This window comes from Micropterus salmoides, unplaced genomic scaffold (genome assembly GCF_014851395.1).
Source record: "Micropterus salmoides isolate LMB-PRFRI ecotype aquatic unplaced genomic scaffold, ASM1485139v1 Ms_hic_scaffold_2, whole genome shotgun sequence".
NCBI classification, from domain to species: domain Eukaryota; kingdom Metazoa; phylum Chordata; class Actinopteri; order Centrarchiformes; family Centrarchidae; genus Micropterus; species Micropterus salmoides.
Window position 1 is genome coordinate 16,462,667 of NW_024041150.1, and position 71,180 is coordinate 16,533,846.

At 41.8% G+C, this 71,180-nt stretch overlaps 4 protein-coding genes and 1 long non-coding RNA gene across 6 annotated transcripts in view; all 5 read right to left on the reverse strand.

The window, feature by feature from the left end:
• Positions 1-10,129: 10,129 nt before the first annotated feature.
• Positions 10,130-13,078, reverse strand: LOC119912084. 2 transcript variants are annotated; one of them, XM_038731070.1, is made up of 6 exons: positions 12,926-13,078; positions 12,445-12,786; positions 12,231-12,272; positions 11,977-12,084; positions 11,818-11,852; positions 10,130-11,690 (listed from the first exon to the last, which is right to left on the reverse strand). In XM_038731070.1, the coding sequence occupies exons 1-6, from the start codon at positions 12,969-12,971 to the stop codon at positions 11,574-11,576; spliced, it is 690 nt and encodes a 229-aa protein (XP_038586998.1). In that variant the 5' UTR covers positions 12,972-13,078; the 3' UTR covers positions 10,130-11,573. The 2 variants fall into 2 exon arrangements, with proteins under 2 accessions (XP_038586998.1, XP_038586997.1); XM_038731069.1 differs by having other exon boundaries at positions 11,977-12,087.
• A 19,616-nt stretch (positions 13,079-32,694) lies between these two features.
• On the reverse strand, positions 32,695-33,804 carry LOC119912089. The gene is made up of 4 exons (XM_038731076.1): positions 33,750-33,804; positions 33,269-33,610; positions 33,087-33,128; positions 32,695-32,982 (listed from the first exon to the last, which is right to left on the reverse strand). Exons 1-4 carry the CDS (start codon positions 33,793-33,795, stop codon positions 32,801-32,803), a joined length of 612 nt encoding a protein of 203 aa, XP_038587004.1. The 5' UTR covers positions 33,796-33,804; the 3' UTR covers positions 32,695-32,800.
• Positions 33,805-37,975: 4,171 nt separating this feature from the next.
• Positions 37,976-48,067, reverse strand: LOC119912086. Its single transcript, XM_038731072.1, has 7 exons — positions 47,925-48,067; positions 47,459-47,785; positions 39,281-39,295; positions 39,060-39,101; positions 38,782-38,892; positions 38,615-38,649; positions 37,976-38,488 (listed from the first exon to the last, which is right to left on the reverse strand). Exons 1-7 carry the CDS (start codon positions 47,968-47,970, stop codon positions 38,387-38,389), a joined length of 678 nt encoding a protein of 225 aa, XP_038587000.1. The 5' UTR covers positions 47,971-48,067; the 3' UTR covers positions 37,976-38,386.
• Positions 48,068-57,017: 8,950 nt separating this feature from the next.
• LOC119912091 lies at positions 57,018-58,555 on the reverse strand. The gene is made up of 6 exons (XR_005446066.1): positions 58,417-58,555; positions 57,933-58,273; positions 57,706-57,747; positions 57,479-57,589; positions 57,284-57,318; positions 57,018-57,176 (listed from the first exon to the last, which is right to left on the reverse strand). It is a non-coding gene; the product is annotated as an uncharacterized LOC119912091 (long non-coding RNA).
• A 7,288-nt stretch (positions 58,556-65,843) lies between these two features.
• The window catches only part of LOC119911892, a 7,483-nt gene continuing 2,146 nt past the window's right edge, over positions 65,844-71,180 (reverse strand). The window contains exons 3-7 of the mRNA XM_038730874.1: positions 66,780-67,124; positions 66,577-66,624; positions 66,335-66,442; positions 66,187-66,221; positions 65,844-66,043 (exon numbers count right to left, since the gene is read on the reverse strand). Of these exons, the coding sequence (XP_038586802.1) occupies positions 65,936-66,043; positions 66,187-66,221; positions 66,335-66,442; positions 66,577-66,624; positions 66,780-67,124 (644 nt within the window). The 3' untranslated portion in view covers positions 65,844-65,935. The remainder of the gene's footprint in view (positions 66,044-66,186; positions 66,222-66,334; positions 66,443-66,576; positions 66,625-66,779; positions 67,125-71,180) is intronic.

The window sequence follows — 71,180 nt, forward strand, 5'->3', positions numbered from 1 at the left end:
CAACATCCTGCAAGAGGCCCCGGAAAGGAGGGCTCGAGAGGCCGCCTTGCCTCTGGTAGAATGAGCCCTCACAGCCACAGGTGAAGGCAAACCGCGCACCTGATAGGCCAGGGAAATAGTCTGAACAATCCAGTTGCTAATAGTATGTTTGGATGCAGGGAGCCCGGCCCTGGGAGACCCAAAACACACTAGCAGCTGGTCAGCCTTCCTCCAACGGGAGGACCTCAGAGTGTAAATACTCAGTGCTCTGACAGGGCAGAGCAGATGAAGTCTCCCGTCCTCCGCCGTCACATGAGGTGGAGGATGAAATGCCTGCAGCACTGTGGACCCTGCCGCACAAGAAGGCACTTTAGGGATGTATCCTGAACGAGGGTGCAGGATAGCCCTAATATTCCCCGGGGCAAACTCCAGGCTTGCGGGGAAACCGAAAGCGCTTGGAGCTCCCCCACCCTCCTCAGAGAGGTGATAGCAAGGAGAAAGGCCATCTTGAGGGTCAAGTGCTTAGCCTCAGCTGACTCCAGGGGTTTGAAGGGGGCCTCAGCCAACGCCCCAAGAACCACTGCCAGATCCCAAGTGGGAACCTTGGACCGAGTCGCAGGTCTCATCCTCCGGGCACCACGGAGGAAAAGTACAACCAAGGGAAGTTTCCCCAAGAACCCCTCCCTCAGAGGGGTGTGGAAAGATGAAATAGCTGCCACGTACACCTTGAGGGTGGAAGGGGAAAGACCAGCAGAGAACCGGTCCTGGAGGAACTCAAGTACCTGAACCACCGGGCAGGTAACAGGGTCCACCGACCGCTCCCTACACCAAGTGGAGAAAACACTCCACTTCAGGCCGTACATCCTCCGTGTGGACGGGGCCCTGGAGCTCAGGAGGGTCTCGACTGCTCCGGCTGTTAGACCCGCCTCTAGGTACTGTGCCCCCTCAGGGGCCAGACCCACAGTCGCCATATGGCGGGGCAAGGGTGAAGAACCCGGCCCTGCGCCTGGGACAGCAGGTCTCTCCTCAGAGGGACCCGCCACGGCGGGCCGTCCAGGAGCGACATGATGTCCGAGAACCACACCCGGGTTGGCCAGAACGGGGCTACGAGCAGTAGGCCGACATAGTCCTGGCGGACCCGCTCCAGAACCCCGGGAGCAGAGCGACTGGGGGAAAAGCGTACAGACGTAGCCTCGGCCACGAATGTACCATGGCGTCCAGACCCAACGGGGCTGGAGGAACGAGAGAAACCATAGCGGGCAGTGCGTAGTCTCTTGAGACGCAAACAGATCCACGTCTATGGGGCTCGAACCACTTCGGGGTGAAGTCTCCATTCCCCGGGCCTCAGCCCCTGCCTCAACAGCAGGTCTGCTCCCTGATTCTGCGTCCCCAGGAGATACATCGCCCTGAGCGATAGTAACCTCTGCTGGGACCACAGGAGGATCTGACGCGCCAGTCTGTCCAGAGGGCGCAAGCGCAGACCGCCCTGGTGATTCAGATAGGCCACCACCACTGTGTTGTTCTCCTCGGAGCGAACCAGGACGTGGTGGCCTTGGAGATCGGGCAGGAAACTCCTTAGAGCCTGGAACACCGCCAACATCTCGAGACAGTTGATATGCCACTCGGATCGATGCACCTGCCAGGATCCCCTTGCAAAGCGGCCGTCCATGACCGCTCCCCAGCCCGTGAGGGAGGCGTCTGTCGAAAGAACCAGCCGGCGACAAGACCCTCCCAGCACGGGCCCCTGGGACAGGAACCAAGTTTCCTTCCAAACTGATAGGGAACGAAGACACTTGTGCGTAACCCAAACCAGACGGAGAGGATTCCCCTCGGGGAAAAACCCTTGTTCCTTAGCCACCACTGCAGGGGTCTCATGTGCAGCAGTCCAGATGGTATTACGCTGGACGCAGCCGCCAGGAGACCCAACACTCGTTGAAAGTGTTTCATAGTGATGGCGTGGCCTAACTTCACCCCTTTCACGGCAGCCAATATGGTGTCGACACGTGCCGGAGACAATTGTGCCCGCATCGTTGTCGAATCCCATGCAACCCCTAGGAACGTAGCCCGTTGGGTGGGCGCCAGCACGCTCGTCTTTGCGTTGAGCCTCAGCCCTAAACGCCGCAGACGAGCCAGAACGACATCTCGATGCCGAACTGCCAACTCTCGAGACTGGGCTAGGATGAGCCAGTCGTCGATGAAGTTGAAATCCGGATGCCCCGGAGCCTCAGCGGGGCCAGTGCTGCATCCATACACTTGGTGAATGTGCTAGGGGAAGTGCCAGGCCGAATGGAAGAACCCGATACTGGTAAGCCACACCCCCGAAGGCAAACCTCAGGAACTTCCTGTGAGAAGGACGGATGGAGACCTGGAAATAGGCGTCCTTTAGATCTATCGTGACGAACCAATCCTCAGATTGGATGTGCGTCACGGTGGCGGGGATGATGAGCATCTTTAACCTGAATCTCCTCAGAGACCGGTTAGAACCCGCAGATCCAAAATAGGGCACGCAGCCCTCCGTCCTTCTTGGGGACTATGAAGTACCGGCTGTAGAACCGGCGTCTCTGTCTGGGGGGGAGACACGTTCCACGGCCCCTTTCCTCAGCAGAGTACAAACTTCCTGTCCCAACACCGGACCTTGCTCCGGGCGGACCACAGTCCAAACCACCCCCTCTCTTCTGTTGAATTTGGAGGGCGGGTTTTGAACTGTAGTCGATACCCATCTATGGCAGTGCGCAGGACCCGCGGAGAAATGTTCGTCAGGCTCCGCCAAGCGTCTGCAAAGTCTGCCAACGGAACCAGCCCCTCGGGGCTGGTGGTCGGTGTCTCGTGTGATCTTCTGGTGGACCCCTGAAGCCCCGAACGGCAGGGGGGAGCCGCCGAAGATCCACGGTGAGTGAGTCGGGATGCCGTCCGCCTGCAGACCCTCGGGGCAGGCAGTACGGCGCGGACTCGGTGGTGGCAGGTGCGTCCTGAACGTGTAAACGGCGGGATAACATCACCTGTTGCCACGGCGGAGGGGACCTCGGTCGGCCTCCGGGGGGGTGGGGGGGGTGCGGGAGGGGAGAAAGACTCCCCTACCCCGGTCTTCCCTGAGCTCCGTCGGGACTGGATGACGGTCCTCAGATCGCGTCTCTCAGACGGCTGAGGGTGAGAGCGCCGTCTCGTTGCCCCAGCTCCTCGGGGGGCCCCCGAGAAGCGACACTCTGCTTCCCTCCTCTCCGTAGGAGCTCGTAGAGGGAAGGGACCTACGCCTGGCAGCCTCAGCTGCCTTGGGTCCAGACCGGCGAGGGAGGTACTGGCGGAACGCTTCGCACTGCGTCTAACGCTTCGTGGTTCTGCGAAGCTCCGCCAGATCTTCCTCGGAGGGACCCCCCCTCTGAACCATCTCCTGTAGCAGGTTGGCTTGGTAGGCTTGAAGCACCGTGGTGTGCAAGCTCGCACCTGCCTGGCCCGCTGCCATGTACGCCTTCCCCACAAGCGTGGATGTGGTGCGACATGGTTTGGATGGTAATGCCGGCTTCTCCAGGGAGGACGCAAGTCGAGGGGAGAGATAGCTCGCAAGCTCATCCTCCACCCGAGGCATCCTCCCATAACCACGGTCCCTAACCCCCATCACATTACTGTAGTTCAGTGATCGGGGTGTGGAAAGCCATGTAGAGAAGGGTCTGCCCCATGATTTACTCATCATGTAAATCAGGAAAGAATGGCAGAGACCGGCGTGGAGGTGGCGTGTGGTGCTTAAGAAACCTTTCATCAAGCTACCACTAGCCTGTGGTGTCTGCTCCTCCTGTGGCCAGTTGATGTTGAGCTTAGCCACGGCTCTAGTCACCACCTCCAGCAGCACGTCATAGTCGGGCGCGGCCAGATGACGCCGCCCCGACACCCGGAAGTCATCGTCCACTGCGCTGAGCACGTCCGCCTCCTCGGAGTCGGATTGCTGCAGCGTCTCCGGATCAAAACCGCGAGCGGGAGAAGCCGAAAACGGGCTCCCGAACGAGGAAAGGAAGCGTCGGAGCCAGCGGATGAAGGTCGGGAAAAAGCCTCAGCCGTCCCGAAATCCTCCGACAGATCACGCTGTGAACCCATGAGTGAAGCCGCCGGGCCGCCTCAGCGGCCGCAGGGCCCGCGCCACGGGGAAAACACATCCGGCCATCCTCGGAAAGAGAGCCATGCTGTACCTCAGTACCCGCACGGAAAGGGCTTCGCAACGGGCGCAGGCAGCCCCCTCGAGAGCTGCCCGTGCGTGCTCCATCCCCAAACATGAGACACACATCTCATGAGAATCTCCATCCGTGATGTACCGAGGGCAAGAAAAAAACACACCTTCTGTACATCTGGTTGCCGGACGTGCTGGTAGACTTTTTCTTCAGGTAAGACATACTGCTTGTAGGACTGGAGCTTTCTTCAAACAACATACAGAGCGCCTGCTGAATAAAAAAAAGCTAATGATGAGTGTGTACAGGTGTGCTTTATACTCCTCCGGGTATTCCGTCACACCTTACCGTTCTAGCAACAGGCCAATAGGATTGGAGTGATTTCATTCACGTTCAGACCTGCTTCGCCTAGAGGCGTTCCCATAGTGTCGTAACCGACGCAGTTCGAGTTCCCTCGAAGGGGAACCAACATCTTATCCACCGTCGTAGTGCCGTTTAACTCCAGTGTAGGCGGTCAAAGTTTGTCAACCCTGAGTTTGCCTGATAACCCCGAGTTAACTGCGTTGAACTCCCTTCGTAGTACAGGCCACTGGAGTGGGCAACATCAGCATCACCACAGCTGCTCATTCTCTGATCGCGGGTTTAGAGGTGATCATTGTTGTGTCTTCTCATGTGGTAAACTCTTTTCATCTTTTTTACCTCACTCTCTGTGAGAACAGCACAGTCATTGCAGCACTTCTTCACCCCATCTGAATGCTAGAAGTTGTAACTGCCCTTTAAAGAAGTGGAAACCAGAAGTGGTTTTCCTGAGAAAAATAGTTTCCAGCTAAATGGGTCCTAACAGCTTCGTTATTATCTATGCCACAGCATGGTGTCTTCAAGTGTCAGCAACAAATGTGAGATAAAAACTCATTAAATGTGATGTTTTTATTTGGTGTCTTTTGTGGTTATTTGATGAAACGTTGTCAAAGAAACACACTAGAGAAAAAGCTGAAGGCCGGTTTTCCTGTGGTCGAGACTTCTCTTTAGGCTGATACAGACAGAACAGTTTTCTCACCACACATGCAGTACATGTTCATTTAAAAAACACAACCCGGGTTTAAAACCAGGGAATGGCTAGTTTATCTTTGTATTTTTCTTCCCCGTACTAGTATAGACACATTATATTCAGTCAGCTTTCACAATAATGTCCGTATGGCTGTAATCTAATTATTGATTTTAAGATAGATAAGCATTAAAACTTAGCACAAGATTAAAGGTTGAACGTTTTTTTTAGTCCACCACCCACACAAAAGCACAACTGCAGATTAACATGGTAAAGCATCAGTTACATCCTGAACAGCATTTCTTGTTTCCTCAGTCTATCTAGTAGCAGAATACACAACATTGGGCTCCACTTCTCTTCTTCTTGCTTTTGCACTGAAATTCACTGCTGCGTAGTTCAGGTCATCAGAGCCCAGGTTCTGTTAAAGAGAATATTTACAGTCGATTATCTGACCAAGCTGAAATTTAGAGAAAAACTACAAATGAGAAGACATAATTTAAAATTACAAAACAATTAAAAGTAAATTATAACAAAGGATTCACCGCATTCTGTTGTGGATTCTGTTCTTCACTGGCAGCTGAGTGACAAAGAATATATCTAAGTTAAAAAACATTTACATTTGTATTCTCCCAACATATTGACAAAACATTAAAGATGGAAAAAAACAATAAACCAAACACGAGATACAAACAGGAGTTTTAAAATAAAGTACCTTTCTGAACGTTCCTGTTTTTAAGAACCAGACAGATGATGACCATTATGAGGAAAACAGTCAGGCCGCCCAGGATCCCACTCATCAGCTTTGTTATTTTATCACACTCTGCTAAAAGAAATATAATATAATTAGACTGTATCTCTTTAGTAGCTTAAGAAATGCAAACATTAAATTGACAAATCTTAAGTTAGCTGTACTGTTTTTATCGACTATCTGCACAATGAAAGAAATCTTAAAGAGAATCTTACTTGTAGACTTTCTGTCAACGTCATCATGAGATTCATCACTGCCTTTTAACAAAATGAAGATATATTTAATCTTGATTTTTAATTTGAAATGTTTTTTATCACGCTTCTTTTGACAATGATTAAATAGCCAAATGAAAGAATCTTACTTGTGGATTTTTTGTCAACGTCATCATGAGATTCATCACTGCCTTTTAACAAAATGAAGATATATTTAATCTAGATTTTACTTTTAAATGGTTTTATTATGATTATTTTGACATTAATTAAATATCCACCCATGTGTTTTAGGTCAGTTATTAAACTTGCAAATAGATAGAAAGACATAACAGAAGAAGAGGTACCACAGGATTTTATAATCTTACCTTCAACATTTAAATGTATCACACTTAAAATTGTCTGTCCCTCTACGTAAAATCCACATAAATACAGCCCAGAGTCAGAAAGATTCACTGTCTTAATTTTGAGAAAGACAGTGGAGGTGTTGGAGCTCATTTCAAATTTTCCATTTTTAAATCCATCACAGTATAAAGGATTGCTGTCAGAGGTGGTCATAACGGAGATACAGCTGGCCTTGGTTCTGTTGACCACTCTGAACCAGGTTGTCATGGCTTGATTTCTGGAAATGTTGGTAGTCGACAGTGTGACTTCTTGACCAGGCTGGACCTTCACAGTCTGAGACTCAGAAACTGAGACAGAGATCCAGCCTGAAACAAACAGCAGAGACAACAAGAGATGTGCGTGTTATAGGAAGGTAAACAACACCTCTGAATAAATTATACATAAGAAAATAAGTCTTAATTGTAGAAGCAACAAAGTAGAGAGAAATGTGTTGGCAGTACTTACTGATGCTGCAGATAATTAAAGCTGTTGTCAAGATGAAGTTCATCATAGTGCGAATGATTGCAGCTCTGCAGTGTCTGTAGTTAAACCGTGCTCCAGGAAGGGTGCTGTCAACTTAAGAGGCGGGCTCTCTTATCATGTTATCCAGTTGGTCAACTGACCTCATACATGCTTTCAGAGTGTGACACCAAATGACTTCAAGAGATACGAGGCAAAGTTATTCTTACAGTTATTTTATATTAAGTTACCAAATGAGGTTCAAACCAAATAAAATAAAAAGTAGTTCAAGGCCGTTAAGCAAGATGGTCACATCAAATTCAAAATTCTGCTGCGGGGCAACTGTTGCATTAGGGTCTGCTTGTATCTGATGCTGGCTGAACATCTGTGGCTGTCCTAGTACTTGTTGATGATCCACATCTACTCTACTGACAAACTGAAGCATGGCATAGTAAATTATAGATAACATTTCTTGCCAGATATTAATGTTATCAGCTCCATCAGGGCCTTTCAAACTGGCTCCCCCAGGATTCCTTTAATACATTTTCAGATATAAAATACTATTTATACCATGACTTTACTGAATACATGATGGTTATTATTTACTGAGATATGTGCATCCATGTTGCCCAGTCTGCCCTGAGATGTAACTGTGTTGTCTTGTTTTTAAAATGAGGAGTGTCATCAGGCCAATACATTGTCTGGACTCTTTCTCAAAGAGGTTACTGCTGGAATGCACAAATTTCATTTTGTGCATGCGCATATCAACGTATGTTGATATGGGTTTTCCCAGCTGCAGTTTATAAACCCTGTTGCCCTTCAGCATTTATCAAACGTAAAAAATAGTTGTATTTCACTCAAAAATTGTTCAGGCACAAAGTCTGGCAAGAGATGTGCTGCACAGCTGGTTTAGCAAGACAGACAGCTGTGACAACTTCCTCCAGTCTGCCTGCCTGTGTGTTTCCTTGTCTGTTTTGCAGATGCTGAGATGTGGCTTGTAGGAGGAGCTGGGAGGGTCCAGTGCTTGTACCTGCCCATCTGGGTCAGGCTTCCTAGAGGGCATAAAAGGGCTGCCTTTTTGGGAATCGCTCTCTCTCTGCTGGCCTGCTGCTTCAACTCCTTTGTTCCTTTTTTTTATTTGCTGCACCCACCAACACACATTACACTTCATTCTCACTCAACCACACACTTCTGACATCTGACATGACTGATGTTCCTCATATCTATCCACTCCATCAACTTAGTTGTTTGTTAGTTTGAGTTAAATAAACCATTTTTGTTTCTGTTATCTGTGTGAGGAGAGATGCGCTGCATCCGCACATCAACCTAATATTACTGTTATCTGCTGACATCAGACTTTGAGAGGAGAGAACATGTTTACCTGACTGCTGTTCCTACAGTTCACTCTCACTGAGTTTTTTTTCTCTTCTCATGCTCAGAAGGATAGTCTCTCTTCATCCTCTCAACAAAGTTAAAAGCATGGACACTCTTTTTCTCCTTATATGAGAGTGAGGTGGGGGCCTGTTTAATATGCGGGGCCCTTCACAACGTGCGTAGTGAGCATATAGGTGGTTCGGCTCTACAGCTGTCAAACTTAAATATGGCTCGAGTTCAATCTCAAAATGTTTTAACGTTTTAAACATATTTAAAAAGCAGTAAACTACAGTGCGCTTGCCTACACAACAGGGTGTTCAAGGCACCACCGTTTCTGTTAAAACAAACATTTTGCTACATTTTGTCTGTGCTGAACTCGGCCCTGTTTTCCTCTCTGCTCGCTATCAGCTGTCACAATGTCACAACGCTATGAACTGTGGGTAATTCCCTTGGACAAAGTCTGCAGAGATGTAGACTTACAGAAAGTGTGCATAAAGGGCTCTCAAATGTCATCTCTCTCATGATGCCACTGATGGGGGAAGACAGAGGCTTTATGAGCTTTTCTACTTCTCTGAACAAACCTCTGGGTTGTTGGTGTAGTTTGGTGAGATATAAGACCACTTCTGGGACTGAGCTGCATGAAGAATCCTTGGTAATGTCTCCCAACATCCTGAGTTGGAGTTGCAGGTGGCCTACATCCAGCTGCTTGGAAAGATGAAGGGGCTGTAGGTCCAGTTCCACTTTATGGCCCTTTGCTGCATCAGTGGATAAGACACCTGCCTTTGGTGAGAGAGTCCAGGGTTCAATCCCCCACTGTGACCCATCCACCATTGTGTCCCTGAGCAAGACACTTAGTTGTTCCAGAGGTGTGTGACCTCTGACATGTACAGTAATTGTAAGTTGCTTTGGGTAAAAGCATCAGCTAAATGAATAAATGTTGTCCTTTAAGCACATTTATACAATAAAGGTCACCAAGCGCACTTTGAGCTTTGTAAATTTTGCCACTGCCTCACAGGGCCCTTACAAGGCTTCACGAAAGTCCTTCCTTAGAGCGCCTGTTTGTGCAGCCCTGGAGCAGCTGCTCTTTGAATTATAACTTAATTCTCATGTTCAGTGAATTTCTAGGTGGCTTTGCACCAGTTTGTAAATCCACCACCCTTGAAAGGTCTATCAAATCTGGCACGTCTTCACTCACCAGTTATTCCTCCACTGCTGTAGCACATGAAAAGCACACCGTCTTTCACATAAAGCAGCCTGCTTTGAACACACAGGTGAGCTTTTCTGTTCCAAAAGAACAGTGTACAGCCTGTGGAGTGAATGGCTTCTTGAGTATCAGGCCCCATCCACACTACGTTTTAGTTTACAAACGGAGAATTAAATTTATTATCTCCATCCACACTAGTGTTTTACACTGGGCATGCGTGCGTGCCAGTGTAAATATGAAGCAGATGGTCTATTCCGTACTTACAGAAGATTTGGCAAAATACATACAGATGAAGCATCAGACCAGTTTTTTTTGCATGTGCCAATAATGAGCTGGGACTGTTACTGAATGTAACACGAGTGTGGTGGCGGAAATCAGACTTGGAGTCTTCAAAGTAAACGGCGACATGCACAGTACAAGTATAGGCGGACAAGTTTTATGTGTGATGAAACCGATCTCCCGATATAAACAGTGCTGTTTATCACCACAGTGCAAAGTGCAACAAGCAGCATGTGGGTGTCAAAAATATTTATATTCAAAAATACAACTACCAATCACTTTAAAATTGTATGTTTTATTCAGACATGTAACATTTTGACATCACAGTGTAAATTTCTACTTTCCCAAAACTCTGTACAAATATAGAACCTGATCACTTTGTCTATGTGGAACAGCGGACCAGGAAGGGGGGGGGTGAATGAAAGCCAACAACACCACCTAGGGAATTGCACCCCAGGAAAGACTATTTAACCCTCAATTAATTGAAGGTAATAGAGGAAAAAGGCACAAAAAGTTATGAGACAGAGACAAAATATACCAATATATAATTTTAATCAGCAAGGAAACAATCAGGGACTGGAACTGCTGAAAGGAAAAGTGAACCAGCAATAAAAATTATAAAATGGCAGATAAAACAACTTTATTACAATAGTTAGTTAAATATTTCTAAGTTCAAATAAAGAATATAAATCCAAACCCAAAATAACTAACCAAAGCTAAGTAGAGGTCACTTGTGGAGAGGCAGACTACGCTGAGGAGTGCCCAGGAGTGCTACCACTACCCACCTTAGGTGCAGCACTACAAACCTCAAAGCATTATTCACAGCAAAAATGGTGCAGTCTGTATATAGAGCCCCCACGCAAAAGGTGCCTAGCCTCCCAACAAAATGGCACCCTGTTCAAAATATAAACTGAAGACAAAATAAACAAAACAAACAGGAAACTAAATAAGGTGAAACAGCAGTGGTCTAAAACAAGGAGGAACCTGGAAAACTGAAGGAAACAATTAGCCAGGCTCAGCCTTACTGCATTAAAACACATTTACGTATCTACTCGCCACCTCTGAGATGGGTCATGAAGATACAACAATCAACAGTCACAGGGCAGGAGAAAAGGAGGTTCCTAACAGGTCAAAGTGCAGGTAAGCAACATAAACTGTTAAGGGAAAATAGATGTGCATGAAACTATTCCTTTCACATAACTGGGCCACAACCACAGCAGGGACAGATCAAGAAGCAGAGAGAGAGAAAGGGAACACAGGTGTCTTATATAGCCTAAGCCTAATAAGGAGGTTGGCCAGGGGAGGAGTTAAGTCAAGGCTGCATTCAACACCACCACACCTTAACCTGCACCTGGGGAATCTTTCCCCACCACATCTACTTGACAGAGGAAAGTCAGCCAGTATTCACTGCTTCATGTCCGACTTGATTCAGATTCAGATGTGTGACCTCATGATTTTCACCTCAGCTGTGCTCAGACCACTCTGCTGTCTCTTCCTGTTAAACAAATGATGCGTGCCTCTCTCACTCCTCCATCTGCAGACCTCCATCTATCTATTGTCTTTGTGGACAGTCTCTCTAGAGTTAGAAAGACAGAGAGTGAGAGATTCATGAGACTAAAAGATCACGTTGATTAATTTGATTATTTGTACATTTAAGAAGATGGTAACCCCCCCCCACACACACACACACACACACATAACATAACAGCAATTGATGAATATGATTAATAGCATTATTCTATCTGCTGGCAGCATAAACAACATGAGTTTCCACTTCTCTCTCTGATGCAGGCCTCCTGTTTCTTATTGTTGTTGAATACAAACTCAGTGCTTTCAGGTCATCAGAGTCCAGATTCTGTAAAGAGGACACACAGTTCCACACGTCAACTGGCTGAGTTTGTGAGAAAAATCCCAACCTGCCATGATTCAACCACCTTTAACAATTTAAAATATGTAATAGTAAACAATCAAACTTAATTTACCTCACGCTGTTGTGGATTCTGTTCTTTGTTGGCAGCTGAATGATGGAGACAATATTTGTAATCAGGTGACCAACATGAACATTTGTACTCTTTCAACATATTCACACAATTTTAGAGAAGTGAAAAAACAAGAAACCAAACCCAAGATACAAACAGTACCTTTTTGAAGTTTCCTGTTTTTAACAACCAGACAGATGATGACCATTATGAGGAAAACAGTCAGGCCGCCCAGGATCCCACTCATCAGGTTTGCTATTCTATCACTCTCTGCTAAAAGAAAGATCTAAAAGTTAGACTCTATTTTCTCTTTAGTGGCTTGAAAAGTGCTAACATTAAACTGACAAATGTTAAGTTAGCCGTACTGTTTTTATCGACTATCTGCACAATGATAGAAATCTTAAAGAGAATCTTACTTGTAGACTTTCTGTCAGCATCATCATGAGATTCATCACTGCCTTGTAACAAAATGAAGATAAATTTAATCTAGATTTTACTTTTAAATGGTTTTATTATGTTTGTTTTGACATTAATTAAATAGCCATATATGTGTTTTAGGACAGTTAATAATTTTACAAATATAGAAAGACATAACAGAAGAACAGGTACCACAGGATTTTATAATCTTACCTTCAACATTTAAATGTATCACACTTAAAATTGTCTGTCCCTCTATGAAAAATCCACACAAATACAGCCCAGAGTCAGAAAAATCCACTGTCTTAATTTTGAGAAAGACAGTGGAGGTGTTGGAGCTCATTTCAAATGTTCCGTTTTCTACTCCATCACAGTATTTAGGATCGCTGTCAGCCTTGGTCATAATGGAGATACAGCTGGCCTTGGTTCTGTTGACCACTCTGAACCAGGTTGTCATGGCTTGATTTCTGGAAATGTTGGTAGTCGACAGTGTGACTTCTTGACCAGGCTGGACCTTCACAGTCTGAGACTCAGAAACTGAGACAGAGATCCAGCCTGAAACAAACAGCAGAGACAACAAGAGATGTGCGTGTTATAGGAAGGTAAACAACACCTCTGAATAAATTATACATAAGAAAATAAGTCTTAATTGTAGAAGCAACAAAGTAGAGAGAAATGTGTTGGCAGTAGTTACTGATGCTGCAGATAATTAAAGCTGTTGTCAAGATGAAGTTCATCATAGTGCGAATGATTGCAGCTCTGCAGTGTAACTTCGTTTCACATCAAAGTAAGCTCAGGGTATGTTCATTCACATCTATCTCCCTCTTTCTTCCTGTTTATCTTAATCAGCTGAGATGGGTGTCCACTTTCAGTTAACCAAACAGGATTTGCAACAACATTTTATCAGCCAATCATATTGTTGCTGTCAAATTTAAATATGGGGCACGTTTAATATAAAAATGTTTTGCACCAGTTTGGTACGGTGTCTGAGTTGAACAACATGTTTCCTCGAAACAGTGTACAGCAGGCTTTGAGGTATCTTTTTGTCTCATTAGGTGGGTGTGTCAGAGGTGTTACTAACTTCTTCACTAGCCCTAACAATTGGGATCAGGATAAGCGGTCACACAAAGCTGGTTATCAACTCAGTAAGTCAACCCCGTGTTTCCCAATCCAGTGAGTAGCAGCACATTACCAATCGCAGACATGAACAAGTCTACTGGCTTCAGAGCATTATATTTTACAAACCACGAGGAAACTGTAAAGTTACACAAATATGACATATTCTAATAACAGAACTACAGCTGACACAGACAGGAAGACAGAAAATTGGCAATGGTGTGAATGCCTAAATGAAAAGTCATAGCCTCTAACAATGCATTGATTTGATGTGTTTTTATGGTATCTATGAAAATATCAGCCTTATTCTTTCAGCTCAACTGTGTGTCGGGGTTTGCTCATTAAAAGACTTGGGCACTGAATAAGTAGTCGTTCCAACTCACTTTTAAGAAATTCTGGAAACCTCAAAAATGACATTATTGTGTTTAACGAACTTAAAAGTGTTCTAAATTAACTTCATAAAGCAACAAAATGAAAAATCCATTCATGCCATAAAATGTGCTCAAATAATGGTGGAAACTCCCCTCATTACCTGCACCCACATCGCAAAAGGTGGGTCAAATACATTCATATTTGTTATGATCCAAGGGTCATATGTGTGTTCCTCCCCTCTCGCTACTCTCTCAGGTGGTGACCCCCCCCCGTTGCATAAGACAGTGGCAGCTGGAGTGCCTGATTACCACTGAGTGCCTGTAGGTTAAAAAGGCTTGGGTTTTTCACAGCACTCTCTTCTTCTACCTGCTGAGATTACAGGCCAAGAGCCAAAATCCAGTAAGCTGATCGCTGCTATACAGCCAGTCCAACAGACAGTGGCAGACTGTTCAACTAGTGGGTTGAACAACGTCTGGGTTCTTATGAGTCCAGAAGTGTCTGGGTTAGCCCCCTCAGTGGAGGGAGGAATCTTTAATTGTATTTTTTGTTCAGTCAGTGTTGAACATAGCCCCTTAAGTTTCTTAACCTGCTGCAATAGGCTATGTAAAAATGGAACATAATCTGCTCCGGAGCACAGGTCTGTACTACAAAGTCCGAACAGGTTATGTTCGTGGTTAACTCGAGGTTACCGTATTTATGCAACACCACCTACAGCCCACAATCTTTTCAACACTCCAGGGAACTCCAACGGGTGTTTGTTTAGTCGAAAAGGCTTTCATCTGTTTGGCAAATGAACTTTTATTCAATTATAGTATGTTTTATTGGTCTGTTATACTCAGAGGTAATATTTTGAGTTTCTCAATTCTCCAGTTTTTGTGCATACGCATGGTTCAGAGTTTGCTTTTGTTTTGCTGATTAAATGACCAGCAAGGACAGAGGTGGGCCTTTAGCAAGGACTTGTCAGCACTGCGACTATTTCTTAATTGAACAGGTAAGATATTCCAGAGATTAGGAGCAGTCACTTTTATGTTATAACCTGGATCTGGGGACATCAAGGGGCATCTGACTGGTTGACCTCAGTGCCCATTTAAAATCTTAAAAAACGACTTTGATAATGTAGCTGCTGAACTGGAAACTGGAAATAATAGTCAAAACAAGGGGAATTATATATTTACCACTGGTGACAGGGGCCAGAAGGGGTGGTTGGTCATAAATCAAATAATAAAAACTGTGAAAATACAGCCTACTTCATCCACTTGAGAGAGCACCCCTTGGATGCCTGGAAGGCGCACTGGTGATGATCAAAACAAGTCGCGTGAGAAAATATAAGGTACAAAACTATCACTCCAGTAGTGCACAAAAATGATATATTTAAGTATTTCTTCTTGTAGCCGTAGCCTTGTTTCACTTGTATTTGAATGTTTTTAAGTAGATTTATGTGTAGTGATAAAACAAACATTTTATTGGCATTAATTTTGCAACAAAACTGTTACAGGACATGTGGTCCGTTGTGAATATGAATGTTGTAATTGGGCTTAAGTTAGATTGCTGGGCCTAAATTATTATCTCAAATGCTTATATGATGTCATTGACAGGGTTTCTGAATGCTTGATTGATTGTTATTTTTGTCTTGTTTGATATGACTGGCAGGCTAAAACTGAATTGCCCTACGGGGATAAATAAAGTTTTTTCAATTGAATTGAATTGAAATCACAGCTTCCTGTCTCACTCACTCCAGCACCAGAGACCACATCCCTACAGCCCTCCAAAACCTCCATTGGTCCCCTATCCAACACAGAATCCAGTATAAAATTCTCCTCATCACCTACAAAACTCTAAGTAACCTCGCTCCCACGTCACCTCAGACATTCCACATCACATTTCTGACTTTGGAAGCATCATCATTTTCAGCTAAGTTGTGCTCAGACACCACTGCTGTCTTTTCCTGTCAAACAAGTGTACCTCACTCACTCCTCCTCTGTGTCAGTCTAGACAGTCATCTGTGTCCAAAGGGCAACATGTAATAAGATTTGGCCAAGAGTCATTAACAATCTCATTAGCAAAATATTTTAATTTTTTCATTATTTTTATATTATTACAAAATCCAATTTGTTCTGTGACAAGAGAGACAATAGTGTGTGAAGTAATAAAAAACACGCTGACCAGGAAAGTTCTCTGACATTAAATTTTATACATCATCTCACTCATCACCTGGAGTGCTGCTTAGCACCTCTGTGCTCGATGCTGCCACTGGTGGCCAGAGGCAACATTGCAGTAATAAGTCTGATTTAACAGTGTTGTTATATAAATGTCTTCTGTGCAGAAATCATTCTCGGTGATAGCAGATTGTCTGCAGCCATTTTTTCTGACTCTCTATAAAGATCCAGTGAGTTTGTATTTCTAACAATCCTGCTGTAATATGGAGCCCCTGATGACTGAAATGTCTGGGTTTTGTGGGATGTCCATCCATGAATGTGATACAGAATGCAGTGTGACAGTTCTGGATCAGGGCATTTAAAGTAGCCCTCTTAGTCTTTCTAGTCGCAGATTTAATAATGCTGAGTTTCCATTTCTTTCTTGTTTTTGGACAGAAAATCAAAGCTGCTTCTTTCAGAGTTCAGATGCTGAAAATTAGAGACAGACAATTTTCACATATATGAGCTTACCCTAAATAACAAAATGACTGAGAGGCAAAGTGATCTAATTGGCTTGTAAACTATAGAACATAAGAAATCTTAAAACATGGATTCACTTATTGTTTTGTGGCTTATTTATATAAACTGGTCTTAATACATGTCTATTACAAATGTAGCATGGCTAATTTAGTTATGAATTTTAATAAATTTATGAGAATTAATACCCAATTATGAATTTTAATATTCATAAAATCAAAAATTATTCCTCGTTCCAGGGCACCACCGGAGTTGTTATAATCCTAGAGTCTCCGGACCTCTAGGTAGCTTTTAATAATTATACAATTATTACTAGTGATCACTCGCTCAATTATCGTAAATCAGTCAGTCAGTCTCATATCTAAAGGGTCAATTCTGTTGGCAGGGACTTAGACATAGGCAACACACACAGCTCTTGATTATATTACAGTGAATTTATTCTCTAACTAATGTGATATAAAAGGGTAAATAAACAATGGCGGCACAATGAGCCTGGAGGTTTGATTGTGGGAAGCATTTGACTCATACGGCATAGGAGAACTAATGAAAGTAAGCTATGAATTTAGGAGTTAAAAGGAAATATTAACATTTCGGTACGTCTCTGACCACAGAATGTGTGTTAGGTCTTATGGCTTGTCTGCCTGCTTTGGCCTGTTGCACGGGTCCCACGCTAGCTGCCGATCCTGGCTTTTTGCTAGTCATCCTCCGGGGTTCTCTGTGTCTGACTGAAGAAAACGTCGTCCTCCGTCTGGCAATTCGGCTGTTTTCAGGTTTCCTTCGTTGCCGCTGGCGAGACCACGTGGCTTGGTCTGACCTCGGTGAAATTGGCTCGACGAAAAAGCTTAAAAATGGAACTTCGTTGTTCCTGAATTAGTCCAGTGTAACTTCACTGACTGATAACTTTAACAAAACAAAAGAAAGAAAGAAAATAAAACAAACTGAGGGGCAGATCGATGTCGCGGCACTTCGCGTGTGTAGCTTCTAGTGAACAAAAGGCTGGTTGCGCTGGCCGACTCTTAAGGCGTTGCCTGGCGAGGCACGCCGGACGCTTGCCGAAGCATCCATAGAGCAGAGAGCTGAGAGGGAGAGAGCAAAGAAGAGAACAGAAGAGTAGAGAACAACCAACGTCGCGTGTCGCTTTTTTGTTGCCTGGGGCGTGGTTCCCCAGAGGGCGTTTCAGGTTTCCCGAGGGACTGCCTTTCTAAACTTAATGTCTAAAAGAAAAGAAAATCTATTTGCGCGTATTATAATCAAATATTTTCCACAACCGAACCTCAATGGTCAGACGGTTGTACTGCTCTAGGCATTTGGTAACAAGAAACAATTGTCACATTATTGGTCAGGATATTTATACATTTAACGGAATTAACGGGGGCAGTTTTGATAGGCTGTTCAGGGAAATGCTAATCGCTGTTTCATGTCCCTTTGTCAGTTTAACAGTCAGGCCCCGCGTTATCAGCTTCGGAACAAAAAGGTGCCAGTTTTATGGTCAGGGATAGCACTTAGAGAAAGCAACTTCCCTTCCGTTGGGGTCTCCCCAGCAGTCTGTTGAAGTTGATCTTTAACACCCCCTGCTCTTCTCTGGGAGAAGAGAGAGAAATTTGGAGTAGCTCCAAATTTATTCAATATAAAATGCACAAATCCACACCGTTGTCCCACTACACAAATCTGGAAGCTTATTACTTGACTGTAATAACAGCATATTGGCAAGATGATGTGCAAAAGCAACATAAACATATCAGAGGACAGCCCTCAAACATTACCTGTCTGAAGTTGCCTCATTTTGACAACAAGGCCAATGATGACCTTAGTGAGAACAAGAGTCACACTGCTCAGGATCACAGACATCAGGCTTGTTATTTCACCAGGCGCTACAGGAAAGACGATTAAATTAGACTTTTCTGTTGAACGATGAACAAATTACATTGTTTGTTATCTGGTTAACAATGATGTAGATAAATGACCTTATTCAGTTGATTCATTCTACTGTGCATAATAAATCTTAATAAGACTTATCTAAACACGTTCTTGAACAGTTAATCACCTTGACAATCCAACGCCTCTCAGTGCAAAGAAAGTTTAGAACCATACCGCTATACGAATTATCACATAAATGTTGATATAAATGACCTCTTCACCAAGCTGGACCTCCACAGTCTGAGACTCAGAAACTGAGACAGAGATCCAGCCTGAAACAAACTGCACAGAGATTTAGCTCCCAGATGATAATGCAACAAACAGATAACAATGCCCTAAAAACAATTATACCAGCAACCAAATTCAGTTTTGCTTGTGGTTATTAAACAAAACACAATTCTGCCATGGAGTACATTTTGAAAGTAATGTAACAGCAGTAGGAAAAGCAGAAGGAAACCTACTATAACGATAAAGCTCATCATTGTGCATGTGATCGTCTTACTCACTGAGTACCAGGAAGTATGTTTTTATATGTTCATCTTGACCACTGACCACACATTAACCTGCCACTCACACACAGTGTTCTGGCTGACCATGAGGTCTATATGCCTGTTTGGTATTTTAGCAAACAGACTTATAGAGTCATACGTTTATTCCAAAATTCCCTTGTTTCCCTTTTTAATCTGATCAAAATTTTACAAAACACACATGTGGAACATACAAAACAGTATTTCAAATTTGATCACAAGTAGTTTTTGGACATTTTCGCCCGATGTCAGCTGGGATTGGCTCCTGAACCCCCCCGCAATCCTGTACGCAGGATAAGCGGCTGACGATGGATGGATGGAGTTATTGGACATGCTATTGAATAGCTTCGACTATTGCAATGCCCTTCAAGTAGGTCTTCCAGCTTGTGCGGTGAAACCCCCACAAATGGTTCAGAACGCAGCAGCACATCTGGTTTTTGATCAGCCCAAAAGGATGCATGTCACTCCATTACTCAGTGACTTCCACTTGCTACTCATGGCCTCCCAGTCAAGTTCAAGTCACTGTGTGACTGTGACACCACGATGGTGGAATGAGCTACTACAATGCCATCTTTTCAGAGAACACTTTCTCTTATAACACCTCTAACTCCTAACCTCTAACACGCACTTCCTGTGCTCTTCTTCTTCTGTTCCCTTACATTTATCCTGTATTGATTGCACTTTTTGTTAACTCTTACTTCTTTCCCTAGGTATTTACCCCATTGATGTGATATGTGCTATTAGCACTTACTAGTATTTATTGCTGCCCCAACTCGTATGTATTCTCAGTTGTAGATCTCATGCTGAATTTGATGCATTGTTGAAGCTTGTATTTTGTTCCTCAAATGTAAGCCACAAATGAGTAAATATAATGAATACAAGTTGGCGAGCGTCGGGGCTGTGACTGGGGGTAAATCAGCGATCGATCGGTGGTCGGCAATCGTTATGTGTGAACTACTCAACGACACATCAAAACAGCTCCCTGATGCATTGCTGACCCGAGCCAGATATCTGGAGGACTCAAGCGACTCGACATAATAAATTCTTGGCCGACCAGTCGTCGGGTGTCAGAGTTGTTGTCAGTTTGTGTAGTGTGTGTCGCTCAACAGTCACATAGTGTGAACGCCACAATGACTTCAAGACTCACATCACAACACAGCAAGTCATGTGGTCTGAACAGCACGGCGATCTGCAGACGCCTAAAGTCTCGCAGTCTGCATAAGCCTTTACACAGACATGCTTGTAATGCTGATGTGTCAAGGTAAAAGAATTAAAAGAGTGTGAACAGTGTGGTCTGGAAAGAAGGTGAGGGTCTGACAAGAGATGGATTAACTGCTGATGGGATTCTAACAAACTGCATTCCTACATATACAACAAAAACATCTTTGCAGCTGAAGAGAAGTGTTAGTAAATATTTTGTGCAAAGGTAGTACAGGTTTTGTTTTTTATGTGGTTTCATTGCTTTGCAGAGCTGAAGGCCAGTCCTCCTGTGGCTTTCATTTCGGCTGACATGCACATGGGCTTTTCATGTCTTGCCAACTGTGTGTTTCATGTACACATTGACATACAATGTCAAACAATTATAAGATAAATGAAAGTCAGTATATTCAGTCAGAGAAAAACCTTCTTGTGGAAACATTTTCTACATTCTGAATGTTTTATCTTTAACAAGGGATGAACACTCCTCCCCACCTGTAGACTCTCTCTAATGTAGAGGCTCATCACAAAGTTAGATTTATTTTACATAGGTTTGACTTTAGATGCTGTAGTGTACGCCACCTCCGGGAAGGTTAAGGGTCAAGGGGAGTGGACGTCAAGTGGTTGTTAAGTTGCCGGAAGAATTAACACAAGAGCAGCATGTGAACCGTGTGTGCAGTGTGATGTTATTAGTGTTATTAGCGGAATGAGAAACACTGCAGATGCCTCATGACCTTTAGCTCCCTTGTGCTCACACTACACTGTACTTTCTCACAAACAAGCGATGCGTCACTCACTCCTCCCTGCATGCAAAATCTCCCTATAAGGACATTTGACAGTCATCAGTGTCCCTTGCTGGCTCCTCCTCCACCAATCACAAATGTGTTTGGTTTTTCTTACGATATTTGCTGAAGCAAGAGTGTATTGCTGCTGCTGTATGCACCATCCTTTGCACATATGAACATATGGACACTAGAGATGGAGGGGAGGCATTCTGACATCTGTCACATCTCTCCAACTGGAGTAATCTTGTAATCACTATCTGAATCTGCGATCACATGCTGATATTTGTGCACCCGCACAACATGATACGACAAAGACCTGTCTACAGCTACAGCAGTTCTGTCCTCACTAGATTTAAATTAACTCAGTAACTCAGTATTCAAAATTAATAAAAAGGATGATTTTTGGAAATGTACACCTGTAGCTTTAGTTATTTTGCATATCAGCTGACCCTGTTGTACATTGTTGCTCATATAACAACTGAGGCACGGCAATATGAAGTTAATCTCTATCACACTGGCTGAAAACTGTTAACAGCTAAAATGTTCTTGGACTTTTATTTATTACATGTGACTCCACAGAGGGCAAACACTGTTGTCTTCTCCTGGTATGAAATGTCAAGTCACCATTTACCTGCTGTTTGTGATTTTTATCATATAGTTAAACACAAGGCTACCAAGAGAGAGAAACAGTTGCTGGTATGTTCAAGACACCAGCTACTTGATTCAACAGTCCTGCTATGGCTGAGTAATGTGGATGTGTGTTCTGGTGAAGAGGTTTGTGTAAGAGATTGACTGACATCTTTTTAAAAATAACATTCCTCGTGGTCTATGAGATCAGCAAGTCATTTGATGTTTGTGGTCAAAGCTGAAGTCTTCCTGGTGGAGGTGTTATTTTTCACTCGACAATGTTTGTCACCACCAGGGTGCTGGTTTATTCCATCATTGTTCATCAAAATCTTTTCAGTCTGTACAAATAAAGAGGCTGATATCATTTAGTTAAACACAAGAAGGTCATTTTTGAGTTTCTTTTTATACTTTGCTACAAGCTTTGACCTTAAAGGCCTTGTGACCTTCATGTCAGTTGTGCTCAGACCACACAGTGATGCCTTTTCTTGTGAAGCGATGTGTACCTCACTCACTCCTCCCTCCCTCTGACGTCAACTGTTCTCTTAGATGAAGATCAGCGGAAGACAAAATTAGAAAGACAGAGACTTTAGCTGAGAGAGAGAGAGAGAGAGAGAGACAAAAAGAAAAAAAAATGCAATCTGAACATTGAAAAAAACAACAACCATGTCCTTCTGCTGGGTGGCAGCAGGTTAATATGATAAATCATCTGTTCAGTTTCAGTTTCGTCCTGCTGGCAGCATAAATAACATGAGCTTCCTCTTCTGTCTCTGATGCAGACCTCCTGCCACCTGGAGTCTTCATTATAGCATAAAAGATGGAAATCTGGTCAGTTGATTGAAAGCTATCTTTGTGGTTAATGCTTGGTAAATACATAAACTGCAAAGATAACTTTTAAGTAAAAGGAGAGAACTATAAGGCAGCTTCAATCAAGTACATGTTGGAAGTTATCTGAATTTCAGTCAAGTCATACCAGTGACAACGATGATGAGGCCAGAATTTTTATATTTAATATGGACTGATTTCTTAAGGGAGGCCCGGTAACGATTCTAACTCAATGACTGATCAATATCGGCTATCCGTAATCCGACTTCAAACTTGAAAGCTGTAGCCTATTTTTTGCAGGTGGTTAGTAGTTAGTTTTGCTGTCAGCATGTTGAAAAATGAATGAATTTGCTTTGGAACTGTGGCTGATTAAAAAAACTAAAGATAACAACCAGAACCAAAGTATGTGAGAGGTAAAAACAGTAAAGGTGGAGCAGAGTAGTGTGACTTTTTCACCAGCAGGAGATACATATACAAGAAATAATATTCAAACTAAAGAGCAAGATGTTTTTGTTATTGGTTTGTTTTTGTGATCAGTTTCAGGCGTGATTCCCGGAGATCTTTCACCAGAGAAGAGCTCATGAACATCAGGGGAACAACTCCAGCGGATTTATTTCCCACTCACGTGAAATGGCGTAGGAGAGGAAAAAGAGCCGGGTTGCTCGTGTGTTTCTGCCGGCGGGGACTCCGCACACCGCTACCGGCAAAATTTCTCTCCAACGTGCGCTCACACAAAAAACTGGATGAACTTCAGCTACTGGTGGGGAAAAACATAGACTTGTATTCATCTTCTGTTCTGTGCTCCACAGAGACGTGGCTGTGTGAGCTGAGACCGGACTCCACGCTGCAGCTGAATGGATGGCAACTGTACAGAGGTGGACCGTGAAACAGATCTTAGAAAGAGCTCAGCCCCACCCTCCCCCATCATCCTGTGTGACTCCCCAGTCACCACTGTGGCCTCCTTCCGCTTCCTGGGCACCATCATCTCCCAGGACCTCAAGTGGGAGCTGAAAATCACCTCCTTCATCAAGAAGGCCCAGCAGAGGATGTACTTCCTGCGGCAGCTGAAGAAGTTCAGCCTCCCAAAGACAATGATGGTGCACTTCTACACCACCATCATTGAGTCCATCCTCACCTCCTCCATCACCATCTGCTGTGCTGCTGCCACTGCCAGGGACAAGGGCAGGCTGCAGCGTATCATTCGCTCTGCAGAGAAGGTGATTGGCTGCAGTCTTCCTACTCTTCTGGACCTGTACACCTCGAGGACTCTGAGGCGAGCAGGAAAGATTGCAGCTGACCCCTCCCCCCGGACACAAACTGTTTCAGACTCCCCCCTCTGGCAGGAGGCTGCGGTCCATCAGGACCAAAACCTCTCGCCACAAAAACAGCTTCTTCCCGTCTGCAGCTAGCCTCATTAACAAGGCCCGGGTCCCCACTGACACCCCCCTTTCAAATAATACAAATGTCTCTGCACGTGTAAATATTATTTCATTTTATTTAATACAAACCTATATTTGTTGTTAATTGTTGTCATTCTATATTTTTTAGATTTTGTCACTTTATATATTTATGTACACTATATCCTCTTCCGTTGCAATACGTGTTGCACAACACAACCTGGAATAATGCACACGCTGTTCTTTCTCTGCAAATACTTGTATTATTTTTCCTCTATCCTTGTACATGTAAAAACTACTTGGCAAGAAAGCTCTTTCTGATTCTGACCTGTGTACTCTGTACCCTCTCCCTGTATGCTACATTTTGTCAGAGGGAAGTACCCCCTGTTACTCAGAACTACCAGAGCTTCATGATGATCAACACGAGTCCATCCAAGAAAGGCTAGGTGCAAAACAAACACTCCAATAGTGCAAAAAATATAGGAATTTGCAACTCACTTCACTGACTTGGCTCTTGAAACTGAAGATGTGTTGGATGTTTTATGAAGCAGTCTTTCTGTTTTGTAATAAAACCCAATATATATACTGTATATTAGTAATAGTTTACAGTAAAGGGTTACAGTACATGTGGTCTGTTGTGAATGTGAATGTTGAGATTGGCCTGAAGTTAGGTTCCCTGCCTTATTTATTATCACAGACCAGCCCTGGGTCAACCCAATGCTAGTCTCTGTGCATTCAGTGAAGAGAGAAAGACTGCCACAAGAGAACAAATGCGTCCAAACCTGCATGTTGTGTCTTCTTGGCTGATGAGCTAACTGTTGGTATAATTAATGTTATAACATTAATTTAAGGATAGAACTGTGTGTGTGGTCACTGGGCTGATTGAGGGGTCTGTGTCCAACCATTTCTGAAAGTTTCTGAAAAAAAGAGATCTGACATTCACAACCAGGAAATGAGTCAGGGTTTGATCTCTCTCTATCTTTTTTCCATTCTTGAAACTATTTCTCACACACACAACAGCAAACTGCAGCACCATGAATGTCTTCCTGGAGAGAAATGTGCTCCTTTATCCCCATATTTAAACCATATGGCGTCTCCCCCTCTCTATCACTGCCAGCTTTTCACACATCCTTTAGTTGACAGATTATGAGTGGTAACTGTCTATTGCTGAGTAGTTACTACAGCATTGTGATTTTTGGAGTAAAATGAGTAACGAGTAACAAGTAATTGACATTTTTCATGTAAGTAACATGCAGGCAGCTGCACTGAAAGGACTGAGCACATTTTATGTGAGGCTGTTCCAGTAGATGTTTAAACACAATGTGAAAATAGCGTCTGAGACTGTTAGAGGTGTGAAGCGGCAGATACAGATATCTCCCTAACATAGACAGTGCTGTTTATCACCAAGCTGCAAAGTGCAACAATATGGGTGTGTGGGCGTCATAAATATTTATATTCACATGTACAACTACCGATCATTTAAAAATATATTGTATGTTTTATTCAGACATGTAGCACATTGACATCAAAGTTAAAATACCCACTTTCCAAAACATCTGTATAAATGTAGAACCAGATCACTTTGTCTACTTGACAGAGGAAAGCCAGTATTTCAGACTTTGTTCTTGCAGAGCACTGATCTAACAGGCCTCATGATTTCACCTCAGCTGTGCTCAGACCACACTCTGCTGTCTCTTCCTGTCAAACAAGTCGTGTATCTCACTCACTCCTCCACTGCTGAAGACCTCCAACAATTCAGGATCTTCAGAACTTATTCTGTAGTTATTTTCTTTAACTCCAATTCCATTATTACAGGGTACAGTTTGACTATAAAACTACTGATCATTGAACTGAACGTTTCAGGGAAGATGGAGTGATGATTTCTGCATCACTTAATGCATATGATATTATATCCAAATGGTCTTATTATCAACAAACAGGCAACCTATGTTGTTCCTTTTGGAGTACTTAAAACAACTGCAGCTACATGTGCATTTACTTTGGAACAAAATCCAGGAGACTGTCGCCCTCTGAAGACTATCTCAGCTGCTAGTGGTGGAGCTATCCGATCTGAGCGTTTTAATTGGTCCTCTAAAGGTGGTGAAGCATCTGAGGCCACTGATAAAGCTTGCAGTGGTCATGGTCTCTATGACCTCAATGTGCACCACTCTGGTGCTCAGGCAGGTGAATATAATGACCCACCGGCCTTGTCTCATCCTTTGGGACATCACTGTCCATGGGCCGAAAACGTCCAACCCCGTGTGTGAACGGCGGCTCCAAAGAGAGTCTTTCTGTTGGCATCTATGCAAATGATGGACTTATTGATCATGCTAGACACAAGCCTCTTTTCTCCTGTTAGCCACAGTCCAGCAGATCTAACGGCTCCTTCTGTAAAGTGGCGTCCTTGATGCGCAACTCATTCTTGATAATATATCACTAACAATGTAGCGACATGCGTCTTGGGAATGACCAGAGGGTGTTTTTCATCATAAGACATGTCTGTGGAGGATGTGCAGCCACCAACTCTCAACAATCCGTCTCTATCCAGAAGATTTCTAGAGTAAGTTCCGCAATGGGCTTTGTCTTGGGATTTGATTGCCTTGCAGAGACATTGGAACACTTTGATGAAGACATCTTGGTGTGCAGCTTCGATGATTATTGTCGTTGCTTGTGCACTTGGATCTACGCCACAGCTGTCACTATCTGGAGTTTGTTTGAAACCTTTTGCTTTCTTGATGAGTATGGAAACTGCATGAGTCAATATTTCCAGGTGGAGAACCTCTTAAACATATAAGATCCAAGCAGGTTTTCTGACACTTTGGTACTGAAGGTTGTCACCTCAGGGCGGATCTATATCAGGACATACTAGCTCAAAGTTGTGACCCTGAGTAATGTACTCTTGCTGAGTAATTCTGAGAAATGATGGCCCAGAAAACCAGTTGGTGCTTTTTAGTTTCGTAGCAGCCACTGGTCGGGTTTCATAGTCTGCCGAATTTTCCTCAGTGTTAATGAAGTTCCACTGGTGTGGATGAGAAGACTTCCTAATTTGAGTCTGTTGGAGACATAGACATAAAATCGTTGTCTGTGTAGTATTTCACTGAATGAATGTCACTGTCCATTTCGGCTTTGATGAAGTCTGCTATCTCAACTGCGGAGACAGCTGCACAGAGTTCAAGACGAGGGACTGTGTGAGCTGGACGTGGAGCTAGCCTGGATTTTCCCATAACAAATCCTACATGACTGTGCCCAGTTATACAGACTGTTTTCAAGTAGGCTACAGCGGCAATGGCAATGGTTGATCATCTGCAAAGACACAAAGCTCTTTGTACTTTGTCTTTGTAGCCAAGGAAACAGGGATGTAAGGTCTTGGAATCTAGAGCAGCTCTAGTTCTTCATGGAGTCTCTCCAGAGCATCCATTGATCCTTTTTCAATGTTGGAAGTGGGGCGTCCCAATCAACCTGTTAAACAGCTAGTTCTCTCAGTTTGCTCCATCCTCCCACACAAACCCCAAGGGGTCGAACAATCTGTTCAATGTAGAGAGAATGCCTCTTTTAGTTAAAGGTTTCTCGTCTCTGGACATACAGAAAGTAAATCTGTCTGTCTCGACATTCCAGCTGACCTAGACTTTGAAGAGGTAATGGTTCTACTCCCACATCTATGTCCTTCAGATCTTTAGCTAGGTCCACCTGAGGGAATGCCAGCACAATGCTGCTGCCATTGGACGCTATTTTGTGCAGCCTGATGTTTGATTCAGCTAGCATTTCTTGGGATGTTTTTAGGATGCTGATAGCTTCTGCCTCACTAGGGAATGATGCAAGTCCATCGTCGACATAGAAATTGGGCTTGACAAAGTCCCTTGCGGCAGGACTGGAGTGTGACGCTTCCAGGCCGTCTGAGGCAGTAAATGGCAACCGCTGGTGATGGACTGCCAAATACATGCACTGTCATCCGAAACTCTTATTGTTCAGTATTGTTCAGGTCGGGTCCACTCAAAAGCATGCTGTTGAGAGAAACCTTCATGTTTGGCACTGGAGTCAAACACTACTCTTTTCTTGTCTGGCTTTTGAGGATGGTATACACCAAATATGGGTAGATACCAGCACTCCAGGCTCTCCTTTAGTTGTGGTGATGACTCGGGTTGCTTTTTATCAAATATGGTTTGCAAGAAGTCAATGAAATGTTTTCTCATCTGTGGTTTCTTGTCTAGAGTAGGGTTGAGAGACGCTTTTCAGCAGTGGTCAGCAATAGGTGGCCCGCGAGCCAGATTGCTTTGATAGCAGAAAAATAAAATGATTTTTTTGCTTTCTCTGTAAATGCAGAAACACAAGCACATCAGCAGAACGTTGTCTCTACGTACAGCAGGCTGTTTACGTCTTCTGACTGAAGTGTGTGCCCTCCTGTCTAACCCGAAGGACCCCACACGCTGCTCATTATACCCATAAACTGACCTACTAAAATATTACAGTTGTTATTGCACAAGAACATATCAGATCACCTCTAGTACCTCCAGGAAAATCTCATCTTCAATTGACAGAGCAGGTTTATCATCGTCCTCTGTTCTCTGAAACACTTGGCTGCCAAGATCATCTGTCTCTCTCTCCAAGTGTTGAATGGAGCTTTGAAGACTCACGCTTGGAGAGTGACAACTGATTCTCTCTTTGACTTGAATGCTGTTCTTGCAGGGAGTGTTCATGCATCCAAGGAGTGTAGAGTAGGGGAGGGAGAGCTGAGCTAAGAACAGCATACATCTTGACTGCTCTTTCGGTCTGGCCAACAGGATACACTCACATTAAACATATTTTAGAGCATGATTTGGACCATGCTGATTTTCCACATATATCAGTACACTTTGACGCAACAGCTGTGGCATTTGGCTCCCTTTGCTCTCCGCCATTATCTTCAGTTCACTAACAAAGACCACGCCAATGTGAGGTATGAAAAGGTAGTTTATTCGGATAATGAGTATTTATGATGGAGGGATTGAGGGGGGTCAAAATGGAGGGATGAAGAGGTTGAGAATAGAGGGATGAAAGGGTCGAGGATGGAGATGAAGGGGTCGAGAAATAAGGGATGAAGGAATGAAGGAGGTTGTTGAGGGTTTGGTGGCTGGAGTGGCTAGGACCCCCCGTGGTAGAAAAGAACAATTACTTTGACAGAATTATGAATTTTAGTGTGCATGTCTTTGACGGTAGGAGGAAACTGGAGTGCCCGGGGGAAACCTACTGTTTGTATGTGTTTAACTGTCACTGTTTCTAGTGATACGCTAATCAGGCTGTGTGGCACCTTGCTGAAGATTGGTCTGGCCACTGCCAGCCCTGCCTAGATCCTTGTCGTCTGAGGATGCTGATTGGAGCGACACACCTCCACTTCCTCCAATCCAGAAGCTGCCTACCGATTGGAGCAGTGCTCCAATGCTTCCCCCAATCCCAAAGCTGCCAGCAGACCGCTCCCCCTTCAAACAGGGTACCATCCTGCTGTTTCAGGCAGCTCTCATTCTTGTGATCAGCTTGCGTCATTGCTACTCCTGTGATTATGTTGACTGTGTTTGAGTGAAATTGTTTGTGCTAGCATTGCAGCTAATTAATAGATTAACTTTGTGTGTTTGTTTTTCCCCTCCTCAAAGTATCAGTGGTGGGTATAAACTGTGAACTGTCTATGTCCTCTCCTCAGAAACTGGGCCAGGGTTTAGCTTTAATACTGATCCTGTTTGCACACCCGTAGTTTCTCTTTATGTTCGTTTCACTAGGTTTAGGGGTGCTGCGCTCTCTGTGTTTGGTTTGAAGTAGCCAGAGAGGGTTTTTGTTTAATACTTTTGTTTTTGCTGTTAGTAATCTCGTTTCTAGAGATCATGGAAACTCCACACAGAAAGGCCTGGGTTGAGCAAGTCCTGAACCCAGGACCTTTTTGCTGTGAGGCCGCAGTGCTGTCCGTTAAAAGAGGTGAGAAAACAGGGTTTGGGTGGGAGGGATGTGAGAACTGAGGAAAAAGGAGAGAAAGGGGTTAGACAGGCTTATATACGTATGTGATTGGATTAGAGAGGCACAGGCAGATGATATGAGTGAAGCACGGGTAGTTGGACTGGAGGAATTCAATGAGGCTCAGGTGGTTGAATTAGTAAGAGAGAGGCGTGGTCCTGTTCCTGAACTTCAGTTATATAAGCAAAGAAAATAACATTCACTGAATGCTAAGTTTTCTTGCCTGTGGCCTGTAGGGTAACTGGCTTATCCAGGTAACTTCAGGGTGTAACTTCCCGGTTAACCGCACTACGAAAGATGGATGAGTGTTAACCAAGGTCTGTTGCCATGGCAATTTACGCCGCATCTCTAAATTGCTCCGAGCAGGTTTTGTTCATGGTTATCTCGAGGTTACCCTGCAAGTGGACTACACACCACATCTGTTAATGATGAGAAGTAGGATATTAATACACAGCGCTTCATAAAATATGTTTAGATTTCATCCTGATTTGTTTCACTGCGGTTGCAATGAAGTTCTGAACACAACAGCATTAAGTTCAGACAGCGAGCCCTGCAGCCTCTGTGAATTTAGAGAGGAATCTTAATTAATTAATGGGATAGTTTCTTAGATGTAGTCTATAATAGATTTCTCCTAAGTGTTTTCACATATTTAGATAAATTATTTTACGTGTCCAAAAAATAGGGAGCAAAGGTCAGGGTTACTGTAATTACCGAGAAAAAAAAAAAATCCCTGAAATGTCATAAAAAATCACTCTGTTTTCTTCTGAATACAATCCAAGGTAAAGTCCCTAAGGTGCATTTGATTTTGATTTGATAGCCTTTATTGTCCCTGAGGGGCAATTTGTTTTGCAACAGTAGTTAATACACATCAACCAAATAATAAATACCCAAAAATATAAGACATTGAGTTGCAAGTATGAGTCATTACACCATTGTCTAGGACAGGTCCATGACCCACCTCATGATCCTGCAGGAGGCTGACAATCACAGAGTCATCTGCAAACTTAATTATGAACCTGGACTTAAATTTACTCTGGCAGTCATTGGTGTAAAGTACAAATAATAAAGGTGACAAGACACACCCCTGGGCTGATCCTGTAGAACACATCAATGCCTCAGACAAAGTGTCATTAACACGGGTTCTTTGACTTCCTGACAATGAGGTCACAACCAGCCAACATATGGTTCCCGAGTCAACGCAAGATTATTCTGAAAGCATGTGAGCTACGATGTGGGGCTGCATGCAGTTAAAACCTGATGAAAAATCAACAAAACATAGGCGCACACGTGTTTTCTTGCCCTCTAGGTGGCCAACAGCTAAATCAAGCAATGATGCTGTGGTAGTGATTGTGGGCTAAACTCAGGAGTTCCCTCACTGCTAAATTCGATTGCAAATTATATAACTTTCCAGTGCTGGTCACTGCCCTGCCTATATCCTGCCATAAATGTGTAATGTAAATACTCCGTACGTATAGCGCCTTTCTAGTCTTTTCGACTACTCAAAGCGCTTTTACACTACATCTGCATTCACCAGTCACACACATTCATACACTGAGCTTAAGTGCTCAAAAGGAAACTAACTAATTCACACTCACTCATACACTGGCGGAATAGCCGCCAGGGGAAACCAGGGGGAGCCAGGGATTGAACCTCCGACCTTCCGATTAACGGCCAACCCGCTCTATCTCCTGAGCCACAGCCGCCCATGTGTGACCATAATGTCAGAGAATATTTAAGTTTATTACTTGTAGATTAATCTTGGAAATGAAATTCTCTGAAATACAGAACATGCGCCGTTGCGAAAAAAGTCTGCCTGCACGGCCGAACGCACCCCTTTTATACGAACACGCACCAACTGCAATTAAGTTAACACATACTCAACTAACCAACATCTTATCCACCATCGTAGTGCCGTTTAACTCCAGTGTAGGCGGTCAAAGTTTGTCAACCCTGAGTTTGCCTGATAACCCCGAGTTAACTGCGTTGAACTCCCTTCGTAGTACAGGCCACTGGAGTGGGCAACATCAGCATCACCACAGCTGATCATTCTCTGATCGCGGGTTTAGAGGTGATCATTGTTGTGTCTTCTCATGTGGTAAACTCTTCATCTTTTTTACCTCACTCTCTGTGAGAACAGCACAGTCATTGCAGCACTTCTTCACCCCATCTGAATGCTAGAAGATGTAACTGTCCTTTAAAGTACAGAAGTGGTTTTCCTGAGAAAAATAGTTTCCAGCTAAATGGGTCCTAACAGCTTCGTTATTATCTATGCCACATCATGTCAGCAATAAATGTGAGATAAAAACTCATGTGCTAACTGTGATAATAACTGTGATATTTTTATTTGGTGTCTTTTGTGGTTGTTTGATGAAATGTTGTCAAAGAAACACACTGGAGAAAAAGCTGATTGGCTAGTTTATCTTTGTATTTATCTTCCCCGTACCAGTATAGACACATTATATTAAGTCAGCTTTCACAATAATGTCCGTATGGATGTAATCTAATTATTTATTTACAAGATAGATAAGGATTAAAACTTAGCACAAAGTTGAAGATTGAACATTTTTTTTAGTCCACCACCCACACAAAAGCATAACTGCAGATTAACATGACAAAGCATCAATTATATCCTGAACAGCATTTCTTGTTTCCTCAGTCTATCTAGTAGCAGAATACACAACATTGGGCTCCACTTCTCTTCTTCTTGCTTTTGCACTGAAATTCACTGCTGCGTAGTTCAGGTCATCAGAGCCCAGGTTCTGTTAAAGACAATATTTACAGTTACTTATCTGACCAAGCTGAAATTTAGAGAAAAACTACAAATGAGAAGACATAATTTAAAATGACTAAACAATTAAAAGTAATTTATAACAAAGGATTCACCGCATTATGTTGTGGATTCCGTTCTTCACTGGCAGCTGAATGACAAAGAATATATCTAAGTTAAAAAACATTTAAATTTGTTTTCTCCCAACATATTGACAAAACTTTAAAGATGGAAAAAAACAATAAACCCAACACGAGATACAAACAGGAGTTTTAAAATAAAGTACCTTTCTTTTTCCTGTTTTTAACAACCAGACAGATGATGACCATTATGAGGAAAACAGTCAGGCCGCCCAGGATCCCACTCATCAGCTTTGGTATTTTATCACACTCTGCTAAAAGAAAGATAATATAATTAGACTGTATCTCTTTAGTAGCTTGAGAAATACAAACATTAAATTGACAAATGTTAAGTTAGCTGTACTGTTTTTATCGACTATCTGCACAATGAAAGAAATCTTAAAGAGAATCTTACTTGTAGACTTTCTGTCAGCGTCACCATGAGATTCATCACTGCCTTTTAACAAAATGAAGATATATTCAATCTTGATTTTTAAATTTTAAATGTTTTTATCACGCTTCTTTTGACAATGATTAAATAGCCAAATGAAAGAATCTTACTTGTGGACTTTTTGTCAACGTCATCATGAGATTCATCACTGCCTTTTAACAAAATGAAGATTTTACTTTTAAATGGTTTTATTATGCTTATTTTTTCCACCTATGTGTTTTAGGACAGTTATTAAACTTGCAAATAGATAGAAAGACATAACAGAAGATACCACAGGATTTTATAATCTTACCTTCAACATTTAAATGTATCACACTTAAAATTGTCTGTCCCTCTATGTAAAATCCACACAAATACAGCCCAGAGTCAGAAAGATTCACTGTCTTAATTTTGAGAAAGACAGTGGAGGTGTTGGAGCTCATTTCAAATGTTCCACTTTTAAATCCATCACAGTATTTAGGATTGCTGCCAGAGGCGGCCATAGTGGAGATACAGCTGGCCTTGGTTCTGTTGACCACTCTGAACCAGGTTGTCATGCCTGAATGTTTGGAAATGATATTACTCGACAGTGTGACTTCTTGACCAGGCTGGACCTTCACAGTCTGAGACTCAGAAACTGAGACAGAGATCCAGCCTGAAACAAACAGCAGAGACAACAAGAGATGTGCGTGTTATAGGAAGGTAAACAACACCTCTTAATAAATTATACACAAGAAAATAAGTCTCAATTGTAGAAGCAACAAAGTAGAGAGAAATGTGTTGGCAGTACTTACTGATGCTGCAGATAATTAAAGCTGTTGTCAAGATGAAGTTCATCATAGTGCGAATGACTGCAGCTCTGCAGTGTCTGTAGTTAAACCGTGCTCCAGGAAGGGTGCTGTCAACTTAAGAGGCGGGCTCTCTTATCATGTTATCCAGTTGGTCAACCTCATACATGCTTTCAGAGTTTTTACTGCTTCAAGAGAAGTTATTCGTACAGTTATTTCATATTAAGTTACCAAAAAAGGTTCTAACCAAACTAAAAACATGTACATCAGATACATGAAGACTCATCAAGATGTTATTAAAGATGGCTTTACATAACTCAGTTTCACCTCAAATGAATCCCAGGCTAAGCTGAATCAGGAAGACCTATCTTTATGATATTCATTCACATCTCTCTCTCCCTCTTCTTGTTTCTCTTAATCTGCTGATATTGGTGTCTATTTTCAGTTAACCAACCAGGATTTGCAACAACCCTTTATCAGCCAATCATATTGTTGCTGTTAAATTTAATATGAAAACGTTTTGCACCATTTTGCTTTTGTGTTTGAGTTGAACAACATGTTTCCTCAAAATGGTGTACGACGGGCTTTGAGATATCTTTTTGTCTCATTAGGTGGGTGTGTCAGAAGTGTTTCTCAATCTGCAGCAACGTGTATATAAACACAGCTGTATTAAAAAGGCAGTGATGTGCAGTGTACTTGCGCACACAGCGCGGTCTTTCAGGTACTGTTGTGCCTGAACGCAGCCCTGGGGCCTGTACCATGAAGCAAGTTCAATATACCCAGGATATCTTTTCATTATCTGGCTTCATTAACCCTAACTATCAGGATCAGGATAAGCGGGCACACGAAGCTGGTTATCAATTCAGTAAGTCAACCCAGTGTTTCCCAATCTAGCCGTGACCATGTTCACATAAAAGAGGAGGTGTTAGCAGCAGATAACCAATGAAAAAGTCTTCAGACCTTCATATTTTACAAACCAAGAGGAAACTGTAATCCTAGATAAATACACATGTCCGACATAGTTTAAGTAGCACAGCTGCAGCTGACACAGACAGGAAGACAGAAAATCGCCAACAGTGTGAATGCCTAAATGACCAGGCGTAACCTATAACAGTGTGTTGATTTGATGTGTTGTTATGGCGTGTATAACAATATTAGCCTTATTCCTTCAGCTCAGCTGTATGTCGGTGTTTCCACACTAAAAGACAAGGACACTGAATAAGTGGTTATTCCAACTCACTACTAAGAACTTCTGAAAACTTCAAAAATGAGATTAATTTATCTGATACACTCAAAAGTGTTCCAAACATTGTTAACTTCATAAAGCAATGAAATGAAAAATCCATTGATGCCATAAAATGTGCTCAAATACTGGTTGACAGACTTCACAGATTTACACAGTTGATATCAAAGCACATAGCTGAACGCAATCATCTGCAGAGGTTTATGTCTTTAGAAACATGGAAATCCTGGTTAGATATTATTTTTTTACCCAAACAAGATCTTGGACATGACCACTTGTATGATCAATCTGTCATCGATGTTTGAACAGAGACAGTTATCTCCAGACCAGGCACAGAATAAAATAAGAGGCACTGTCCTTCTTTATAACACTGACTCTGAGGACATGAAGGCAGCTGTCAGGTTGGTAACAGTTGCACTAAAAAATTTTGCGTGGGCTACTGCAGTAATCCCTGTTAAAATCAAGCTAAAATGTAGTCGCACCGATGTAACATTTCTATTACATTTATGTTGGAGATTATGTAAATATTTCTGTGTGAGGATGATCCTGATAGAGCTGAAGCAAATAAATGTAGTTCAAAAGTGAGTTTTTAATATAAGCTGCATAGTCTTAAAAGCAGGGTAGGTAAGTTTGAGAAACTAGCAAGAAAATGCTGTTTTTTGAAAGTATCCAACAGAGAAACTCCCACCCCCTCCCTTCTGAGCTCCTTCCAAAGCCACGCCCCCAAAACACGTGAATGAATACCTCTACATTGTTTTATTGCCAGGAGGTTAAAGAAAATACAAAGGATATTTTTCCCTGTTCTGGATATTTTCATTCTTTTTTTAAATGAAACATTGAAAATGATAAATGCCTTTTCTTTGTTCTTCAGCATGTCTTATGTCTCCAATAATGACATCCAAATGTGGTATAACACTTGTTTATTATATACTACTAAAACTACAACCTATATCACATAACATAGATCATTTTAAACATCATTAAAATAAGTATATACAGGAAGAAAGATAAGTCCAGAGGTATCTTGACTGATTATGAAGACAGTTTAGACTTTACTGGTAGCATTGTATTGTTGCTGTGGAGATGGTTTAATAAATCACAATCACCTCTCTGACATGATTACCACATTTCAAAACCAACCATATTACTTTTTGTTGTACGTTTTGCTGTATCTAGCAGTACAGTTGGGGCAGGGACACCTGACAGAACCCCACGTTGACGGGGATCATCAGGTTCTCCTGGTTCTGCTTCTAGGCATCTCCTCAGTAGTAAACAACCTCATACTGTTTAATTTTTTTGACTCATCACTTATATTGTGTAAAATGCACAGGAGTAATAAAAATGTAACATAGTGAATTGTGTCATCAGCTTTTCTCCTGGCATATGAAAGACTCCAAATCTGCAGGTGACCTGAGGGCACAGTAGAAATAAAACATACAGTAATTTTTACTTCTGGTAAAATAAATAGTGGCATAACAGCACCAATAACAGTAAAAGATTTCCACACAGTAGGTGTAGCTGTACAATGTCAAACTATATAATAAGTAGCTTATAAACCATAAATGCAGATACTTGGAGACCTATAGCCAGCGTTGTTTATGTCCACTAACGTTGACATGTCTTTGTTATAACTACAAGAACACACAGCTATATTGCCACATTTGTAAAAGAGTAATATTCAGTCAAACAACACTTGCAGACACAAAATAATCACACAAATAGATTAGATACAAGGTAAAGAAACATTAGGTGTAGACAGCATAAAAATGAACGACCACACTCTGCTGTCTCTTCTTGTCAAACAAGTCGTGTTTCTCACTCACTCCTCCACTGCTGCAGACCTCCAACAATTCAGGATCTTAAGAACTTGTTATGTTATTTTTTTTCTAATTACTGGGTAACTATTCTATTATTACAGGGTACAGTTTGATCATAAAACTACTGATCATAAATCTGGATGTTTCAGGTAAGATGGGGTGATGACTTCTGCATCACTTTCTACATATGACTTTATTTTATATCTAAATAGCCTTATAAGCAACAAACAGGCAACCTTTTGTTCCTTTATAATTTTGGAGTCCTTAAAACAACTACAGGTACATGTGTGTTCACTTTGGAACAAAATCCAGGGGACACTGCATCATCATGGATACTGTCGACCTCTGAAAACCATCTCAGCTGTCATTCACCTCAACATTAAACTTCATTAATGGACACTTTGCAATTTATGGCCTGATGGCTTCGCCTGCCATCACTGGACAGAATTTACCCACCCTAGATGCCACTCACAACCAAAGTTGATAAAATTCTTCTCCCTGGCAGTTGTGTTCGACCAGCATTACAGCGCCTTAAGGGGTGCAAGCTTACATTTTTCAGCTCTGAATATGGCCACGCAACAAAAAGTAAAAGTATTTAAATAACATTTATTTTAATTATTCCTGCAGCCCAATGCCACAGTTTAGTGTGGAGATTTATGTGAAGTATTATGTATTCCAATAACACCAAAAGAATTGAAACGATTTATTGCCTTGTGAAAAATGAACAAATCATTAATGAAACTATGTCATTTATTCTAAATATATACTTGAAACTAGTAGCATAGAAAACATGCACATTGTGGCATAGTTTGCTTTGCTGTCGCCTGCTCCTGTAATAAACCTACTGAATACTAAAGAAGACTGTGGTCTCTGTGTGAACTGATTATTTTTAGAAGAGTAAAAATGTTGCTGAGTTAATATATTTGTCTTGTTTAAAAAAAATAAATTAAAAAAAAAAAAAAAATATATATATATATATATATATATATATATTAATAAAATGTATTATTATTATTATTAAATATTTTCCAGCTAAATGAGACCTAAGAGCTTTGTTATTTTCTGCGCTATTTGCGTGTCTTCAAGTGCTACACAAGTCTGTCAGCTACAAATGTGAGATAAAAACTCATTAACAGTAATATTTTTATTTGATGTCTTTCGTGGAAACATTGTGAAAGAAACACACTGGAGAAAAAGCTGAAGGCCGGTCTTCCTGTGGTTGAGACTTCTCTTTAGGCTGATACAGACAGAACAGTTTTCTCACCACACATGCAGTACAGTAAAAAAAAAACACAACCAGGGTGTTAAACTGGATTGGCTAGTTTTTTATCTATTTTTTAATCTATTTTTCTTCCCTATACCAGTAAAGACACACAGTATATTAACCTATACTTAACTTTCAGAATACTGTCTGTATAGATGTACTCTGATTACGTCTTTAAAATTGAGATAAGCATTAAAACTTAGCAAAATGTTAAAGGTTGAACATTTTTTTTAGTCCACCACCCACACAAAAGCACAACTGCAGATTAACATGACAAAGCATCAGTTACATCCTGAACAGCATTTCTTGTTTCCTCAGTCTATCTAGTAGCAGAATACACAACATTGGGCTCCACTTCTCTTCTTCTTGCTTTTGCACTGAAATTCACTGCTGCGTAGTTCAGGTCATCAGAGCCCAGGTTCTGTTAAAGAGAATATTTACACTTGTCACTTATCTGACCAAGCTGAAATTTAGAGAAAAACTACAAATGAGAAGACATAATTTAAAATGACTAAACAATTAAAGTAATTTATAACAAAGGATTCACCGCATTCTGTTGTGGATTCTGTTCTTCACTGGCAGCTGAGTGACAAAGAATATATCTAAGTTAAAAAACATTTAAATTTGTTTTCTCCCAACATATTGACAAAACTTTAAAGATGGAAAAAAACAATAAACCAAACACGAGATACAAGGAGTTTTAAAATAAAGTACCTTTCTGAACGTTCCTGTTTTTAACAACCAGACAGATGATGACCATTATGAGGAAAACAGTCAGGCCGCCCAGGATCACACTCATCAGCTTTGGTATTCTATCACACTCTGCTAAAAGAAAGATAATATAATTAGACTGTATCTCTTTAGTAGCTTGAGAAATGCAAACATTAAATTGACAAATCTTAAGTTAGCCGTACTGTTTTTATCTTAAAAAACGACTAGAAGTGAATCTGCACAATGAAAGCAGAAGAAATAAATCTTCAAGAGAATCTTACTTGTAGACTTTCTGTCAACGTCATCATGAGATTCATCACTGCCTTTCAACAAAATGAAGATATATTTAATCTTGATTTTTTTACTTGTTTTTACATGTTTTTATCACGTTTGTTTTGACATTAATTAAATAGCCATATATGTGTTTTAGGACAGTTATTAAACTTGCAAATATAGAAATACACAACAGAAGAACAGATACCACAGGATTTTATAATCTTACCTTCAACATTTAAATGTATCACACTTAAAATTGTCTGTCCCTCTACGTAAAATCCACATAAATACAGCCCAGAGTCAGAAAGATTCACTGTCTTAATTTTGAGAAAGACAGTGGAGGTGTTGGAGCTCATTTCAAATTTTCCATTTTTAAATCCATCACAGTATAATGGATTGCTGTCAGAGGCGGCCATAGTGGAGATACAGCTGGCCTTGGTTCTGTTGACCACTCTGAACCTGGTTGTCATGCCTATTTTTCTGGAAATGTTGGTAGTCGACAGTGTGACTTCTTGACCAGGCTGGACCTTCACAGTCTGAGACTCAGAAACTGAGACAGAGATCCAGCCTGAAACAAACAGCAGAGACAACAAGAGATGTGCGTGTTATAGGAAGGTAAACAACACCTCTGAATAAATTATACATAAGAAAATAAGTCTTAATTGTAGAAGCAACAAAGTAGAGAGAAATGTGTTGGCAGTACTTACTGATGCTGCAGATAATTAAAGCTGTTATAGTGTTATAGTGTGAATGATTGCAGCTCTGCAGTGTCTGTAGTTAAACCGTGCTCCAGGAAGGGTGCTGTCAACTTAAGAGGCGGGCTCTCTTATCATGTTATCCAGTTGGTCCACTGACCCCATACATGCTTTCAGAGTGTGACACCAAATGACTTCAAGAGATACGAGGCAAAGTTATTCTTACAGTTATTTTATATTAAGTTACCAAATGAGGTTCAAACCAAATAAAATAAAAAGTACTTCAAGGTCGTTATGCAAGATGGTCACATCAAATTCAAAATTCTGCTGCGGGGCAACTGTTGCATTAGGGTCTGCTTGTATCTGATGCTGGATGAACATCTGTGGCTGTCCTAGTACTTGTTGATGATCCACATCTACTCTACTGACAACTTAAGCATGGCATAGCAAATTATAGATAACATTTCTTGCCAGATATTAATGTTATCAGCTCCATCAGGACCTTTCAAACTGGCTCCCCCAGGATTCCTTTAATACATTTTCAGATATAAAATACAATTTATACCATGACTTTACTGAATACATGATGGTTATTATTTACTGAGATATGTGCATCCATATTGCCCAGTCTGCCCTGAGATGTAACTGTGTTTTCTTGTTTTTAAAATGAGGAGTGTCATCAGGCCAATACATTGTCTGGACTCTTTCTCAAAGAGGTTACTGCTGGAATGCACAAATTTCATTTTGTGCATGCGCATATCAGCGTATGTTGATATGGGTTTTCCCAGTTGCAGTTTATTAACCCTGTTGCCATTCAGCATTTATCAAATGTAAAAAATAGTTTGATAAAATTTCACTCTAAAATTTTTCAGGCACAAAGTCTGGCAAGAGATGTGCTGCACAGCTGGTTTAGCAAGACAGACAGCTGTGACAACTCCAGTCTCCCTGCCTGTGTGTCTTCCTTGTCTTCCGCACAAATGGACATGGTAAAGACCACGATGCCGTTGTGCAAATCTCTCCACCGAGGGTGGGTCTTTCCCCGCCTGCACGTAGGCCTGTGAGATACAGTCACAAAGCCATCCGGCTAGGCGCTTCTTGGATAGAGCTTTACCGATCGTCACCAAAGCAAACAATCAGTTGATCAGTGCATCGAATGGGGGCCGTGCGCTTCATATAATGTGTCAGGGCGCGCACAGGACACAACAGATGCAGCCTCGCCTCCCTAGGCCCAGGGTGGGGCGGAGGGTGGAAGGCATCCAAATGTATGGTCCTCGACCTGAACGAGCTTCTTATGTTCTTAGGAACAAAGGAGGGGTTCGGTCTTAACACCGCTGCACTGTGGTCACCACGAAGCAGCATGCAGCTGGGATGAACCACCCTCTTGGCAGAGGTGATAGCCAGTAACAAGGCTTTCTTGAGAGATAGCATCTTCAAGGAGGACTGTTCCAGGGGCTCGTAGGGGTTTGACCTCAAAGCCTCTAGTACCAGTGGCAGGTACCACTGGGGTGCAGAGACACGTAGCACCGGTCGTTGTAGCGTTGTAGCCGCCGCATGTGTAGCAGGCCAACCGAGACCACCGTCTCGTTCAGCCTTAGCCGGGAGAGCGATGTGGGCCACGGGGCAAGCCGTTAGCTTAGCGTCGGTGAACGTGCCGTGTTGAAGTGGCGTGTTCAGCACAACACTTTGCTGGGAAGGGGTTGGTGGGGAGGAATTAGCTCTTTGAGGAATGTAGGTTGTTTTAATCAAAAATTTGGTACATTTACACCCTTGTCACAAGCAGCACACAACTTAAAAACATAGTGGCTTGGACATGAGACGGAGGGGAGGGGCTCGGCCACATCGGCCGGCTGCTCTCCCCCCTCAGCCAGTCATTTCAGCGGCCGCTTCTTCCCCCAGCCGCAGGTAGGCTGGCGGGGGGGTCTAGGCTGCTCCTCTGGCCGCAATGTAGATCCCCTCGCCTATGTGGGATCCCTGGGCGGCCCGGTGTCTCGGGGAGGGCACGGTGCATCTGTGGATCCGCCCTGAGTAGCCGGTGATGAAGACAGCGGCGATCTGGCTTGGCGGCGAGCACGACGTCTGAGGGTGGCATTACGAAAGCGAAGCTCGCTGCCCTTGCCGTGAGCCAGCGGCAGGTGGCGACTGAGCTGCGCCTTCTCCTCCTCCAACCTTCTGAAGCGCTGAGTAGCGGAGGATATGGAGCCAAAGAGGCCGTCAGATGAGATGGGGGCACCCAACAGCTCCTCCCGGTCCTTCCCATGGAGAGAGGTAAGTCCCAACCACACGTGGCGAGAACCTACTGTGGCCAGAGACATGACGCGCCCCGCAGCGGTGGCCAGACCCTGGTCCGATGAGGAGGGGGGGGCGATCAGGGACTCGGATGCCGCCGCGACGCCCAGCACACCCAGATTGTTGGCTGCTGCGGCCAGCTGCGCGCCCAGTTGGAATATTTTTTCAAAATACTCCAAAATCCCCCTGTCCTGCGCCAGCAGCGGGCAGGGCCGCTGACCAGCCAGCAGAGTGAGGAAGAAGGTGGGCAGCGAGGGCCTCTTCCAGCGGGGGCACGCACGGAACAGCTGTTTCAGTGTGGCCCTGCACACGCAGGAAATCAATCAAACCTGCAACGGGCGCCCTCGTCCGCTGCGTGAAGCCGAATGAGGCGGTAGATCGGGGGCCGGAGCATCCTCCTCGGCAGGGAGGGGATCCGGGCCGGCGTCTTCCTCACTCTCCTCGCAGATGAGGGAGAGCTCACACTGCCGGAAATGCTCCCAGCGCTGCTGACGCCGGATGAGAGGAATGGCTCGGCAGTCAACACACGGCGAGTGTCTACCCCGGCGATCAGACCGGGGCACGACGGGCAAAGGCGAGCTTCAAGGAGCGGCGACTCCATCCGTGGAGGTGAAAGTCAGTGGGCAGTTCGCCGTCTGTCTGAAGAAAAAAGGATGCTGAGCAGTGAGGACACCGCTATTTATACGGTACGCACGTACAGTAGCGACGTCCAATTGTTCGGCTACTTACAGTATTCAAAATTTCAGTGGGTGAGTACGTGTGTGTGATAGGAAGAGAGGTAGTACCCATAGAGTCCAGTGGAGGGCGGAGCCTGTGTGAGATAGAACTTAATTCTCATGTTCAGTGAATTTCTAGGTGGCTTTGCACCAGTTTGTAAATCCACCACCCTTGAAAGGTCTATCAAATCTGGCATGTCTTCACTCACCAGTTATTCCTCCACTGCTGTGGCACATGAAAAGTACACTGTCTTTCACATAAAGCAGCCTGCTTTGAATGCACAGGTGAGCTTTTCTGTTCCAAAAGAACAGTGTACAGCCTGTGGAGTGAATGGCTTCATGAGTATCAGGCCCCATCCACACTACAGTTTTAGTTTACAAACAGAATTCAAATTAAGAACATCTCCTCCGTCCACGCTAGTGTTTTACACTGGGCATGCGTGCGTGCCAGTGTAAACATGAAGCAGATGGTCTATTCCGTACTTACAGAAGATTTGGCAAAATATATACAGATAAAGCATCAGACCAGTTTTCTTTGCATGTGCCAATAAGGAGCTGAGTGTGGTGGCGGAAATCAGACTGGGAGTCTTCAAAGTAAACGGCGTCATGCACAGTACAAGTATAGGCAGATAAGTTTTATTTGTACGGTACAGAATATTTTAATAAAAAATACCATGTCAAAAACCCGGTCAGTAGCATCATGTTACTGCTTTGCACGACTTGTAAGACCCAATTAGAGCCGAGCGTGAGAGTCTGCGTCATCGTTTCTAAAGTCCTCCATTTTGGCCCGTCTTCACTAAAACACCCTCTGAAGTCTGAAACACAAAACTGGGTCGGCAGCCCCTCCAAACTTCTGTTTCAGGTTTTGTCATTGTAGTCTGGACGGAAGGTGCAAATGTAGCAAGAAGTTTGTTTTAATTAAAAAAAAAAAAAAAACAGTAGTGTTGATGAGGCCTCACTCTGCTTCAGACATCTTGGGAGAGGCTTAAATACTGAAGCAAGTTAGTCTGCTAGGTGTGAAGAAACCGATCTCCCTGATATAAACAGTGCTGTTTATCACCACAGTGCAAAGTGCAACAAGCAGCATGTGGATGTCATAAATATTTATATTCAAAAATACAACTACCAATCAATTTAAAATTGTATGTTTTATTCAGACATGTAACATTTTGACATCACAGTTTAAATATCTACTTTCTGTACAAATATAGAACCTGATCACTTTGTCTATGTGGAACAGCGGACAAGGAAGGGGGGTGGGGGGGGGTGAATGAAAGCAAACAACACCACCTAGGGAATTGCACCCCAGGAAATACTATTTAACCCTCAATTAATTGAAGGTAATAGAGGGAAAAAGGCACAAAACGAGACAGAGACATGATTCAAAATATACCAATATATAATTTTAATCAGCAAGGAAACAATCAGGGACTGGAACTGCTGAAAGGAAAACTGAACCAGCAATAAAAATTATAAAATGGTAGATAAAACAACTTTATTACAATAGTTAGTTAAAAATTACTAAGTTAAAATAAAGAATATAAATCCAGCACCCCAAAATAACTAACCAAAGCTAAGTAGAGATCACTTGTGGAGAGGCAGACTACGCTGAGGAGTGCCCAGGAGTGCTACCACTACCCACCTTAGGTGCAGCACTACAAACCTCAAAGCATTATTCACAGCAAAAATGGTGCAGTCTGTATATAGAGCCCCCACGCAAAAGGTGCCTAGCCTCCCAACAAAATGGCACCCTGCTCAAAATATAAACTAAAGACAAAAGAAACAAATTAACTTTATTTAAATTAAAGTAAAAAAAACAACCAAGTAACACAGTTGGCTGAACAAAGGCAAACTATACTAACTATTAAACTGGAGCAAAACTAACTAACGGGCCAAACAGGAAACTAAATAAGGTGAAACAGCAGTGGTCTAAAACAAGGAGGAACCTGGAAAACTGAAGGAAACAATTAGCCAGGCTCAGCCTTACTGCATTAAAATACATTTACGTATCTACTCGCCACCTCTGAGATGGGTCGTGAAGATACAACAATCAACATTCACAGGGCAGGAGAAAAGGAGGTTCCTAACAGGTCAAAGTGCAGGTAAGCAACATAAACTGTTAAGGGAAAACAAACATGCATGAAACTACACTCACCTAAAGGATTATTAGGAACACCTGTTCAATTTCTTATTAATGCAATTATCTAATCAACCAATCACATGGCAGTTGCTTCAATGCATTTAGGGGTGTGGTCCTGGTCAAGACAATCTCCTGAACTCCAAACTGAATGTCAGAATGGGAAAGAAAGGTGATTTAAGCAATTTTGAGCGCGGCATGGTTGTTGGTGCCAGACGGGCCGGTCTGAGTATTTCACAATCTGCTCAGTTACTGGGATTTTCACTAGGGTTTACAAAGAATGGTGTGAAAAGGGGGCGTGAATGCCATGTTGATGCTAGAGGTCAGAGGAGAATGGGCCGACTGATTCAAACTGATAGAAGAGCAACTTTGACTGAAATAACCACTCGTTACAACTGAGGTATGCAGCAAAGCATTTGTGAAGCCACAACACGCACAACCTTGAGACGGATGGGCTACAACAGCAGAAGACCCCACCGGGTACCACTCATCTCCACTACAAATATGAAAAAGAGGCTACAATTTGCAAGAGCTCACCAAAATTGGACAGTTGAAGACTGGAAAAATGTTGCCTGGTCTGATGAGTCTCGATTTCTGTTGAGACATTCAGATGGTAGAGTCGGAATTTGGCGTAAACAGAATGAGAACATGGATCCATCATGCCTTGTGACCACTGTGCAGGCTGGTGGTGGTGGTGTAATGGTGTGGGGGATGTTTTCTTGGCACACTTTAGGCCCCTTAGTGCCAATTGGGCATCGTTTAAATGCCACGGCCTACCTGAGCATTTTTTCTGACCATGTCAATCCCTTTATGGCCACCATGTACCCATCCTCTGATGGCTACTTCCAGCAGGATAATGCACCATGTCACAAAGCTCGAATCATTTCAAATTGGTTTCTTGAACATGACAATGAGTTCACTGTACTAAAATGGCCCCCAACAGTCACCAGATCTCAACCCAATAGAGCATCTTTGGGATGTGGTGGAACGGGAGCTTCGTGCCCTGGATGTGCATCCCACAAATCTCCATCAACTGCAAGATGCTATCCTGTCAATATGGGCCAACATTTCTAAAGAATGCTTTCAGCACCTTGTTGAATCAGTGCCACGTAGAATTAAGGCAGTTCTGAAGGCCAAAGGGGGTCAAACACAGTATTAGTATGGTGTTCCTAATAATCCTTTAGGTGAGTGGATTCCTTTCACATAGCTGGGCCACAACCACAGCAGGGACAGATCAAGAAGCAGAGAGAGAGAAAGGGAACACAGGTGTCTTATATAGCCTAAGCCTAATAAGGAGGTTGGCCAGGGGAGGAGTTAAGTCAAGGCTGCATTCAACACCACCACACCTTAACCTGCACCTGGGGAATCTTTCCCCACTACATCTACTTGACAGAGGAAAGTCAGCCAGTATTCACTGCTTCATGTCTGACTTTATTCAGATTCAGATGTGTGTCCTCATGATTTTCACCTCAGCTGTGCTCAGACCACTCTGCTGTCTCTTCCAAATGATGCGTGCCTCTCTCACTCGTCCATCTGCAGACCTCCATCTATCTATTGTCTTTGTGGACAGTCTCTCTAGAGTTAGAAAGACAGAGAGTGAGAGATTCATGAGACTAAAAGATCACGTTGATTAATTTGATTATTTGTACATTTAAGAAGATGGTCCCCCCCCACACACACACACACACACACATAACATAACAGCAATTGATGAATATGATTAATAGCATTATTCTATCTGCTGGCAGCATAAACAACATGAGTTTCCACTTCTCTCTCTGATGCAGGCCTCCTGTTTCTTATTGTTGTTGAATACAAACTCAGTGCTTTCAGGTCATCAGAGTCCAGATTCTGTAAAGAGGACACACAGTTCCACACGTCAACTGGCTGAGTTTGTGAGAAAAACTAAATCCCAACCTGCCATGATTCAACCACCTTTAACAATTTTAAATATGTAATAGTAAACAATCAAACTTAATTTACCTCATGCTGTTGTGGATTCTGTTCTTTGTTGGCAGCTGAATGATGGAGACAATATTTGTAATCAGGTGACCAACATGAACATTTGTATTCTTTCAACATATTCACACAATTTTAGAGAAGTGAAAAAACAAGAAACCCAACCCAAGATACAAACAGTACCTTTCTGAAGTTTCCTGTTTTTAACAACCAGACAGATGATGACCATTATGAGGAAAACAGTCAGGCCGCCCAGGATCACACTCATCAGGTTTGCTATTCTATCACTCTCTGTTAAAAGAAATAAAATATAGTTAGACTCTATTTTCTCTTTAGTGGCTTGAGAAGTGCTAACATTAAACTGACAAATGTTAAGTTAGCCGTACTGTTTTTATCTTAAAAATGACTAGAAGTGAATCTTCACAAAGAAATCTTAAAGAGAATCTTACTTGTAGACTTTCTGTCAACGTCATCATGAGATTCATCACTGCCTTTTAACAAAATGAAGATATATTTAGTCTAGATTTTTACTTTGAAATGTTTTTATCACATTTGTTTTGACAATGATTAAATCTCCACCTATGTGTTTTAGGACAGTTATTAATTTAAATGTATCACACTTAAAATTGTCTGTCCCTCTATGAAAAATCCACACAAATACAGCCCAGAGTCAGAAAAATCCACTGTCTTAATTTTGAGAAAGACAGTGGAGGTGTTGCAGATCATTTCAAATTTTCCATTTTCTAATCCATCACAGTATTTAGGATCGCTGTCAGCCTTGGTCATAATGGAGATACAGCTGGCCTTGGTTCTGTTGACCACTCTGAACCAGGTTGTCATGCCTGAATGATTGGAAATGTTGGTAGTCGACAGTGTGACTTCTTGACCAGGCTGGACCTTCACAGTCTGAGACTCAGAAACTGAGACAGAGATCCAGCCTGAAACAAACAGCAGAGACAACAAGAGATGTGCGTGTTATAGGAAGGTAAACAACACCTCTTAATAAATTATACATAAGAAAATAAGTCTTAATTGTAGAAGCAACAAAGTAGAGAGAAATGTGTTGGCAGTACTTACTGATGCTGCAGATAATTAAAGCTGTTGTCAAGATGAAGTTCATCATAGTGCGAATGATTGCAGCTCTGCAGTGTCTGTAGTTAAACCGTGCTCCAGGAAGGGTGCTGTCAACTTAAGAGGCGGGCTCTCTTATCATGTTATCCAGTTGGTCCACTGACCCCATACATGCTTTCAGAGTGTGACACCAAATGACTTCAAGAGATACAAGACAAAGTTCATTTGTATAATTCATATTAAATTACCAAATAAGGTTCAAATCAAATTAAGCTCAGGGTAAGTTCAGTCAGGAAGACCTATCTTTATGATGTACATTGGCCCAATCCCAGTGTCCCCCCTAACCCCTAAGCCCTGAACCCTCACAGACTTTACATGGAGTTATGTAAACTGAGGTTCAGGAACTTCACTCTACTTCACTCATTCCATCCACATGTGCTACTCAAATCCAGTCACATGCACTCATGTATATAAGCTGGCTAACCCGTCTTCTCTCCCGTTTCTCAGTTCCCACATACCTCCCACCCAAACCCTGCTTGTTCACCTCTTTTAATGGGCAGCACGGTGGCCCAGTGGCCAGCACTGCGGCCTCAGAGCAGAAGGTTCTGAGTTTAGACCTCGCTCAGCCCAGGCCTCTCTGCACAGAGTTTGCATGTTCTCCCCGCCTTTGAGTGGTTGTCCCCTGGGCGCTCCGGCTTCCTCCCACCATAAAAGACATGCACACTAAAATCCATAATTCATTTGTCTTCTTCTATAACAGGAACCACAGCGGGGTTCATAAGACCCAGCTGCTTATCGAGGCGAGCCCCCACCCTGAATCTCGATCCCTCAGGTTCCTAGCCGCTCCGACCACCAAACCCTAAACAACCTGCTTGACCCCTTCATCCCTCTTCTCTCGATCCCTTCATCCCTCTTCTCTCTCCTTCCATAACTATTTATCATAATAAACCACTATAAAATCTAACATTGGCGTGGTCCTTGTTAGTGAATGACGTCACTTGGAAAGTGATTGAGTTTAAGAGGCTGCAAGGGCTCAAAATGCTGTAAACAGGAACGGGACAGCACTTTGCCACTTTATCACGTTACCTTGACGACGCTGAAACACGTAGCACACTTTTTATTTTATGTTTTTGCCCGATTTTTAAGTCCTGCAGGCTCTTGCCCTACAGAGTGGAGGAGAGGTAAATGTCAATATATATTTGTCAATAATCAATACACTATCATTGGTCAAACAGCATCATTAAGCAAAAACTAAGATAAAAAGAAAAACTAAGTGTGTAATAAGGTGATTGCATTCCTCTGACTTCATGTGTTCTATGTACCATCTTAAGTTAAGAAAACTTTTAACAATGTTGACATCAGCGTAGGTGTTGATGCTTGTTTGTTTACAATTTTCTTCTTTTATAACACAGATTTGCCGTGATATTTCTCTCGCTTCTTGGCTTCCCCTGGTATCCCCCGTGTTTCACGTCATACCGCTATGAACTGTGGGCAATTCCCTCTCCAGAAATGCAGACTTACGAAAAGGGTCTAAAAAGGGCTCAAAATATCCGTGAGAGAGCCCTTGGGAACTTGACCATTTGACAGTGGGACAGCCCTGAGGGTGGACATTGGGATTGGGCCAATCACATCTCTCTCCCCCTTTCTTCCTATTTATCTTAATCAGCTGATATGGGTGTCCACTTTCAGTTAACCAAACAGGATTTGCAACAAAATTTTATCAGCCAAATTATTCAGTAAAATCATATGTTATTGTGAATATTATTGTTACTTGTTCATTAAACAACAGCCACATCAAGAAATGTGTAACATGATGTCTCATCCTCCTGTAATACATTAGTTTACTGTACTGTTATCATACTTTTTGTTACATCTTGGGAAGATTGGCTCATCTGAACTGACATACCAAAGTGTTTTTTTAACTTTTTTGAAATAAAACAGAAACACAAAGTAGTATTGATAGCCACAATTTCAGCTTGTAGTAAAACGGTGCAACGTTTTTATTGGGCATTTAGAATGTGAAAGTACAAACTACACATTTGTGTGCACAGTGGCAAAGCAATATATATAAAAAAAATGTATGCAAATTTGGAAAGTATTCATTATTGGTCAACAAAATTATAATGGAATTTCACCCCAGGAAGTATAATCTAAAGTTGACCACACAGCACCATTTCAGTAGAAAGCACACAGGTACGTTCTGGGACTGAGACAGTGTTTCATTCACGTGTAAAAATATTCTTTATTTTAACATGTCTCTAAAATCTCTTAAAAAGCAGCCATTTGCCTAAACACTTCTGACATGGAGCACCCAAACCAAAACAATTCAAACAAAGAAAAATATTAATTCAATCAAAGCAAAAGTTAATTCAGGCAAATAAACAAAGCTAAAAGTAACTTCAAACCAAGCAAATTCACCCCAAACAAATTATTAGTTAAACCAAAGCAGATTGTTAATCCAAACCAAGCAAAAGTTACTATTAATAAAAGCAAAGACAGCAACGCATGAATGAAAAATTAATAAAGAGCTGATCACAGAGGAGAGCTCAGATTAGCTCTCCTGCAGAGCAATCACCACACCTGACACCACATGCAACAGTCGGTAACCTACGGTGCAGCAGAGGATGACTGACGTAAGGCCCGGAGAAGGGAAATCCTCCCACACACGCATGTGAGGACGCCGACAAAAACCAAGCAAATATGCAACAGACAGCCAGGAAGAGGAGCCTGCGAGCAATCAACTTACTGTTAAACAGCACACCAACACAGATTTCAACAACACGCATATTTAGACAATCTCATTACCAGTGAACTGACAGCAAACGGCGCAGAGGTGAATACTGCCGACAGCAAACGCTGATGTCAGTGTGGTGAGGAGAGGGGCAGATAATGCGGAAGGAAGGAGCTTTAAAGCCTCCCTGCCGACACTCCCACCTCACAGCGTCACTTCCTACAGCTGTACTGTCACACCGAGATAATCCATCCACGTCACAGGTGTGGCATATCAAGATGCTGATCAGACAGCATAAATATTGCACAGGTGTGCCTTAGGCTGGCCACAATAAAAGGCCACTCGAAAATGTGAAAACTCGTATCTTCTATGGACGCATTTTTGTAGTGACGGGCGTCTACACTGCCAGAATTATACAAGCAGAAGAAGAACACCGTGATCAATTGTCGGCTACTGCAGAAACATGACGACAGACTACGGCCTCATGTTATGTAGATAGAAATGGCTCATTCTAGGGTAATAAAAAATAATGGTTCATTATGTAAGGTCTTTATACACCATTGAAACATAGTAATGGATATTAAATTGCATTTTTGTCAATACGTCCTCAGAAATATTACACACTGAACCTTAACAGTGACGGAGGTGGAGGGGGACACAGACGGGATGAATCTCATTCAGTAAAATGAACTAATCTTTTTGAGTCATTTCGTGTCACATCTTTCATGTGAAAACTAGACCAGTGTAGTGGACCTAAATTTATTAGTTATGCATTTTAATAAATTTATGAGAATTGATACCCAATTATGAATTATTATTCATAAAATCAGAATTTCCTCGTAAAGGGCACCACCGGAGTTGTTATAGTCCTAGAGTCTCCGGACCTCTAGGTAGTTTTGAATAATTATACAATTATTACTAGTGATCAGTTAGTTAATAATCGCTCAATTATCTTAAATCAGTCAGTCAGTCTCATATCTAAAGGGTCAATTCTCTTGGCAGGAACTATAAATAGGCAACACACACAGCTCTTGATTATATTACAGTGAATTTATTCTCTAACTAAGGTGATAAAAGATGGTTGGATACAGGGAACATAAACATTTGCTGAACAATGAGCCTGGAGGTTCGATTGTGGGAAGCATTTGACTCATACGGCATAGAAGAGCTAATGAAAGTAAACTAATGCTATAGTTTAGGAGTTAAAATGGACATCTGATCACAGGACGTGTGTTAAGTCTTACTGCTTGTCGACAGCCTGCTTTTGGCCTGTTGCACGGGTCCCACGCTAGCTGCCGATCCTGGCTTTTTGCTAGGGATTCTTTGGGGTTCTCCGTGTCTGAAAATGCCTCCTCCGTCTGGCAATTCGGCTGTTTGCAGGTTTTCTTGGTTGTAGCTGGCGAGACCACGTGGCTTGGTCTGACCTCGGTGAAGTTGGCTCGACGAAAAAGGCTTAAAATGGAACTTGGTCGTTCCTGAATTAGTCCAGTGTAACTTAACGGACTCATAACTTTAACAAACAAAAGAAATAAAGAAAATAAAACAAACTGAAGGCAGATCGATGTCTCGGCACTTCAGGTGTGTAGCTTCAGGCGAACAAAGGCCTGTTTGTTTCGCTGGCTGAGTCTGGGCGTGTTGTCTGGCGAGGCACGCCACGCGCGTGCCGAAGCATCCAGGGGCCAGAGTGGAAGAGCGAGAAGAGGGAAGAGTCTAAGAGTAGAAGAGCAGGTCGCGTGTCGCTCTTTTGTTGTCTGGGGCGTGGTTCCCCAGGGGGCGTCTCAGGTTTCCCAAGGGACTGCCTTTCCAAACTTAATGTCTAAAGAAAAGAAATCTATTTGCACGTATTATAATCAAATATTTTCCACAATCGAACCTCAATGGTTGAACGGTTGTACTGTTCTAAGCATTTGGTAAATTGTCACATTATTGGTCAGTATTTTTACACATTTAACCGCATTTCTGACGAGGGCATGTAATACTTATTTCGTCCACTTGGGGGAGCTCAGGTTACATGAGGAAAGCTTGGATTAAATCAAAGATCGTCTCTCCTTAGGAACCGGGGAATTTGTTGATTCATCCTTAAATTCAAGCTGGCGATTAAGAGTGTAGTAAAACATTTCTTTGTCATCATTTCTAAAGGGATTTTGTAAGAAAGTATTATGAACAAGCATTGATTACATCGGATGAAGGAGTGTCTTGCTGAAAATGAAAACATTGCACAAGTAACTTCTTTTCAGCACTAATATCAACAACAGATAGCAACGACAGTTAACATAACTACTCAAATAGAGGCGAACATATTCAGGTAACTAAAGATTTAATTAAATTTAATTAGATGCTTTGAGTCTTTTGGAGAATGCAGTCCTTTGTCATCCAAAGTTCAGTGTCTGGAACATGTCACACTTAGGTGAGACAAGGAGTATCCTTTTGATGTGGTAATAAAACAAAGAATAAGGTCAGTTTCCACGGAAACGTGTGTGGTGGGGTAAGTTTTGATAGGCTGTTCAGGGAGATGCCAATGGCTGGCTCGTGTCCCTTTGTCAGTTTAACAGTCAGGCCCCGCGTTATCAGCTTCGGAATCAAAAATGGTGCCAGTTTTATGGTCGGGCTAGCACTTAGAGAAAGCAACTTTGACCCCTCCCCATCTTCTCTGGGGAGGAGAAAGGAATTTAGGGTAGCTCCACATTCATTCAATATAAAAATGCACAAATCCACATCGTTGTTCACTACACCAGCCACATATATGTATATATATATTGTAATTACTATCATTATATCTCTAAAGTGCTCAATCATACAGTAGTCTAACGTCCCTATCCATGAGTAACATCTACATATTAACATCAGATATCAGATTTGCGGGGAATATATTGACGTGAAAAGCTTGACACACTATATGAATAAACACACTCTTATTAAAATTCAACAAATTTAATAATAATCTGGATAAAGCCTTCAAGTTCTTAAAGGAACTCCAGCACAGAGAGAGTAACAAAGAAATAAACACATTATATAAACGCAGCAGTTTGGCAGGTCTGGATGCAGAATGGGCCACATCAGGTCCGGATTCTGCTGACAGAGTGAGTCTACTTGTTCCACTGGAGTCATATAAAATGAAACAAATGAACGAAACATTCACTGAACGACACTAATTTGGATTCACCTGTTGAAAAGAGAGTAAACTAAATGCATTCCACTTGTGTTTAACATTTATTTAGTCTACACAAACACTCTGCTGCCGATAAGTTAAAAGAAATATGATTTGTTTTATGTGACATAAGCAGATTTACTTAAAGTAAACAGTGTTATATTTTTTCCATAGCATGTTTTTTTTTAAGCAACGCATCACATCCACAGCGCACGGCATTTGGCTAAAATACCATAAGGCAACGAACATTTGACGACAATATATGAAACTATGCACTCATATTTGCTTGACTGAGGCAATAAAAAAGGCATCTAATTGTTTTATTGAGGTTGTCTTCCTGTCCACCTTATTTATGAGAAGAAATTGCACTGCATTCTTTTGCAAAAATTCTCCATGTGTGTTTATTATCCTGTATCATGTTTTTTTGCAAACGATCTTAAATGATGTTTCGTATTGCTAAAATCAATCAAACAGGTGTTTGTTTATTCAGAGATGCTTTCATCTGTTTGGCAAATGAACTAATAATATTAAATAACATTAAGTTTTATTGGCCTTTGATACTCAGAGGTAATATTTAGATTTATTTTGCACTATAGTATCCATTTCATACGTTTCATGCTTCTCATTTCTCCAGTTTATGTGGGTATGCATGGTTCAGAGTTTGCATGGAGGACCGCACACTCTCCCGTCAAGTTTGTTTTTTATAGATCAGAACCTTTGCTTGGGAAGTGGCGTACGCATGTTTATAAATGAGGCCCCAGGTTCACACAGTGACACTGTTTGGAGTAAAGCAGCCGTCATCCTGATCAATCCTGAGCTCCATCAGAGCGTCTAAATTATTTCAGAAGTAAAAAATTTTAATTCTGCTTCCTTCCTGTGCTTTGACAGAAGTGTGAACATGTAAAAGTTCTGATTAATAAGAAGATGCCAAACCATTTAAAATCTTAAAATCAATCTTGAAGCGGACATGAAGCCAGTGGAATGAGGCTAAAATGCACTTTTTTGTTCCAGTTAGAAGTCTAACAGCTGCATTCTGAACTAACTGCAACCAATAAAGGAATGACTGAACATTTAAGAATTACAGTAGTATAGCCAAGATGTTATAAATGCATGGATTACTCCTTCAAAATCTTTGTACTACTGGATACTGCTCTTATAAATGCACGTGTAGTAGTAAAAGTGTTATAGAAATGTAACTTCTTACGTTTTAGACCCAGTAAAAACTAAAGTAAGATTATTACTTTTTTAAGGAGTAATAAGTAAAAAGTATCTTTTTAAATTCCAGAGTAACTTTCCCAACACAGCTGATAGCAGGGCAGAGTTGTGTGAGCGAGAGCAGCTACCCTTTGAATTGAACCACTGTGTAACTGAGAAATCTCATGAATTTTGAGTAACTTGGCACCTGTTTGTAAATCTACCACCTCTAACAAAACGTCTATAAAGTCTGGCATCATCTTCACTCACTAGCTCCCACAGCTTTGATTGTTGTAGACTTCAGATTATGTAGCTGCTGAACTGGAAACAGTAGATAATCACTGGTGACAGGGACCAGAAGGGGTTTGAAAATACAGCATACTTCATCTACTGGAGAGAGCAATCCCTACTTCATCTGATTATGCTTCCTGTTCAGGGGACAGGACGTCAGGTTGAGTGGCTTGTTTTGTCATTGAATGACAGCATGGCAATGTTATTGGATGCCTGGAAGTCGCACTGGTGATGACCACCACAAGTTGAGTGAGAAATATAAGGTACAACACAAACACTCCAATGGTGCACAAAAAAGATATAAGTATTCCTTCCTGTAGCCGTAGACTTGTTTTCTTCACTTTTCTTTTGAATGTTTTTAAGTAGTTTTATGTGTAGTAATAAAACAAACATATCTTATTGGCATTAATATTTCAGCAAAACTGTTACAGGACATGTGGTCCGTCGTGAATGTGACTGTTGTAATTGGGCTGACCAGCCCTGGGTCGACATAAGTTTAGTTTAACTCTTTTCAAGGAATATGTCTAAATCCAAATCCAATCCTATGACTGTGTAATCTTTTGTCATTTCCAATGCATAAAGACCAGATATATACTGTAGGTCTCAATTTCAAAACAAGAAACAATGAGCATCTCTTCACTTATACACGTTAAATGCATAACACAAAAAAATCACATACGAAATACAGAAAAGACATCAAACCCGGGTTTTGAGTAAAAAAACCTTTGTTTTTCTTTGTAAAAGAGGTTGCTTTCATTTTCACAATGGCTGGTGACGTATAGGTTAATAGTGCGTTCTTTCCTGATCAGAACAATTATATTCACATCATCTGGGGATGCATATACAGAACGGGACATCCTTACAAAAAACAAGTTTTAAAGTTAACTAAAAATGTATATTTACATAAAAAAATAATAAGAAAACTCCTGACGTTCCCCTCTTTATCACACCTTCTTTCACACCTCCCCTCATGTGCGCGAGATACACACATCTGTGGTCAGGGACCCCTTCTGTGTTTACCTTGTGGTTATTTAACTACTTTAAACAAATCCTTATCTTAAACATGTACAGCCTATAGAGTGAACAGTTTCATGTGAGACTGTAAAAGTGTTGCTCTGCTTCAGTAAATGCTAAAACACCATGTTAAGTTAAAACAGCAAATCTGTCAGAGGTGTGAAATGCACATACAGACACCTACCTGATAGACAACGTGCTGTTTATCACCACAGTGCAAAGAGCGAAAACTGGCATGTTTGTGTCATAAATATTTATATTCATAACTACAATTACCAATCATTTAAAATATTTTTATTATTATTTATTAGTCTTTTTTGTAACACAGTGACATCACAGTGAAAATATCCAGTTTCCAAAGCATCTGTAGAAAAGTAGAACCTGATCACTTTGTCTACTTGACAGAGGAAAGCCAGCCAGCATTCACTGCTTCATTTTCATGCTTCATTTCAGACTTGATTCTTTAAGAGATTTGATTCCTCATAATTATCACCTGCTGTGCTCAGACCACACTCTGCTGTCTCTTTCTGTTAAACAAATGGTGCTCGCCTCTCTCACTCCTCCACTGCTGCAGACATCCATCTATCTATTGTCTATATGGACAGTCACCAGTTCAGATAAAATTAGCAGACAGAGGGTGAGAGAGTCATGAGAGTAAAAAACACAATCACATGTTTAGTAATTTTAGCAATTGTAATCTTTTCCAATAAGAAAGTTATCACTCCTTCCATCCGTCCATAAACAGCAGTGGATGAATATGAGTCTATCTGCTGGCACCATAAACAATATGAGTTTGCACTTCTCTCTCTGATGCAGGCCTCCTGTTTCTTATTGTTGTTGAAAACAAACTCAGTGCTTTCAGGTCATCAGAGTCCAGATTCTGTAAAGAGGACACACAGTTCCACACGTCAAATAGCGAGATCACAAATTGTCATGATTCAACATATTAAAACAATAATATATAGTAAATGATAAAACTTGATTCACCTTACGCTGTTGTGGAATCTGTTCTTCATTGACAGCTAATAAAAGAGACAATATATCTAGTCAGTTAACTGGCAGTCCTTTTCGATTAAAAACTGCTAAAAGCCTAAACAGCATAATTATACTGAAATACATTTATGCAGAACATAAATAAATACAGTCATCAATAAATAAGATATATAGTTAGTTCAGAAGTACCTGTCTGAAGTTTCTTGACTTTAACAACCAGACCAATGATGACTGTTACAAAGAAAACAGTCAAACCGCCCAGGATCACACTCATCGGATTGGTTATTCCATCTCCCTCTTCTACAACAAAGATCATTAAATTAGACTAAACGTTAGAAAACGGAATCTAGCTGATCTGTTTTCCTGAAAATAATTGACAACTAGCACAAGGAAAGAAATCTTTAAGACAATCTTACTTTCACACTTGCTGTCCACGTCATCATGCGACTCATCGCTGTCTTTTAATGACATGAAGATAAATTCAGTCTTGATTTGGCAGATTTATATATAAATTATTGAAGCCACTTTGTTGCACACATGATGTTGTTTTAAGACAATTATCAAAATCTTTTTTGCAATATAAGCAGAAAAACACACTGAATAATGGGAATCCAAAGACAGAAATACTTTACAATACTCTTACCTTTAATGTCTAAATGTATTACACTGAAACTTGGACGTCCATCTGTATAAAATCCACAGAAATACAGTCCAGAGTCAGATAACCCACTTGTTTGATTTTGAGAAAGAGAGCAGAGATGTTGGAGCTCATTTCAAATCTTCCATCTTGATATCCATCACAGAATGTAGCTTGGCTTTTAGATGTGATCATAACAGAGATACAGCTGATGCTGGTTCTCTGGACAAGTCTGATCCAGAATGTTACAGCTTCATTTTTGGAAATGTTGGAGCACAGCAGTGTGACGTCTTCACCAGACTGGACCTCCACAGTCTGAGACTCAGAAACTGAGACAGAGATCCAGCCTGAAACAAACAGCAGATGACAAGAAGACTTTCTAGTTATAAAGTAACATGACAGTAAACAATATAACAATATAATAAAACTCATCAGGTGAGTAATAAGTAAATATGTTTGAAGTTGGGAGTAATTCAGTGCCAATACTTACTGAGGCTGCAGAGAATGAAAGCTGTCATCAAGGTAAAGTTCATCATTGTGCGTATGACTGAAGCTCTGCAATGTCCGTAAATGAAGTGTTCCCCATGAAGTGTGCTCTCAATGCAAAGAGGCGGGCTGTTTTGTTGCTTATCATGTTGCTCAAACTGACCACATAAATGCTGTGAGTGTTGACGCAAACATTTAGCCTCACAGAGCATAAGATATATTTCAGAAAATGTTCATTCATAATAATCTTCACCCCAAAGTACATGCAATACAATGAACAAAGACATTTTCAGAATGCAAAGGTTTTACATAACATCAGAAAGCTGAGAGGTGAGAAGAGAGAAAAAAGAAAGCTGAGAGGTGTGATGTGTAGAGTCACAGTAAGACGCTCAATTTAAGGTAATAGTAAACATGTTAATGCCTGACGGTATTTAGATGGAATGTGTGCTGAAGGTGAGCCAGGATTAAATATTGGAAACATTATAGTCCACCTGTGGCCTTGAACCTAGCTGCCACACATTGTGCTATGATTTAACAGGAACCTGTAGCGTCCTATTGTCAGGCTTTATTAGTGGATGCTGCTCTCTGTGAATTCTGTCTGGAGGCTGATATCAGGGGACTGTGGTGACCTGAATGTTCCTGGACACATTTGTGGATGACTATATATATATTACAGGGATCATGTTTGAAAGTAGTCTGCTTCTTTGGGGTCCATGATGACCATGGATGTATAAACGTGGCCCTCCATGATGTTAATGTCCTCTGACATCAAGCTGCTGATCTACTGCAGATGACTTAAGAGAAACCCTGTGAGACATCTGCTGTTACACCCCCTACAGGCAAGACTGAGACAAATAGTTTAATCTGGTGATTTTGCCAAACACATTATTGTGGTTATTATTGTTGTTCTGTGGACTGACTACATCGTGCTTGTGACCCATTCATGGTAATCTCTAAACAATACAGATGCTTTATGCAAAGTAAATGATTAAACTCAGAAATGCACTCAAAAGTTTTTTGTGTATAATTAGTGTATAAATTCAATGTAAGTGACTACAATCACCCTAAAACAAGAATGACTGTGTTTTTGTTACCTTAGAATGAGCTCTACAGAGGGAAATGGGGGAGAGGCATCCTCTTCCACATGTTTCTACAGTAGCCCAGAAAGGACAAACCAAGCACTGGCTCCAGAGAGGGCCTTTTGGGTTTGTCATGTGTTTCATGACCACCATAAGTTCTCCTGTACGCGTGGAAGGGAAGGGTGATGGGAGGAGTATTCAGCTGGCTGCAATCTGCAACCTCATCTCTAGATGCCACTAAATCCTACACAGTGGCCCTTTGAGAAGACAAAACATTGAGTCCGTACATGTTCTACGTGTTGCTGTTATCTCTAATCTGTGAAAAGGGTGCAGGGTTTTTGGTTGGGGAACAGGAGGGTGGCTGATTCAAATCCAGCTCAGACAACTGCCAGGTTGCTGGACATGGCAGTCCCATAACTGTAGCATCTCTGCAGCAGTTGCATGTCTGTGGTCCTGTGTGTGTCCATGTGTTTATTTCGGGTCTGTGTGTGTAGAATTGTAAAATAACAATAAAATGTAAAAATGTATTTCCTGAAAAGGATTAGTAATATAATATTTCTTGTTTTTTCAGCTTAAAGCTGAATACAAACCTCAACATCTTTCAGTTTTGTATTCTTAATAATTCAGCTCTTCTGTAATACAGCAAACCTACTTACTGTTAATGAAATTATGAATATTAATTTTCAGAAATATTATGTTGTAAACACTCGTTTTGGGGCACCACCTAAAATTTGCTGTCCGCCCAAGGTTTTAAGACTCCTTGGGTGTAGCTTTAATAATTACACAATTATTTACGAGTGATCAGTTAGTTAATCATTTTGAGTCAGTTTAATCAATCAGTCAGTCTCATATCAAAGACGTGAATCCTCCGTCCAGTGACCTGGATTTAAACAGTACACACACACAGTACCTGTGATTAAGGTGAAATTTATTAACTAACTAAAGTGAACACAAAGTGAGGTTAAATATGTCAGACAAACCACAATAATCATTAAACAAACAGAATGCAATCAATGAGTGTAAGAGTTCAATGTGAGTCTAGTTGGTCTATTGTGGGAAAGGATTTGATTCTAAGGGAGCAAGATTACTAATGAACAAAGTTATATGATCATAATTAAGTGAAATTTGACGAGGAGTTTTAGGCTAAAATGACAAAGGATTAAAGATAAAGGTTAAAAGAGGACATCAATAGATTACAGAGTGCAGGGTTTGTTTTGTCTTAATGCTTGTTGAGTTTGTTGACGCCCTGTAATCAGACGGCCCCACGCCGTACGGCTCGGCTCTGCCAGGGATTATTCCAGGGGTCTGTCCTCTTCGGCCGGTGATGAAGAAACTCTTGCAGTGATAGGCAGTTAACCCTGGCTCAGTTCGTTGATGTCCTCTGTGTTACAGCTGGTGTAACTAACTCACGTGGCTGGCCTCCGACTCGTTGTCGTGGGGAGGAGTGAGGTTAACGTTAATTCGACGGAAATAAAGACTTTAATAGAAAAGAAACTTGGTTGTCCCCAAATTCAAAGTTGCGTGACTTAAACTGTCTGATAACTTTAACAAGCAAAACAAAAGAAAGTAAATTCAATGAAGGTTGACGTGAATATAGCTAAGTACGCTGCTGGAAGACAACGAGAATTTAAGAGTCTCGGAGGTCTTTCCGGGTTAGGGTTGATTTTATGGTCAAAACTGCCCAAACGGCACTTGGGAGTGGAGCAAACCTTTCCCTCCTACACCCTCCTTTGGGGTACTTCAGCTGTGTGGTGAGGGTTGATATCTCTCATATCTAGTTGTGCAAGTGTGCGTTTCTACCTTTCCACCAAAAAGCAGATACCACTGCATCTTGTGAAGGTCAGTTAGTCTGTTTTTGTAAAGTGATGAGAGGAGTAGTGAAACAGTGTCAGAAGGGGTTAATATGTACTTTCAACTTTTGAAGAAGCATGTATTTTGATCTTTGAAACCTGCTAGGCCTTTGAGGTGTGTGGTTATGGTCTTCCTGTGGTACAGACTTCACTGCTGCTATATGTTGCCTGCTGGTTGTTACACTTTGTCTTTCCAAAAATCTTTACTTATATAGCCACAGATTGTTTTGTTAGCTTTTACATTATGAACAAGACTAGACTAGAGTTTACGTTTTCTTTTTTTACTTCCAAATATATGACTTCAGAAGCGTCACTATTTTCAGCTCAGTTGTGCTCAGACGCCACCGCTCTCTTCCTGTTAACCAAGTGACGTGTACCTCACTCACTCCTCCCCTGTGTCTATCTAAACACTCATCTGTGTCCGAAGGGCAAGCTTAGAGATTTTGCCAAGAGAAGGGACAAATAAAGAAGCTACCAAAGTCATCATTAACAAAAAGCTACCTGAACATTATTACAAAATCACATTGTGTCTGGTGAGATTGCAACACCAGGGTAAATCCAGGACATTGTGCACGACTGTCAGTACAACTAAAGACTCGTGTCATACACTGTTCCTGTGAGTTTTTCTCTTGACTGATACTGTTTTCACTCACTTAAGTGTTATTGTTTTACTTGTTTATGTTTAATGTGTTAAGTTGCTGTCATTGAATGCAGCACTTTAAAGGAACGAGGCAGCAACAGGATGGAGCCTTTTTGGTGCTTCCATTTAGCCTTTGAAGTTGTCATGGGCGCTCAGTTTGAAGAGTCTCTCTCTGTATCACCTTCTTGAAGACAGGAATCATCAACTGCAAGAGAAGCCTGAACACTAAATGAAGGCTCTTTTGCAGTCATTTCAGGACCTTAACAATATAAGTTGAGTTTTGAGTCCAGTTAACTCTTCACAACTAAATCCCAATTGCTTGCTGGATCACCATGGAGACAAGTCTTACAGAAAGCACATGTGCCTGGGCAGCCATGTGAAGCACGTTAACTACTTCACATGTGGAACATCCATGTTATGACCCTAGGGTCGTATGTTTGGTTTGGGGTCTGTTCCTTCTCTCTCTTGCGTGTTCTGTCAGTGTGAAACACAGCTCCTTTAGTTTCTTAACCTGTGTTGATTATCGCCTGAGAGAGTAGTTTTGTGTTGGTTTACACTTTTGTCAAGACTGTAATAAATATAATATTGTTACTCTTCCTCCCCCTGGACTTACCATCCGGAGGAACGTAACAATCCTAAACAAAATATTTCCCATCTGATCACAAGTAGTTTTCAGTCTGCTGCCGAGTAAAACATCTCACATCACATCACAAAACAGAGTTTTTCAGATTCTTCATCTGTTGAGCTGTACTGTACATTTGTACGGATCTCAGTTTACAGAGGAAGACACTGTCGTCTCGCTGTGCAAGTATGAGGCTGCACAAGGCATTTTTTCTGCAAGCAGGATGCTGATGTATGAAGTTGAGAGTGAAATGAGTGTGATTAGTGTGATCTGTGAAGAAGGTGCCAGTTTGAAAAGAGATGGATTTACTGCTGATGGGAACTAACTGCACATCTACATATAACAACAAAACTATCATCACATTGGAAGAGAAATTAGAAAAGCTGTTGTACAGTTTTTTATGTGGTTTCTTTGCAGAGAGCTGAAGGCCAGTCCTCCTGTGGCTTTCGTTTTGGCTGATACACATAGTGTTTTGACCACAGTGGAAAATTACGTGGAGGGGGGGTGCACAAGTCATGTTGCTTACAAGTACAGCCAGGGCAGAAAGCTACGGTGTTGTATTGTTCATATCCACATTCACTGTGTCAGCACACAATAGAGAGAAAAAATAATAAAGATCAGTATAGCCAAGCAAATCTAGATTAGTAATGTTTTATCCTAAACCTTAATACAAATGTAGAGGTTAAACATATTTAGTCACATGACTATCTCTGCTTCCTTATAGATTTTATTAAAGAAAGGCTTGACTTCAGATTTCTCATGATCTTCAGGTCAGTTGTGCTCACACAACACTGTGCTTTCTCTTCTTGTCAAACAAGTGATGTGTACATCATTCACTCCTCCCTGCTTGCAGACTCTCCCTATAACATGACAGTCTCCTCTCCATAACTCATTATGGAGGAGGAGACTGTCACATGTCCTGTGTGTTTTTCATTTTTTCATTATGATCAAGGACATCATTATAAGTACAACAGAGACTGAGAGCAAGAGAGAAAGAAGCATGTGAGAATCAAAACTAGAGAGGCTGGAAGTCAGTCAGAGCTGGGGGTGCTGATAAAACTCACTCTATATAATGACATCATACTAATGCTGGATGACATTCATGGTTGTTGCTTTCATTTGAACATATCAGATCATTTTTATCTCATGGTTATTAATAACTATTTACAACAATTTTAGAGCAACAGCAACAACACTGAACTAATACATATAACTGGGGCGGATGTGTCTCAGGAGGTAGAGTGGGTCACCCACTGATTGCAAGAGTAAGACACTGAACCCCAAATTGGGTGATTGAACCGACGTGTAAAGTACTTTGGATGAAATGACTTTTTACATGTAGCAATCTACCATTAACTGCAAGGAGAGAAAGAAGGAACGAGACGGCGCACCAGTGTTTTCACATGTGATAAAAAGCTCAGATGTGATTTGACTCACAGCACAAGTAACAACGGACTGGATGATAAAAGGACACCTACTTCCAGCCAACGATGTGTCAGTCCCGTCTGACCGAAAGATATGGCTCCGTTCAAACAGCCGTAATTCACAAATTCCCACATCCATGACAGAAAATAAAATATTTAATAAAATAAATCTCTTATTACAAAATTTGAATCCTCCTACCTGATACCCTACAATTATAATACTGGAAATTGTTCTGGTGCAAAAATCTATGCAGTTGTTGTTGCATGCACCTGTTGACAAATAAAAAGGGAGGACCCATTTTTCTGCAGACACATTTGTTTTTCTCCTGTCTTAGGGTAACTAATGAAAGTCCAATGCTACACACTCTTCACCACACTTTGCCTGTCCAAAACTAAGTGGCCTAGTGGTTACTCCAAATCAACATAAACAGTGTACAACATGTCTTTGAAGAGGAGGAAAATGGGCCCTATGTAGTGTTCCAGGTGTTGGACACTAGAGATGGAAAGGACGAATTATGGAATCTGTTTATTGTTGCAGCTGTACATCTCTTCAGCTGGAACAACATGTGAATCTCTACCTTCACTTGAGATCACATGTTCATTTTTGTGCCCCCCACAACATGACCACAACATGACATCAGTCTGAGACAAAACATAGTGTCAATATTCAGCAGTTCTGGTCACACTGGATTGAACTGAAAGGCAACAGTAACTTGATATTCAAAAGAAGATTGTGATTCTCATTTTTTGGAATTTTACACCTCTATAGCCTGCATTATTTTGTGTATCAGGAGACCCGGTGGTTCATTGTTGAAAGAGATTGGTATGCAATTTATAAAGGTAGCATTACTCATAGTCTTTGACAACAGGAAGTTGTTTGATATTTGTGGTCAAGGCTGAAGTCTTTCAGGGGAATTTATTTTCACTCACACAGACAATGTTTGTCTCCACAGGGGGCTAGTTAATTATTTGCTTTACTATTTTCAACATTCTGTACAATTAAAGAGCCTGATATTATTTAGACAAATGTAAATAGTTCAGTTTTCACTGTTTCTTTTTATACTTTGCCACAAAGCTTTGACTTTAAAGACCTTGCAGCTTTAAAGTCAGTTGTGCTCAGACGTGTCAGATGTGTACCTCACTCCCTCCTCCCGCCACCTCTCAGACTGTCTGAGTCTTCCTGTAAGTTTGACAGTTATTGGTGTCCTTTGTGGCTCCTCCTCATCAAATATATACCACCCACACAAAAAACACAAGACAACAGATCCAGGCAGGGGAAACTGCTAATAGTGATCACAGTTACGGTGATCAGCTGCTGATATGGATCAAAAAGCTTGGGACAGAATCATTCCTACACACATGCTCTTTAAATCATTTGCTTATAATAATCAAATAGTCTGCTTACAGTGTTCATTTTGGGGCTTTTCATACATGACAACATATGGAAAAAAGTCATAATATTGTATGAATATGTTTAACTCTGAGCAGCGCTGATAGCCTGCAGTTTATATTGAGGCCTATTACACATTTACAAATGCAGTGCCTATTTGCACTACTGACGTTACTATATTTGTAAACAGCACAATACTGTTTTAGGCTATAACCTAATTATATTTTAAACTACAGTAAGCTATATTTTATATACAGTACTTTACTATTGTACAGTGTATTTGAATTATACAGTGCAGTAATTTGAAAAGCAGTACTGTATTTGGAACAGTCAAAATAAATTCAGTTAAAACTGAAGCTGACCGTTTCATTACTTTATATTCATGTAATAAATATAAAGTGTTGGTCAGATGGTAATCTGCATGAGAAATACAAAATAAGAAAATTACATAATAATGTTCTGTTTGCAATACTACATAATATGAGTTGATGAGTTGCAGTTCCAGTTGCTTCCTGAGTCTATCTGCTGGCAGCGTAAATAACATGAGTTTCCACTTCTCTCTCTGATGCAGGCCTCCTGCTTCTGATTGTCTTTGGAAGGAACCTCAGCGCAGCAGAGTCCAGATTCTGAAAGAATATCAAGGATTTAGAGTCACATACTGTAACACACACACAGTGTAGCTGAGTTTGCCAAAAATATGTAAACTAGTGCAGTTGTGGGTTGTACCACAGAGGAATCATTTAAACTAAGACCATAACTCAAAGATCACCTTGTTGCCTTCTGGATGTGGTTCTTCATTCACAGCTAAACAACAGAAGACAAATGTCTGATTAGTTCATTATTAGTGTCCAAATGCTTTGCTTTGGATTTGTGCATCATGTTGACACCATTTACAACAAATTATAAATCTACTGTACCTGTCTGAAGTTTCCTGATTTTAACAGCCAGAATGACGACTATAGTGAGGAAAACAGCCAGACCAGATAGGATCACACTCATTAGGTTTCTCATTCCATCAGGTTTTTCTAAAAGAAAAAATCATAGAATTAGATTCTGGTTTTTAATCTAGTAGTTTCAGAAATGGTCAAGACTGAAATGACTGACTCTATGGTAACTTGCACAATGAAACACATCTTAAGGGAGAAAAGAAGAACCTTACTTTCTTCAAAAGTCTTCAAATCCACTTCATCATCAGAGTCACCACTACCTTTTTTAGAGAAAGAGGGGGATAAACTCATCTGAGACATATTGGTTTCTTGTTGTCTTTATACAGTATTTATATTACTGTGACATTATTTTTTAGATATATGGTGAATCTAATGGAAAATTATATGTCTGAATAAGGCTTGACTACAATCTTACCTGGAACATTTAAATGTGTTGCACTGGCAATGACTGTATGTTTGTCCATGTAAAATCCACAGAAATACAATCCAGAGTCAGATAAATCCACTTTTTTGATTTTAAGAAAGACAGTAGAAATGTTGGAGCTCATTTCAAAGTTTTGATTTTGAAATCCATGACAGAATGAAACTTTGCCATCAGACTCGTACATGGAGGAGATACAGCTGGGCTTGGTTCTGTTGATCAGTCTGAACCAGTCTGTCTGAGTTGGAGTTCTGGAAATGTTGGAGCACAGCAGAGTGACTTCTTGTCCACGCTGGACCTCCACAGTCTGAGACTCAGAAACTGAGACAGAGATCCAGCCTGAAACAAACAGCAGAGACAACAAGAGATTTATCCTTGAGTGGATAATGCAACAGTTACTGTAATGAGGCAACAACAACTATTAATTCAGTTCCAATTTACAATTTTAAATTCTGGTTGTTACATTATTTGGTGCTGAGAATAGCGAAGTGCCAGTACTTACTGAGGCTGCAGAGAAGGAAAGCTATTATCAAGGTAAAGCTCCTCATTGTGCATTTAATGGTGTCACTGCAAGATAAGTCTGTACTACTGTAAGTAGGACTTATAAGCACTACTACTGAGCTCTTATAAAGGGGTTTAGAGAGGCGGGGCGTCTTTTGTTTTTCATCTTTCCGCTCACACTGACCTATCAATGCATGCCTTTGCATATGTATTTAAGTTTCGAGCTAATTTCTAACAACATAAACTCTGAATGATGACTTCACATGAGTCTCTACAGTACCACGTTATATCTGTGTCAGATGCAGTTTGAGACCAAGCAAGAACCTCCTGGTCTGACAATTAAAGCCATGCAGAAGTAACTTAAAGAGGTGGTATTATGCTCATTTTCAGGTTCAAAATCCTATTTAGGAGTTGTACCAAAACAGGTTTACATGGTTTAATTTTCAAAAAACAGTCAGAGCAGACAGAGAGAGACAGCCAGGTGTGGGTGTGTGCTTCTGTGTCTGAGAGGAAAAGCAAGGTGAGATGATTAGCCTACTGTGGTTTGTTGTTGGATTAAACACAAAAGTAAGTTGGAGAATAAGAAGAATTAAAATGTAATATTTTCAGCTCCTTGTGCTAGTGTTATTTTCTAATCAATGTTTCATTATGACCATAAAATTGAATGGACCCCAGTGAGAATAGAACATTTATACTGGTGCTGATGGGGTTCCAAATAAAAATTTGAATCAGCAGGTCAGTAACTGGAATCAGCCAGGAAAAATGTAATCGGTGCATCTCTTACTACAGCGATAATCCTGTGTGTGAACCGATATTAGGCTGATACGGTAGATCTACTGTTGGGTTGGGTTTTGCGCATTATGATGTTAAGTGGCAGATCAGTTGGCCTGCTGTCGTTAATAAATATATATATATGTATATATATATATATATATATATATAAAAATGGACTAGAGCGGAAAATATGGATCTGATGCAATGCTACTAAACAAGCAATCCCGGTGAGAGGGGTTATATGCAGAGACTGTGGGATATATGGATGCTTCGAAACCCATCATCAACACTGACAAAGAAACAACTCCTAGCTCAGTGTTCCAACATCCGCAAACGGCAACTCCTATCACAACTACAGATTGATGAGGTGCAACAAATATGCTACGTCAAGGGGAAGCCAGGACGGCAGGTCAGCGGGGAGATGTCATCATCATCCCCACACTCAGAGATTGGGTAACAAGCCCCAATAACAACAAGCCCTTTCGGCACAGAATCACTCAACATAAGGGCGACTGACATACGATTGAAGATCATAACCAAGCTGGACCCCCAAGTACAGCGACCAAGATTGCCAAGGCTAAATGACAAAGTACCCTCTGAAAGTCTGCTAGAAGATGTGAATGCAGCACTACATACTATCCCTACTAAAGCCATAACCGAGACCAATAAGCTGATGTGCGCCACAGCAACAGTGATCTTATACATGCTAGGCTATAATATGAACACCACAAGCCACAAAGAGTATTACCCCCATGGAGGAGAAGGCTAGAGGCAAAGATCAAGGCAACACGACGAGAGGTTAGTCAGCTCTCAGAGCTACAGAAAGGTGCAAGGAAGGTGCTACCTAAGAAATACAACAACCTGTCGATACCTGAGGCTCTGGAGACTGCCAAACAAAGACTTAATGCTCTGGCTACCCGCCTAAAGAGATACAGGGGAGAAGCAGGAGCCAGGAGAAAAAAACAGATGTTCTCCACCGAACCATCCAAAGTGTACTCTCAGTGGCAGGGTAATAACACAAGATCAGATCCACCCAGGGCTGAGACTGAACAGTACTGGAAGAACATATGGGAGAAAGAGGCATCCCACAACACCAATGCTCAGTAGCTAGTGGATCTAAGAACAGATCACAGCAATCTCCCAGAACAAGAACCAGTGACCATTTCAACAGAAGAAATCCAAGAAAGAGTGGCAGGTATGAAGAGCTGGACAGGCCCTGGCATGATCCACACCGACTGGCAGAAGAAACTAACTGCACTCCATGAACGCCTGGCAGCACAAATGAACCAATTGCTGATGGATGGGACCCACCCAGAGTGGTTAACTCTATGATGGACAGTCCTAATCATGAAGGACCCCCAGAAGGGAACAATCCCATCCAACTACCTGCCAATAACCTGCCTCTGCAAAACATGGGAGCTCCTGTCAGACATCATAGCGGCTAAGATGAGTAGGCACGTGGCTCAATACATGGACAGGGCCCAGAAGGGAATGGGTAGTAATACCAGGGGAGCCAAGCACCAGCTACTGGTTAATAGAGCAGTCACTCGAGACTGCAAGACCAGGCAGACCAATCTGTGCAACGCCTGGATTGACTACAAGAAAGCCTACGACTCAATGCCAAATACATGGATACTAGAATGCTTGGAAATGTACAAGATCAACAGGACACTAACAGCCTTCATCAAGAACTCTATGGGGCTGTGGAAGCCAACTCAAAGCCAATTGCACAAGTCACCATCAAGTGCGGCATATACCAAGGCGATGCACTATCCCCGCTGCTGTTCTGCATAGGCCTGAACCCCCTCAGCCAGATCATCACAAAGACTGGCTACGCATACTGTTTCCGAAGTGGAACAACCATCACTCACCTCCTCTACATGGATGACATCAAGCTGTATGCCAGAAATGAGCGAGACATCGACTCACTGATCCACACTACCGGGATCTACAGCAATGACATTGAAATGTCGTTTGGACTGGACAAGTGTGGTCGCATGGTATCAAAAAGAGGGAAGATGATCAGAAGTGACCAGAAGGCCACATTGCAGATGTTCAGGACAGCTACAAATACCTTGGGGCTTTGACATTCTTCTCTTCTAACAAAAACATCTTCAGGTTTTTTTATCAAAGCCCAAAATCTCTCCAGGACCCTTTGCTCTGTGCAAATGCATACAACAATCAGCAAGCATGTGAATGTAGGTGTGTGCATGGGGGGTGCGTGGAGGGCAATAAAGGCGGGGAAGAGCGAGGAAAATTGCACATGTGGCGCGCAGAGCTTAAGCAAGGGTGAAGACCCAAATAGTTTCCATATGTTGAGTGAGAATGTGAGTAAAGCGTGTAAATGTGTATGTGTGTGTAGGCTAATACAGGAAAATAGAAAAAAGAACAACACACAAAGCATGGTATATTAGATCCTGGTTGCCAACTATATAACTACCACTTTATCACACATAGTAGCCTACTTTCAGCGGCCATGGTGCTGGAGTTTAGTCCTGATAAAGTATAGTTACTGACTCTGCACACAGTGGCTGTAAGTAACACAGGTAAAAATTCACAAAAGTAATACGTTTTCTCATGTAGCTCATGCTTTTATCCGAATCAACTGAAAATTGCTATACATGTCAGAGGTCGAACGCCTCAGAAGCAACTAGGGGTTAAGTGTCTTGCTCAGGGACAAAATGGCAGATGGGTCACAGTGGTGGATTGAACCCAGGTCTCTCACACCAAAGGCATAGTCTTATCCACTGCACCATCGCCACCCATAAATGCAATAACTGCCACTTCATCACACAGGAACCGGCGGTGAAATCACTACAATAAAGCTTCAGGTCACAAAGACACAGTTAGAAACCTATCTCTGCCAAGACACATGTGAAATCGCTCTTGTAGTGATATAACACATCAGTCCATCCAGGTAATCCGGCCGAGTCCTTTTCTGCTTGGATATATTTTTTTGGACGATAGCTGCGGTGCTGCACTGATTCTCTTTAGCAGTCGAGGCAAACAGCAGAGTTTGTGTAAAGTGATTAGTAGTGATTTAGCAATGGCACAAGAGATTGGTATACATTTACGAAAAGATCTGTTTTCTTGTTCTGTAAGAATAGCAATGCTTTTAAT

Bases quoted from the DNA above. Each gene is read 5' to 3' on its own strand.
- LOC119912084 (XM_038731069.1), bottom strand. From the start codon at position 12,971: ATGATGAACTTCATCTTGACAACAGCTTTAATTATCTGCAGCATCA. The intron at 12,787-12,925 runs GTAACTACTGCC...TGTTTGTTTCAG, and splicing joins TTTAATTATCTGCAGCATCA to GCTGGATCTCTGTCTCAGTT. The intron at 11,853-11,976 runs GTACTGTTTGTA...TCCATCATTCAG, and splicing joins AAACAGGAAACTTCAAAAAG to CTGCCAACAAAGAACAGAAT.
- LOC119912089 (XM_038731076.1), bottom strand. From the start codon at position 33,795: ATGATGAACTTCATCTTGACAACAGCTTTAATTATCTGCAGCATCA. The intron at 33,611-33,749 runs GTAAGTACTGCC...TGTTTGTTTCAG, and splicing joins TTTAATTATCTGCAGCATCA to GCTGGATCTCTGTCTCAGTT. The intron at 32,983-33,086 runs GTAAGATTCTTT...TTTTGTTAAAAG, and splicing joins CGTTGACAAAAAGTCCACAA to GCAGTGATGAATCTCATGGT.
- LOC119912086 (XM_038731072.1), bottom strand. From the start codon at position 47,970: ATGATGAACTTCATCTTGACAACAGCTTTAATTATCTGCAGCATCA. The intron at 38,650-38,781 runs GTACTTTATTTT...TTTGTCACTCAG, and splicing joins AAACAGGAACGTTCAGAAAG to CTGCCAGTGAAGAACAGAAT. The intron at 38,489-38,614 runs GTGAATCCTTTG...TCTCTTTAACAG, and splicing joins AGAATCCACAACAGAATGCG to AACCTGGGCTCTGATGACCT.